The following is a 72089-nucleotide window of genomic DNA, read 5'->3' on the forward strand; positions in this document are numbered from 1 at the left end:
CTTTCCCTCTACCTATGCTTCTTCCTCTCTGATGGTCTTTCTAAATTCATTTAGAGGCAGAAAATCCCCCCAAAAAACTACATGGTCGTAGGCAGAGGAGAGTTGAGCATTATACTAGAGGTGTAGTTCTTGTAAGCAACACGATGCAGTGAGAGTCAGAAAGACGATTGCTCAGGGCAGCTCAGTCCAGTGTAATATCAGACATGGAGGCGAATCAGGCAGATCAAAGAAAGTGGTACCTGAGTCCGTCCAAGTTGTGTCATCCACTTTTCCTATTCTCCACGTCTTCAACTTCCATTCACCTTTTTTGTGTGTCGTTAAATACTTATTATACACTTTACTATACTCATGCAAATAGCATTCATAATTTAATATTGAGTGCACTATGATTACTATTAAATTTCCTTATCATTTGCTTGTTCCCTGTAGTTAATAATTGTCTTAAAAAAAAAAACTTCTTAGATTTCTTTCCCCATTACACTTCTTCCCACACCTTCTAATATTCTATCAGACCAGTTTTCCACAAGATTAGTCAAACCAGGGAATGTATCAATTCCAGTTCCAAAATAAATGAATTCTTTTAAGTTTGCAAGGAAATTTGAAAATCCTGTCATCTTTGAAATGGAGTCTGTATGAGTGCCTTTTTTAAAAAATATGCAAGGGGCGCCTGGGTGGCTCAGTCAGTTAAGCGTCCAACTTCGGCTCAGGTCGACTTCGGCTCAGGTCATGATCTCGCGGTCCGTGAGTTCGAGCCCCATGTCGGGCTCTGTGCTGACAGCTCAGAGCCTGGAACCTGCTTCACATTCTGTGTCTCCCTCTCTCTCTGCCCCTTCCCTGCTCATGCTCTGTCTCTCTCTGTCTCAAAAATAAATAAACATTTAAAAAAATTTTTTTTAAATAAATAAAAAAAATTAAAAATATGCAAACCATAAAAAATATAGGTAGAGCAGGCCATCTGCAAGTGGGAGCACTTCATTAGGGGTCAGTAGAGCTCAGGGGCTAACTTTCTGGCATCAGAGTGCCGCTCTTCAAATCCTGGCTCTGCCCACCTGAAACAAGATACTCACCTGTTTGTGCCTCAGTTTCCTCATCCATAAAATGGAGATAATAGTACCTACCACAAGGATTGTTTCAAGTTTAACTTAAATAATGTATGTAAGTCTCTTTATAGGATGCCTGACACATAGTAAATTATCAGCACATGTGAGGTAGTATCTACCACAATAACAAAGGAAGAAAGTTAAACAAAATCAAGACTTTATTTAAAGTTTATGCATGTATATCTGAGACTAATATAATTCTGTACATTAATTATACTGGAATTAAAATGAATGAATGAATATCGACAAAATATCCACATCTAACATCATACTTAATGGAAACTAGATGTGTTCTCCTGAAGATTAGAAATAAGGCAAGGATATCCCCTCTTAACACTCCTTTTCAATATTGCACTGGAAGTCCTAAGTAATGCAATAAGATTTTTTATCAAGGAAATAAAAGTTATACAGACTAAGAAGGAAAAAATAAGCTGTGTTTGCTTACAAATAACATGACTCTCTGTGTAGAAAATCCCACAGAATCAACAAAAAACCTCTTGTGACAATAGCAAGGTTGCAAGATATAAGTTAATATACCAAAGTGATTGCTTTCCTAATACCAGCAATGAACATTTGGAATTTGACATTTAAAACACAACACCATTTACATTAGTACTGACAAGAAAATAAAAATCCAATGATAAATTTTAAAACAAATGTGCAAGATCTATATGATGAAAACCGCAACACTCTGATGAAAGAAATCAATGATCTAAGTAAATGGGGGAGGTATTGCATGGATAAGAAGACTCAATATTATCAAGATATCACTTCTTTCTAATTCGATCAGCAGATTCAACTCAATCCTAATAAAAATCCCAGCAAGTTATGTTTTGGCTATCAACAAATTGATTCTAAAGTTTATATGGAGATGAAAAACACCCAGAATAGACAACCTAATAATAATAATAAAAAAAAGAAGAAAGGGGCGCCTGGGTGGCTCAGTCAGTTAAGCGTCCGACTTCGGCTCAGGTCACGATCTCGCGGTCCGTGGGTTCGAGCCCCGTGTCAGGCTCTGGGCAGATGGCTCAGAGCCTGGAGCCTGTTTCCGATTCTGTGTCTCCCTCTCTCTCTGCCCCTCCCCCGTTCATGCTCTGTCTCTTTCTGTCTCAAAAATAAATAAACGTTAAAAAAAAAAAACAACTAAAAACAAAAAAAAGAAAAAGAAAAAAAAAGAAGAAATTCAGAGGACTGACACTATCTGACTTTAATTCTTTCTATAAAGCTGTAGTGATGTGGTATTGGTGAAAAAACAGACCAATAGATTGATGGAACAAAATAAAGAACCCAGAAATAGACCCCCATAAATATAATCAACTTCTCTTTGACACAGGAGCAAAGGCAATTCAGTAAAATAAGGATAGTCTTTTCAATAAATGTTGTTGAAACAATGTACATCCACATGGAAAAAGAAAAGAAAAAAAAGAATTGACACAAAAATTAACCTTTCACAAAAATTAACTCAAAACGGATCACAGACCTAAAAATATGAAACAATAAAACTCTTAGAAGATAAAATAGGAGAAAATCTAGGTGACTTTGCATCTGGCGACGAGTTTTTAGATTCAGTATCGAAAGCATAATCCATGAAAGAAAGATCCGTAAGTGGGACTTCATTAAAATTACAAACTTCCGCTCTACAAAAGACACAGTTAAGAGAATGAAAAGACAAGCCACAGACTAGGAGAAAATATTTATCACACAGGTGATTAAGAACTTACATCCACAAGGTACAAAGAACTCTCAAAAGTCAATAAGAAGAAAACACCCTAAGTTTTAAAATGAGCAAAGGATCTGAACTTCACCAAAGAAGATATAGATGCCAAATAAGCATGGGAAAAGATGCTCAACGCTACATTTCATTAGGGAGCTGCAAACTAAAATAAAAACGGCACACCTATTAGAATGGCCAAAATCCAAAAACAATTACGACACCACATGCTGGTGAGGATGTACAGCAACGGGAACTCTTCAGGGCGTGTGGGAAGGCAAAAGAGTACCGCCACTGAAGACAGTTTGGCAGTTTCTTACAAAGCTAAGAGTTCTGCCAAATCTCTATTTTGTTTTTTTGTTTTTGAACGTAAAAGGCATATTGCTAAGTGACAGAGGCCAGCCAGGAAGGAAAGGCTATATATCCTGTGTGACTCCAACCATAGACATTCTGGAAAAGGCAAACTAAGGAGACAATAGAAAAAGCAGTGGTTGCCAAGGTTTCTGGGGGAAGAGAGGGTGAGCAGGTGAAGCACAGAGGATTTTTAGGGCAGTGAAACTTTTCCCGATGATGCTCTAATGGTGGATACAGGATGATATGTGACGCCATGAAACATGGTGGATACAAATGAACATTTGTCCAAACCCATAGAATGTACAACACAGAGGGAACCCTAATGCAAACTAAGAACTTTAGTTAAATGATGTATCAACATTGATTCATCAGTTGTAACAAATGTGCTACACTAATGCAAAATGTAGTAATAAGGGAAACTTTGGAGGTAGAAGAGGAATATGTATAGGAACGTGTACTTTCTTACTCAATTTTTCTATAAACCTGAAACTGCTCTAAAAACAGCTTATTAGTCAAGATACATTTTATATATATCATTTATGTATAGTGATACAACATGTTTCACCTAGGACACTTCAAAATTACTTTTATATTGCAATATCCACTGTGAGGATGAAATCTATTCTCCACTCAAATATACTTTGATACTTATACATTTATATATACAATTTGTGTGTGTGTGTGTGTGTGTGTGTGTGTCCTGCTTTAAAACCTTTATTTCCTTCTCAGTTCCCTCTACAAAACAATCCATATTCACTCCTATGCTTAATAGAACCTGACACGGTGCCTAGTTCATAGCAGATACCCATTAATATTTGCTAACTCAATGTTTGTTGAATGATATGTCGAATATTGGATGTAGATGACTACGGATGCACTAAACTGTGCTATCATGTATCACCTACATATTTCTCCATCTTATTTATAAGGTTATACTGACAGCCATTTCCAACTGCCTTGCTGATATCAGGACACAATGTACCTACAGCATTCCCCTGGTATATCTAATCTCAGCTTAGCTTGTTAGAGTCGGCAGAAAAATAATAAGGACAGGTAAACAGTAAAGGATATATGACATATGGATTAAAAGGCAGAGTTGCTCATTTAAATTCTATTTCTCCAGTTTCTTAAAAACAAAATAGAGAATTGCTGGAAGTTATCTGGAAGGCTTTTTAAACTTCTCGGTAGTATGGTTTTTAATACTGCCCTAACAGTATTACTATTCTTACAAATTACATACATATACTATTATATCTATTATTATTGTTCCTTAACAAAGAAAACACGTATTCTTAAGTTCATCTTTGAGTAAACCCGAACTTCCATCTGAAAATGGGCCATGGAGCTCTGCCCAATTTTGAAGAAATATTAAAAAACATTTGGATCCACTACAATATCAATATACCAGTGTTACAAATATCTGATTATCTATATTCATTGTAAGCACCACAAACAAAATAAAAACTATACCTAGAAGATACTTATGAAGCACTCAGGCTTTGAGAACCTGATTTCAAGGATCCACAAAGACAAAGAAATGAGCATTCATTAAAAACTCCATACTTCACAGAAAGGTTGAAATCTGGGATGCCTGGGTGGCTCAGTTCGTTAAGTGTCAGACTTTAGCTCATGGCACGATCTCGCAGTTCATGAGTTCAAGCCCTGCATCGGGTTCTGTGCTGACAGAGCAGACCCCGCTTGGGATTCTCTCTCTCTCCCCTCTCTCTGTCCCTCCCCCACTTGTGCTGTCTCTCTCAAAATAAATAAATAAGCAAACTTGAAAAAAAAGGGGGGGGGGAGGGGAGTTAACATTTTCCACGGCAGGGAGTTACTGCTCTAAAGCACCATCTCAGCTTCCTTTCTTGGGTTTGTAAGACTCTGAAATTGTGCCAAAGTTGCCTATCAAGAAATGTTGCTACATTGCAGAAGCACCGTGAGTTTCCAGGCTACGCAGACTGGATGTTGCCTGGGAAACCGTTACTGGCTTCTGCTTACAGCTAGAAGGGAAAATGTCTGTTCCTGATGCAAGAATGGCATCAGAATTCTCTCTGGCCCTTCTGTCGTTTCTGCAATCCTCATGGCTTATCTGTCCCCTGTCCACAGCTCCCATTTGACCTGATTTTGTGTGATTCCTAATTCCCAGGTGTTTTCTTGAATTTGACTCTCTCACTCTCTAGACAGAAGTAAAAACCTAATGACTGCAAAGCTGTTTGGTTTTACCTACATGGTGTATTTATTTATTTATTTATTTATTTTGACCGATGTTTAAAAATCAGGATATATCTCATAAAAACCTTTACAGCTTTGCTTTTTGAAAAATTGGAGTACCTGGCAATAACTGAAACTATTTTCTCTCACAGAGCAGTCTGTTAGAACAGAAGGGCTAGTGCCTACTTAAATGGCACGTGTTCTCCATTTTGCCACAATCCCCACTATTCCCTATTGTCCCCGACAATGAGACTGTGTATTAAGTTTTCATTTACCACTCTACTTTCGCTTTTTTTTTTTGTCTTCATGATCGAGAGGTATTTTTCTCTTCCATGTATTCGTAAGAAGCAGCAAAATGAGATAGGAGAGGTTTAAGAATTTCAAGAAAAAAATATACAATACATTCTCGGAGGATACAAAGACTATTTCTACATGTTTAAATGGAAAATGAGTATACATCCAAGAACAGATCCTGCTTCACATACTGTCTTATATCTCACGTCTAATACCTACGGCTATTGGAGCCGGCTATGGACCATAACGTTTCCTTCTAATTTAGCAATAAATGCTATATAGTCAATGATTCTTAGCATAAACGAATCTGGACGTCCTAGCTCACTGACCCCCTGATCATTTAATCTTTGTAATCGTGGTTGTGTGTAGACTATGCTACACACACACGTTGATTGTAGAACAATCAACGACTTTAGCCTATAGTTTTTAGCTAAAGAGAAGGGAAGGGAAGGAAGGAGAGAGAAGAAAGGAAAAGGAACACAAATAGCACTCAACAAATGTTAACCGTAATATGCGTATTATATCGATGCCGAGTACCCTTAGCATCAGGCTTAGGGTATTTTCCTCTCTTCTTGGTAATTACTTCAGCCTACTGGAGACAAGGCAAAAGTTTACTGCAGTTTTCTGCGCTCTCTAATGAATTGATCATTTAAAAAAAATTTTTTTTAACATTTATTTATTTTTGAGACAGAGAGAGACTGAGCATGAACGGGGGAGGGGCAGAGAGAGAGGGAGATACAGAATCTGAAACAGGCTCCAGGCTCTGAGCTGTCAGCACAGAGCCCGACGCGGGGCTCGAACCCACGAACCATGAGATCATGACCTGAGCCGAAGTTGGATGCTTAACCGACCGAGCCACCCAGGCGACCCGATCATTTAAAAAATCCTAGGGTCGCCTGGGTGGCTCAGTAGATTAAGAGTCCGACCTTGGCTCAAGTCATCTCACGATCCGTGAGTTTGAGCCGTGTGTGGGGCTCAACACACACAAAAAACACACAAAAAAACGTTTTGTTTTTGCTCTGTACTGACAGTGTGAAACCTGTAGCTTGCTTCCGATTCTGTGTCTTCCTCTCTCTCTGTCCCTCCCCCATTCATGCTCTCTCTCTCTCTCTCTCTCTCAAAAATAAACATTTTTTAAAAATTGTTTTAATCCTAGGTTTTTAAGGACCTTGTTTGTTGGAAAGGAAAGCGAGGAAACAGACCTGCATGTGGTCACGGGATGGTAGCAGACTACAGATACCCCAAAATCTCCTTAGAAGGTGCAGACCAAGGTTACCCTGGTGGCCTTCAGGGAAAAAGCTTCTCAGGTCCTAGGTGGCATCCCGTGGTCAAAGCATCAAGTACATAAAGGGACTTTAGCCTGAAGATGACAGACCGAGGGCTAAATGGGTTTAAGTCTCTGTCCCCAAAATGTAAAATAAGTGATTAGGATAGGCAGAGCTGGTCTGAATAGGCACACTGGATTGGTTCAGATGAAGCAGGCTCGTCTGTTAGCACAGATGAGTCAAGGCTAGACACAATTAGGGCCATAAAAGAGGAAGTCCTGAGCCACCTCTCCAGGGCAGTCTGAGGCTCTGGAGACATGCCCTCTGGCTGGCTGAGGCTGCTGCCTCCGTCCAAGCCTGCTGGCAGAAGTGACAGCCCAGCACAGCAGCAAATGGCCAACAGGAGCTCCCGGCTGCCTTTTTCTGCAGGGTAACAATGTGGCGTGCTTCCTGACCTCTCTTCCTCCTCTGTACCGAATGATGAAGGGACAGGACAATCAGAAAATCTTCCTTGTGCGAACACGGAAGTATGCATTCCTCATCAGACACAATCACAAGGTAAAGAAACCGCATCAGCCTTGTGGGCTGGGTCCTGGCCCTGGCGGTCAACGACATACCCACGCACTCTTGAAACATCCGCTGAGCGCTCACTTAGACCGGAGGCTTTTGCGTTCCCCTCCCCCCACGCTTGGGGGCTTTCCCATTCGAAGAACTAATAAACTCCCTCTCTAGTTTTCTTCAACAGACCAAGCACGTGACAGGCGAGGGCTCCGATTTTTTTTCTTCGCCTGTTTCCTCCTAAAATTTAAGCCCGCAGTTAGCCACACTAAACTGCAAGAGAGTGCGGGCTAACACAGCTCTGTGAAGCATACCCCACGTTTTGTTGTTGCTGTTTTCCTGAGGAGTGCCAACAATCCGAATAAGATTGTAAATAAATAAGGTATAAGGAATTTCCCCCAGGACCTCACATCTGCAATTCCACCCAACGTCAAGGACTTCTGAGCCTGCTGTCCCCAAACATATGCCTGAAACCAAAGCAGTGACATGTCCGGTGGTGAACTGGGTGCTGTCTCCTCAGCTCCAGCCTCTCTCTTCCCCTGATAATAAAACAGCCTGCTTTACTTCACCACAACATTTTAATTCCCCTGTATGTCGCCATTCCCGGTGTGGCCGCCCATAGGCGTGGAAGCCGCAGGGATCGGGAGGTGTGAAGGGCCCAGTTTGGGGGAGGACAGACGGGGAGTAGGCTGAGGCAGGCTGGATCTGCAAATTGCTACTTCCTAGCTGACTAGCGTGGCCTGACACCCTGCGGGGTGGTTTAAAAAGTAACAGCTAATGGACACATATGTCTGGAATGTAAAGGAGCCGCCCAGTCCATGGCGCCAGTAATCATTGTTGCTGATTTTGTAAAAAGGGTTAGTGTAAATTGTTAACATTCTGAGCGGTTGATGATGCGCTTAGTGTGCGTTCAGAAGGATCTACTCGGTATGCGCTTGTGATGTATTATTGTGATCTACGGGAACCCAGATGCCTTGTCAATTGGGGAGCCTCAGACCTCACCGAGGCACCGCCGCATAAGTATTTGCCTAACATGCCTGATGAAGAAAAGGCAAAATGTTGAGTATTTTCAGAAAAATTCTGACAGGATGTAGCCGGTTAAACGCAGCCTCTGAAAGGGAAATGAAATTGTAAGCTACACATCTTTTTTTTTTTTTTTTTTTTAATGTTTATTTTTGAGACAGAGGGAGACAGAGCGCGAGCAGGGGAGGAGCATAGAGAGAGGGAGACACAGAATCTGAAACAGGCTCCAGGCTCTGAGGTGTCAGCACAGAGCCCGATGTGGGGCTCGAACCCATGGACCGCGAGATCATGACCCCAGCCGAAGTCGGACGCCCAACCGACTGAGCCACCCAGGTGCCCCAAGATACACATCTTAAAAAGAGGATAGACTGCAGACAGAGAAGGGGATGGAGGAAGAAAGGAACACCTGTGGGAAGATAAATCAGGAAGGCACGCCCGGGTTTCAGATTCGAAACCAGGTAGCGGCGTAGGGAGAGAAGAGGACAGATCACAGAGTGGTCCAGAAAGGAGAATGGGCTCCACGCCTGGCGGCTGAAGGCAAGGAGGGAATCACAGACGATCTTGCAATTTCTGTCGTGGAGCGATTAAGTAAATATTGACTTCACTTACTGAGAGGAGGAACAAGCTCGGGGACTAATATAATTAGTTTAGAATTTATTTTAAATTGGATACTTACGTCATCGCGGAGTTTATTCAACCAGGAACAAAGAGCCGTTTCTTTCTTAGCTATTTTTGCCATGTGTTTTAAGACTGCCCCGTGATTTAACTAGCATGCATCACCAAGAATAAACGCGTATATAGAAAATAAACACGGTCTTTTGTTCTAATACAAATATATAGGGTGACTGAGTCCACAGTTATGCAACACCTAGAAATCATGACTAAGAAACTAGAACATTGACATAGAATTCAAAGATTTATGATCAGGGGTCAATAAAACTGGTAATCATCAGATTCAGAGAAGTGAAAGTCATTTAGAGTTCTCCCTTTTCATTTGTTTGAATGTATTTCAGAGATTCCACAACCGACTGTTAAGCAAAAGAATGTCCTAAAGGAGAAAGAGGAAGGTAACAAGAAATAAGCAGTAACACTAGTTTTGTAAATAATAATTTGGAAAAATGTCAAAAAGTCTACTATTTCACTGGTAGAATGGACTAGTGATCAACAACTGATTTATAAAACAAACAATGCAGGGTGCCTTGGTGACTCAGTGGGTTGAGTGACCCACTTCGGCTCAGGTCCTGATGTCGCAGCCCGTAAATTCCAGTTCCCGCATCAGGCTCTGTGCTGACAGCTCAGAGCCTGGAGCTTGCTTCAGCTTCTGTGTCTCCCTCTCTCTCTGCCCTTCCCCCACTCACGCTCTGTCTCTGTCTCTCTCTTTTCTTTTTTTTTTTTTTTTAATGTTTTTATTTTATTTTTGCGACAGAGAGAGACAGAGCATGAGCAGGGGAGGGACAGAGAGAGAGGGAGACACAGAATCGGAAGCAGGCTCCAGGCTCTGAGGTGTCAGCACAGAGCCCGATGCAGGGCTTGAGCCCACAGACTGTGAGATCATGACCTGAGCTGAAGTCGGATGCTTAACCAACTGAGCCACCCAGGTACCCCTGTCTCTGTCTCTCTCAAAACCAAATAAACATTAAAAATTTTTTAAAAAAATAAAATAAAATAAAATAAAATAAAATAAAATAAAAACAATGAAATTCAGGTCAATCGTTATAATTATAAAGTAAATATTCATTTGAAAAGAATCTGACCAGAGGCCACTTTTTCCAGAGCTATTTTCAATTATTTTATTTTTAGTAAAATTTTTAAAATCCTTTTTCAGTACTATAAGTAATATCCCAACATAAGGCCATAATTGCATTTCCAACAATGAATTGTAGTCATCGGCTTCTGTTTTTCCCTCACTGACTGTGAGCTTCTGAGCACAGAGAACATGCCTCAGTCGACCTTGTAGCTGGATGCCAAGCACTGTGCCTGGGTGTATCTAAGTGAAGGAAGAAAGGGAAATTAGCATGCATCAAAAATATTAAGCAACGTCTGCCTTCCTGGGCAAAGAAACTTCATGTTTAGCAATTTAGCAGTTAATATCTCTTAAAATATTGGAACTTTTTCTTTATAAATAGAGTATGACCAGGTTTCAGACAGCCTTGAAAATAAAGAAAATTATTGCATCCACAATCCCACCATGCAAATATAGGAAGGGTTAGCATTTTGATTTAGAAAGAAAATAAAACTAGCAGTTAGAATTAATCTATAATGCACTTAAAAGCATGTATTTTTTTGAAATATCCGGGTGTTTTCCTTAATTGACTGTGTTGTGGATAGCCCCATACAATGGTGCGCCTGGGTGGCTTAGTTGGTTAAGCGTCCAACTCTTGATATTGGCCCAGGTTATGATCTCATGGTCATGATCTCATGGTCTTGAGATCGAGCCCTGCATTGGGCTCCGTGCTGAGTGTGGAGCCCTGCTTGGGACTCTCTCTCTCCCTCTGTCCCCATCCCTCCCCAACTCGTGCATGCACATTCTCTCTCAAAATAAAATTTAAAAGAATTTTGAAAAATTAATTAATTAAGAAATAAAATGCAAATCATGAATGTGAAAGGAAGATCCACTCAGATCCTTCTGAGTGGGAAAGAGTTGATGCTCCCAGCATTTTTGGAGTCGAGGATGGAGCTTCTTTATTTGCACAGTTTATGCCAACACAGATCGAGGAAAAGAAGTGTTGTCCCTCCTAAATAACTAAGTCAACTAACCCGGAACATGAAACATCTCAAATAGAGTTTTTGAGAGCTTCTTGCCTGGGATTTGACATAGCTATGTTCTTACACATGGTAACTGGGTGAACTGTGGTGAACTTGGCAATGGGACATTATTCAGCCTTTAGAAAGAAGGAAATCTTGTCACCTACAACAACATGGATGAACCTTGAGGACATCACGTTAAGTGAAATGAGGCAGTCAGATAGACAAATACTGTGTGATCCCACTTGGGTGGGGTATCCAAAGCAGTCACATTCATAGAAAGAGAAAATCCAAAGGTGGCTGGTTGCCAGGGACTGTGGAGATCAGCAAAGTAGAGTCCTGCTTTAATGGATATAGAGTTTCAGATGTGCAACATGAAATGCTCGTGCGATCCGTTGCACAACAGTGTTGTGAATATACTGAACACTACCGAACTGCACACTTACAAGTGGTTAAGATGGTAATAAAAAAGACAGAGAGAAAACTGGAATCAGAAAACTAAGCCAGTGGTTTGGAGTCTTCTAATTAAATTCGATTGTTATTTAGAGGTAAGGGACATTGTTAAATGAATTCAAAGCCCCATTCTCCTAGGATATTACGTTATTCTTTGTAAAAAAGGTTTACAACCTTTTTTTTGCCCCCCTGAAATTCATGAACTGTGACTCTGGGACTAGGAGACTCAGGAGGCCTGATCCTTAGTCCAAGCTCAGTGGTTAGCCTGGCTGTGATTCAGGCAGTTGCTTGATCTCCCGGAGCCTCAACTTGGCCTAAGGCCCTGCCATCTTCCCCACTTCTCAGGTCTGTTCCTGCAGGGATAGGGGCACACCGGTTCACAGAGCTGTGCCAACAAATGGAGTACTTGTCAGTATTTACATTTTATTCAATGTCATTTAAAGCCTATTTTTTGGGGGCGCCTGGGTGGCGCAGTCGGTTAAGCGTCCGACTTCAGCTCAGGTCACGATCTCGCGGTCCGTGAGTTCGAGCCCCGCGTCGGGCTCTGGGCTGATGGCTGAGAGCCTGGAGCCTGCTTCCGATTCTGTGTCTCCTTCTCTCTCTGCCCCTCCCCCCTTCATGCTCTGTCTCTCTCTGTCTCAAAAATAAATAAACGTTAAAAACAAATTAAAAAAAAAAGTATTAAAGCCTATTTTTTTATAACTAAATTACTAACATAATTTACTAATTATTTTATATTACTAAAGCATGGATACATGTATACTAATTTCTAGAGTAAACTGAGCATTTACTTAGCACTTTGCTTATTCAATCTCCTCTGCTGGATTTGGGCCAGAGAGGCTAAGGAACTTTCCCCAAATCACACAGCTCCCAGGTTTCAGACTTGAACTCAACCTTTCTGCCTACAAAGGCCCTGCTCTGAAACCACTAAGCTACACACCGGAGCAGGGTAGAAAACTTGCACAAAACATAAGAACTCCCAGAAAATTTGCAGAAAATTTTAAGGAGTCCTCACAGAAAGAGGTCTTTTATAAATTCGCCTCTCATTCCATCCGTCCTGCTGAAACCACCAATGTGGCTCTTCTCGACCTATAACCTCCCAAACTCCAATTCTAGCCTCACTCCTCAACAACACAGAGATTTGCAGGCACTGACTTAGTGCAGAACTGAATTCGGTTACTAAAGTGAATTTGTTACAAGTTTTAATCCAGTCTCAGAATTCTTAGTACACGATCAGAGAAAACTTTGCGCCTCAATAGAAACAAATTATTCGTATGTGCCTGAAAGTGCTAAATGCAAGTGCCTTGAAGAGAAATTATCCAGAATATGCAGACTGTTGCAAGTCATACAAAGAAGACGCGTACTGTTTTGTGGTTTGCCAAATGTGATCCTTTTTTAAGGTAGCCGCTCATAGATTTGAGCATAAACACACAGCAGTTTGTTGAAATACGTGTATTTATAAGTACATATTCAGTGGGTTGATTTCGGGCCTGCTTGAAGCACTCCATTCCAAGAAGATAAGAAAAACCACAGTGTTCCTGGAAATAGAAAATGTGAATAAAATGATATCAGCTCATAGAAAGATTAGTTTGCTTTAAAAATTTTTTTTTAATGTTTATATATTTTTGAGACAGAGAGAGACAGAGCATGAACGGGGGAGGGGCAGAGAGAGAGGGAGACACAGAATCGGAAGCAGGCTCCAGGCTCCGAGCCATCAGCCCAGAGCCCGACGCGGGGCTCGAACTCACGGACCGCGAGATCATGACCTGAGCTGAAGTCAGACGCTTAACCAACTGAGCCACCCAAGCGCCCTAAGATTAGTTTACTTTTAATTTTTTTTAATGTTTATATATTTTTTGAGAGAGAGACAGCATGAGTGGGGGAGGGATAGAGAGGGAATCCCAGACGGGCTCCACACCATCAGCACAGAGCCCAATGTGGGCTTGAACTCACAAACCATGAGATCATGACCTGAGCTGAAATCAAGAGTCAGTCCCTTAACCCACTGAGTGACCCAGGCGCCCCAAAAGATCAGTTTAAATTAATCCATGGCCGGAACTGTTAAAGAGCTGTTAATATTAAAAGAACATTATTTCTGTCCTGATATTCATAGTATTTTTCACTGTCTAAAATACTTGGCTTTCATGGGTTTGCTTCTAAATAAATCATAGTTTAAAATACATTATAAACCTGTAATGGCCTATTAACATACATTAATAGAAACCAAAAGGCAAAACCTCATTCCTGACTAAATACAATTTTTGTCTACTCTGCTACCTGCAGCCCATGGGGCTAAAACAGACTAGAGAAAACCAAACATCCATGCTGAGCACTCTTGGTTCAAATAGAGGCTCGCAGCCCAAAGTGAGCCTCCATTCCGTGCGGTAATTACAGCCTCCGTCATCTCCCAGATGATGATTTCGTATCTTCTCCTCGATGCTCAAACCTCTCATAGCACCTGCCTCGGGTTCACGCGCAGCTGGTGACCTAGACTTTGCTGCCTATTTCACTGAGAAAATAGCAGTCAGGAAAACTTCCCAAGCTTGCGCCCCCACACCTACCCGTACTCCGGCATCATGCTCCGGTACTCAGCCTGATATCTAATGTGTGCTCCTATCCAAGGCCAACCCGTCCACTTAGGCACTAGATCCCAACCCTTTCACCAACATCGCTCCAGTATTCCTCCTGCATCACCTAGTTTTCCCCATTTACTGACTTATTTCTATAAGGATACACACATACTATTACTGTTCACATCTTAAAAAGAAAATTAAAAATCTCTTAACCACCCTTCCCCCTTCTTGGGGAAGAAAAATTTTACTCTACCCGTTAAGATTCTCCTGGGTGGTATAAGAATGTTAAATGAACATGAGACAGATTAACGGGGTCTGGGGGAATTAGTTCCTACGTACAGAGGTGTCATAGATATGGGACCTAAGAAGTGACTGAGACAGGCAGCTTTATACTTCCTAGACAAAGAAACATAAATTTACAAAGAATGGACAGGACAAAGAAAAATTCTGTTTGGGAATTGTCAGTTAGTAAGGAATCTAAACAGAATTGGGCCGAGGTAGTAAATTAGCAAAAGTAACAAGGTTTGTTTGTGTAGGCTTCTTCAGCCTTGAGTTCCCTGTCTCTCATGATAAGGATGTCTCTCTTCCTCCTGGTGTAGGGAGCGTACCTTTCACACGGGAGATTTACGACCTGCTTTGTAGAGCCGGAGGAGGGTCAGACTGTTTTTGTTACACTAGCTGTCTCTTAAATAATCTTAATTTAAAAAAGCATCATGCCATTGTGGCGTATTTGGGGGCAACCTGCCCTGGGCTCCCACACTCTCCCGCTGACTTCTCATTCTTTGCTTCCCTTTATTTATAGTAAAACTCCTCCAGGGTGGTACTGTCTCTGATTCTTCTCTTATTCCTTCTTACCCACTCCAATCAACCTTTGTCGATACTACTCAGTCAAGTCACCAACGTCCTACACTGTCCATACGCTATAGCCAACTGTCAACTGTCCCGCTTGACTTATTGGCTGTCTCTGACACAGACACTCTCTCTTGAGTCCTCCCTTGAAACACATTTTCCCCTTGGCTTCCAGAACCTCATACTCTCCTAGTTTTCTTCCCGTTTCACTGACTCTTCCTTCTCTGTGTCCTGTGTGAGTTCCTCCTCAGCTTCCTGACCGTCTGCACCTAAAGTGCCGCAGGGTTCAATTCTCAGACCTCTTTTCTTCTCTATCTTCACCTTCGACACTGGTGACAGCATCCAGGCCAAACTGATATATCTCCGGCCTGGCCCTCTCCCCTCAACTCCAGACTAGTATATTCACATCCCCATTCAACATCTCAATTTAGATGTGCATAAGGAATGCCGAACAAGCCCCAAATCGAACACTGGACCTCCACCCCCAAACCTGTTTCTCCTAAATTATCTCCATCTCAGTAAACAGCAACTCATCTTTCCTGTTGCTCAGGCCAAAAACCACAGGGCTAGACTTGCCTTCTGTTCCTTTTTCTCACACCCCATCTTCTCTCCACAGCAAATCCTAGCATCTCCACCTTTAAAATAGATCTGGAGTCTGACCACTTCTCACTGCTCAGCTGATGTCACTCTGGTTCAAGCCTCACCTCCTGGATTATTTGATGACCTCTGAATTGGTCTCTCTGCTTCCACTCCTGCTCCACACAGTCCATAATAAGGTGGTGGACATTTTCTGCTCAAACCCTTCGTGACGGCTCCCAGAGTAAACACCCAAGTCCTTTCCATGGCCCGCCATCTACCTCCCTTTCTTCTCTGACTCCATCGCTTGTGTCTGACTCACTTGTTCACTCTAAGCTAGTCACACTCACCTCTTTATTGTTCTCTCTGCTTGGAGCTGCCTTCCCCCAGATTTCTACATGGGGTTTCCATCACCTCCCTCCAGACTTTGCTCAAATCTCATCTTCTCTGGGAGGCCTTCTCCAGACCACTGCTGGTCCCTTCTGCCCTTTCCAGGTGCTCAGCTGGGTCTCTGTAACAAAAGGCAGATTGACAAGAGAAGAGCACACAAATTAGCCTTCATAAACAAATGACGCCCCCAAACAAGGTTAAGCCGGAGTGTTTTTTACTCTGGGTTCGATGAAGATCGGTAGGACAAAGGGTACCAGCTAAGGGTGGTGAACTGGGGGAACTTACCCACAGCTGTTTGTTTGGATTCCTTGCTGAGTCCTGGTGTCTTCAGAGATAAGGATGTTACTTTCTTCCAGGTAAGGGGAGGGCACCTCTCCCAAGCGGGCTTTATGACCTGCTTCTGGGGCGGGGGGGGGGGGGGGGGGGGGGGGGGGGGGGGGGGGCGGGTCATAGAGTCCTTCCAGCACCTGCCACTTCACAAATTCCTTCAGCTTACACTATTCCGTATGAGGGAGTGCCATTCTGAGGTGATGTATCTGGAACCCTGCCACTACCCTGTTTAAAATTCCAACCCACAGCCCCTGAATCTTCCCCATCCAACAATCACGTTCCTGTTCTACCTAACATATTATTTTACTTATGTTTTTTAGTTGTCTGCCTCCCCCCATCCCAAATGTCAACTCTATAGGGGCAAGGCTTTTATGATTTTTTTTAATGCATTATTCACAGCTGTATCTCTAGCACCGAGAATGGGGTCTACCACGGTATTCCTCCTGCATCATCTAGTTTTCCCCATTTACTGACTTATTTCTATAAGCATACAAACATACTATCACTGTTCCCATCTTAAAAGAAAATTAAAGGGGCGCCTGGGTGGCTCAGTCGGTTAAGCGGCCGACTTCGGCTCGGGTCATGATCTCGCGGTCTGTGAGTTCAAGCCCCGCATCGGGCTCTGTGCTGACAGCTCAGAGCCTGGAGCCTGTTTCGGATTCTGTGTCTCCCTCTCTCTGACCCTCCCCCGTTCATACTCTGTCTCTCTCTGTCTCAAAAATAAATAAACGTTAAAAAAAAAATTAAAAAAAAAAAAAAAAGAAAATTAAAAATCTCTTAACCACCTTTCCCCCTTGCTGGGGAAGAAAAATTTACAAAATTTACAAAGTCTACAAAATTAACCATGGGCCACGGTTAATGATGTGGACATATTTTATTATACACTACTATATCCTTGGTGCTCTGGGTGTATTTTCTCATTTAACCATCACATCTATATAGTGGTTATTAACATTTTTTTAGTGTGTTAATGTTTTTTTTAATGTTTTATTTTGGGGAGAGAGAGAGAGACAGCATGAGTGGGGGAGGGGCAGAAAGAGAGAGGCAGGCACAGAATCGGAAGCGGGCTCTGGGCTCTGAGCTCTGAGCTGTCAGCACAGAGCCTGACGCGGGGCTTGAACTCACAAACCGCGAGATCATGACCTGTGCCGAAGTTGGCCCTCAACCGACTGAGCCACGCTGGTGCCCCTATGTAGCAGTTATTACTGTCGCTATTTTGTAGATGAGAAGATCAAGCCACAAGGAGTTCAGTGACTACCGATGTCATGCAACCATAAATGACAGAATCAGTTTTCCAACTCAAGTCTGTGTGGGCCTCAGAGTCACTTCATTCACAGTATCGTAGCTCTGGTTTCCATTCACACTGTCAACAGGCATGCAGCCGCCGTATTCCAAATCCGTATCAAGGTTTAAGTGGTCCCCAGGCAGGGCACGAGGGCCCAAGTCAATTATAGTGCGACACCACAGGGAGGGCTTCGCCTAACTCCTTTAGAAGCTGTTGTGAGTCACAAGTTTTCTGTACCATTTCAAACATCTGGATATTTGGAAAAATCTGGGTGATCGGTTTACCAAAGCCTTTCTGCAGTTTAGCATCTGCTCTGAGTGGGTTTCGTATTCTTTCCAGACGTCTGCCTTAAGTAAAAAGGGAAGTTGACTCTTCAAGAAAGAAGGAAGGAAGAGAGAATAAAATACTTCCGAGAGATATAGGTTATCTGTATAGAATATTTCTGGTAGAATAGATAAGCCAGTGACCATATTGTTTCTGGAAGGAAGAATGAGGGATTAGGAAACCAGAAAGGGAGAGGGACTTCTTGCTTATACCACATGTACCTTTTCAAGTCCTGTGCCATTAAATACCATCCGAAAATAGGCCAAATAATAACAGCAGGGCGCCCTTTCTGGCCTCCCGCTGAGAGGGCAGCGAAGAGGACACACTGTCATCATCGTGCCCCCAGGCTCTGAGCACCCCGTCAAGGTGACAGTCATTCAAGCTCTCTCCGGGTCTCGGCTTCACCATCTGCAAGGTGACCATCATAATTAAAGTTTGCCTTGCTTTACTAGCGGGGTCTGTTGTGAGATTCTAAGTGTAAAACCTTATACATGTGTAAGTGATCACGGCTGTTTAGGAAAAGTGTGGCGGAGAAGAACACAAGCCAGCTCACTGAGCTACGGAACACGGAGTGGGGCCAGAATAGCAACAGTAACTGTCTCCATAGATAAGTTCTTGGAAGTGGGAAAATCTGTAGAAAAGCTGTTGTGTGGTCTCAAACAGTGTTATGTTAAATTCAAAGAGTAAAACGAGATTATCATTTGCACGGTTCCGGCTCTAGTCCCTGGTCTTGGAATTAGGCCAGTTTTGGTCATCCTCCCTCGAGACCTCACAAGGGCTTTTCACCCTCACGGTGCACAGACTAGCTGGACTTCAGAGAACCGGAGCGATTGAAAACTCATTTATAGAAATAAACAACGGCAAACTTTCAGTTATAGGACATACTAGCCTGAATTGTAAATATCTAGATGCAGCCTTGCCTTGAGACACAATAATGATTGTAGTAAAAGTCATGGAAAAAATGCAAGATAACTTGCTTTATGGCTACTGATAAGAGAATAAAAACAATGTGTAATGGATGCAGTTTTTGAGCCACGCTTTGGGTCGTCAGTGAAAGTGAAGGAAAATGGCATTTCTCAAGAAAAGGCTGCTAGGTTGTTTTATAGGCCAATTTACCTAAATAGCACGGTATTGATTTTTAATTGTTTTAAGTTTACTTATTTGAGAAAGAGAGCACACGAGAGCGAGCAGGGGAGGGGCAGAAAGAAAGGGAGAGAGAGAGAGAGAGAGAGAGAAGCCCCAGCAGGCTCTGCACTGACCGTGCAGACATGGAACTCGAACTCATGAACCGTGAGAGCATGACCTGAGCCAAAATCAAGAGTCGGACGCCTAACTGACTGAGCCACCTAGGCGCCTCTAACTAGCATAGTATTTAAAAAACTAACACAAACTAAGTGCACAGGGCACATATTTCTGGACTGTTTTGGAGCCCATTACTCTTGTTCATTAGTTATTTTATGCCATGGAGAAACGCTCTATCCTAAAGTGCTTAATATGCCGATAAAAGGTTCCCGGTTTGAGGAAAAGCTTTTTTAGAGCTTCGTGTCCTTCTTCTTCTTCTTTTCCGATTCGTTTCCTCCTTCTCTTTCATCTTGGTACCTGTAGGGAAGGGAATATTCCTCGGCCTTCAGATCACAGACAACAAAGCACTACATGTATCTAACCAATCTAAAGACCGCTCTCCAGGTCCCTGCCGGTTTCCCACGGAACAGCAGAGGAGAAATCGGCAGGTCCTCGTGGGTTGGCCACGGTCTGAGCTTACTGGAGGCCTGTAGTTCTCCATAGTTCTGGGATGGGCTCTTCCACGCACAGGGCGGTGGGAGGGTGAGAGGAGAGGATTTGGAGGCGCTATGTAAACTAATGCAGCACACGAATGTGCATCACAAATCCATTTGAAGAGGGAACCGTCTGCTTCTTATCATCCCCTCCTGTTCTCTTTTCTCACTTCCCCTTCCTCTCCCCTCTTTCTGTCCTTCCCCACTCTGCCTTTTCGGCAGGGCGCAAGCTACAAGGCAGGAAGAACCGAGGGTCTGAGTTGTGAAAACAAAACAAAGTTTAAGAGTCAGTAAATACAAGCTACACCCAGATTACTGAGAAAAGTGAAATAAAAACCAGCTCAGAGCCAAATTCCGGGAAGATGCTGTATGTTGGACTGACTTCGCGTTTTCACATTTGTTGCCTTGAAGCTTTGGTCATTGGTCTTCCGGTTCCTAATACAAAAAAGTAAATGCTGACTCGTGTCATTGGCCTCAGATACCACCGGAAATGGCATCTTCTCCCCAGCCGCTGGCTCATAAGCATAGAAGCACCCAGGGGTGAACTTATCTGCCTTCCAGCCCAGGCTCTAGGCTCTCCAGCCTGGCCTTCTGATCTACAGCCGAGAAAGGAGCCCGTCTAGGGAAGAGATCTCGGATCAACTGAGAGGTACGTTTTCAAATCACCAGTTACTGTAATGAGTAAGTACTTTCCAGTTTTCCCATTTTATTTTAAGCATTAATTAGGATCCTCATTTCTTGGGCACTTACTGTAGAGAGGAATCACCGTCCTAACCCCCTTCACCCTACCCCCACTTAACTGGACAGCCCTGAAGAGACAACTGTTATTTTGTAATAAGAAAGATTTATGATCGATACAATACCCTATCTCTAAAAACGTACAGTAAAAAGAGACAGCCAGTTGTGAACAGGAGAAAGGATGTGAAGCATCGGCTGTCTGTGCAATCTTGTATGTTGTGGTTGACCACAAAGGCTTGGCATCAGTTTTGACTCCCAGCTCTGCTTTTTATAAAATAGACGACCTTGGGCAGACGACTTCATCTTCCAAACTTAATTTTTGAATGTGTAAAATGGAGAAAAATAAAATACCAATGTCACAGATAACCAGGTAAAACACTTAGTATACTGGTGGAGTGGACACCAAATGTTACTGAATAACAAGTGAAATTAGCATTTCCCAGTAATAAATTAAGTCCTTCATTTGACTGGAAAGCTTTCTTAACGACCAACATCCCAACCCTTGAACATGCAGACGTGGCTCGAGAATAACAACAACGAACATGTGCAAAGTTTACAGAGCATTGCATCTGATTTCCACAGTTAACCCTGGTGAGTGCAGAGCCGTTGACATGATTTTGTCACTGAGGGATAGAGAAGCCGAAAGCCTGGCTGAACCTGGCAGCAGGAAGGGAAGCTCACGGGTCCAAACTCGGAGCTGAAGGGAGGAAAACAGGACTTGAAAAAAGCCAGTGTCAGAGTGAGTTCGCCCGTTCCATTCTCCAGGCGAGCTTCTCTCCTTTTGGACCTTGTCTCTCTTCTGGTTCCAAGCCCTGCAGCTTAAAACTGGCAAAGTCCTTGGTCCCACTGCTACCAACACACGGAGCGGTGGGAACGCAGGTCTTCCAGATCCGTCTATAGCATAGTGTAGCTAGGGAGCAAGGCAGACAAGAGACTGACTCTTAGAATCCCATTTAATTCAACACTTTTTTTTCCCATAGAAACATATTGCACTTAGTAATCAGACACCACATTGTTAATCATAACAGCAATAATAAAAGAATATCCAACTTAAAAGCTCTTTCTAGGGCCCCGGGGTGGCTCAGTCGGTTAACCATCTAATTCTTGCTTTCAGCTCAGGTCATGATCTCATGGTTTGTAAGATCGAGCGCCGCATTGGGAGCCTGCTTGGGATTCTCTCTCTCTCTCTCTCTCTCTCTCTCTCTCTCTCTCTCTGCCCCTTCTTCACTTGGTCTCTATCTCTCTCTCAAAGGACAAAAAAAAATTAAAAGCTCTTTCCTGTGATCTCCTTAGAGGAGCACTGGAGGCCACTTCTCCCATCTGAATGCTGAAAACACAGGAGATGAAGTGAGCTCAGAGGTGGGAAACCCCAGCCTGCTGACTCAGCCTAACGTTCACATCACTGCTGAAAATGGCTGTTGTCGCCATTCCTGGAGACAGAACTTTCAGAATCCAAGCTGTTCATCTGTTGAAAGCAACTTAGTCGTTACTGGCTCCCCATCACCCTTCCTTTCCAACCATGGGAAATTTTTACTCAAATACTGGTTAGAATCTGGAGTAGTCAGCATAAGTATAAAGAATTTCTAAGTACAAACAGAGCTTAGCACAGCACTGGGTTTTCCACTGACCCGTTAGGAGGAGGAATTAACTATCAGTGAATGAAAGCTGAACTGAGTTAACTTCATCCCTGCTGTTTCCTCATGGAGAAATTTAAAGCTGTGTACAAAACATTGCTTTGATTTTTCAACAGAGAATAATAAGGAAAACGGTATGCAAATATTATTTTTCTAGATAAGACTATTTTTTCCTCTTAATTTCAACAAATATTTATAGCTGGGGTTAAAAGCTCAGGTTTTGGAGCCGTAATTCCTCTTAAAGAAACAAAACAATATCTTTGGCTTATCTAATCAATCAGAAGATTCATTGGCAATGACAGACTAGTTATGCCTTTTCCTAGCTGCACCATCTTGGGTGATTTACATAACCTCTCCAAGCCTCAGTTTCCTTATTCATAGAGTGAAGATAATAATAGTCCTTACCTCATGAGTGGGCCTGGCAGGCAGTAACTGCTCAATGAATGCTAACCATTATGCAGAGGGGTAGAACGGTGGGGTGAGACCCACCCTCCAGGACTAGGATATACTGGGGTAGTTAATTATAGTACAAAATAGAACCAAGGACTAAGTCAGGGCATCTATCAGAAGGAGGAGGGACTTTCCTGTCTGGGGAAAAAGGGAGGCTTTCAGACAGAACTTCATTTGAAACTGGATCTTAAGGCAGAAACAGAATTTCAGTAGAAGGGGTGCCTGGGGGGCTCAGTGGTTTAAGATTCTGACTTCGGCTCAGGTCATGACCTCAAGGTTCCTGGGTTCGAGCCCCACATAGGGCTCTGTGCTGACAGTTCAGAGCCTGGAGCCTGCTTTGTATCCTATGTCTCCCTCACTCTCTCTCTCTGCCCCTCCCCCTCTTGTGCTCTCTCTTTCGCTCAAAAATAAATAATAATAAACATTAAAAAATAAAAAAAAAAAGAATTTCAATAGAGGAGGGGGTTAGGGAGCACTGATGCTGAGCCACAGAGCAAACACGAAGAGGTGAGAAAAAGCTCAGAGTATACACAGGCTCTAAAATTCATCCACAGGCATTGGGGAGCGGCACAGAAGGAAGGATCCTATCTTGGGTTAAAAAACAAAGTTTATAAATACAACATGTTGGGCTTATGCTAGCATATCAAATGAAAGTGAAGATACAAAATTCAAAAGCCTAGATGATCACATTTTATGTGAGAACACGGAAACTAAAAACCATGCCATTTTAGAAGTCTTCAAAAGTAAAAAGACACACTTTCTTTACTTCTTATGTTTATTCATTTTTGAGGAGAGAGAGAGAGGGAGGGAGGGAGGGAGGAAGGGGCAGAGAGAGAGGGGGGACAGAGGATCTGAAGGGCAGACAGCAGTGAGCCAGATGTGGGGCTCGAACTCACGAACAATGAGATCATGGCCTGAGATGAAGTTGGACGCTCAACCGACTGAGCCACCCAGGCGCCCCAAAGACACACTTTCTTAAGAATTAAGAATAATTTACGGACAGTACAAGAGGTAATCATAAAATCTAAAACAGAGGTGAACTCGATCGCTGTGCTCAGCTTCCCAAAATATATTGCAACACCCTTCTCCCTAAAGCATATCCTCAAGAATCCCATCTTATTTTTTAATGCCAGGAAATAATTGAACGGTTCTCCATCCAGGCTCTCATTCAAGGATTTTGAGGTTTCAGGAAGAGTGGAGACAGCCATATTCAGAGGCAGAGGTGATTTCCACCTGGTATCCCCAACCAATGTGGCAAGCCTCAATGATACATCAGCTCTCTGAAAATGCACAGCAAGAATATGCTGCCTCATTCCCACAAAGGATCTGATATTTACCTTTAGGAAGATTGTCCAAAGGTCACAAGAGAATTATCTTAGGAATTCAGCCATGGTTTGATGGTAGGATAAATTGGCGTCTAGAGAATTTCAAAGTGATAAGAGGCCCACACAGAAGGTTACTCGTTGCCCCCTCCCCTTCCCCACCCGCTGGGAACTTCATTCCACTCACCTGAATGCGTCTGGACCTCAGGAGACAAGTTTGGGCTGGCTTAATTTATTGAGCACTTAAAAACGCGGTGGACCTCACGCTAGTGACTTCGTTCATTTAACCCTCACTTCTAAAGAGATTCGTGGTATTATTCTCGTTTCGCTGATGAGGGTTCTGGAGTGCAAAAAAATGACTTAAACGGCCCTGGGTCTCAGAGGCTCGTAAGCGGTGGAACCGGATATAAACCCGGGGAGCTGATTCCGAGCCCCCCTCTGAGCCACTGGGCTTTGCCGCAATTCAGGAGGCATCTGCATACAAATGGTGATTGATAAGGAGACTTGGATAATTTGTTTCCATCCGAAGTGGGACTTTTTCTGGTGGGGGGAAGGGTGCTGTGAATAGTTGCGCTGGAAAAACAGGGGGCAAACCTGAACAGTTTGGGGCAAACAGAAATGAGAGAGTGGAGGGATTTATTTACCCAGGGAAAGAGTGTTGAAGAAAAGAAGAAAGGAGCCCATTAGTAGGTCTTGAGAAAGACCAACAGTAGAGGAGTTGCCCGAGAAAGAGAAACTCACACCGGATCCTGGGGGAGGTGAGCCGGGATACTGGAGTGTCAGCCTGGGGCATTTTCCTCAGGGAGTCACCTGGGACGCCCCCAAGACCCCAGGAGCTGGGAATGCTTTGGGTGATAAGGCCCACGAGGTGGCCTTTAACAGGAGCGGCCGGGAAATCACTGGTGATTTACTGACCAACATTTCTTGGGTTTGGTGGAGTTGGAAGCCAAATGAAAGTAACAGGAGTGAGTGGGAGGTGAGGCCCCAGCCACAGCCCGTGCAAATAACCCGTTTCCAAAGTGGCCTTGGAGGGGAAGCAAAAGATAGGACTGTCCTGGAGGTGGAGTCAAAGAAGTTTCCTTTCTTTTTGAAAGCAAGAAACCAGAATGCGTTTAGTGCTTAAGGGAAGGAACCAGCCACAGGAGAGGGAAGAAAAAGTAGAATGCGTAATTACCCCCTCTCCAGGGGACAGCGTGGAGCAAAGTTCCTGAGCCGCCAGAGCTGAGGAATTACCTTTACACCTGAGCAGGTACAGCTGTGCCTTTGCGGGAGGAAGGGGGCACCGTGGGCTGGAGGGCTTGATGCAGGGGGACGGGAGCGAGGTGCCGTCTGCGGGCTCGGGTTTTCTCTGCCGTCCCAGCGGGGAGGGGTTGTTGTGGTTGAGAGGTGCCTAGTGCGCGCCAGGCGCTGTACTAGGCCCTTGACAGACAGTGACGTGATCTCTTTTCGTCTTCACGGCGGATCGGTGATCGGTAGGCGATCTACCTCACTTTACCTCCAGAGGAGACGGTGGCTCAGAACGGTAGGCAGTCAGCCCAAGCGCACACGGCTGCTTGGGGCCAGAGTCCACGCCTGACTTGAGTGTCTCCAGGGAAGGGAAAGCCGGCTGCCTGTCTTTCCGTTATCTTTCGGTCTCAGGGTAATAAGAGGTAGGAAGTTAGCGAATACAGTTTAAATACTGATTGGAGACCGGAATGTGGAAGTTTGTCATAGACTGTACATGATTGAAATAGTATGTTTGTTTATAGGGATTGCTTTGATATTTTTACCCTAGGAGATCCTTTTGTAAAACAGGAGTTGTTTCTTTTTCTTTTCTTTTTTTTATGGGGCTATTGAATAAAAGCTCCATAGTTTGTTTCGTTTTTATAGAAGTCACCTGCATATCAGGTATTATGAAGCCACCCTTCATTTGTAAAGGATGCGACCTGCATTTCTTTCTAAAATCCATAAGAAAATTTTATATTAGACTGTTCCCACAGGGAAAATACGCTGCCTGGCAGGTTTTTACACTTGGCCATTTTTACACTCTAAAAGTGTGTGAAATTCTTCTGTGGATACTTTATTGCAAAAGAATCCCAAATTTAAGATTGTGGCCCCACGGGGATGGTGCTGATACACCTTGATTATGTCCGTGGTGAGTCCTGCCTCCACCAGGAAAACCTGCAGCCCACTTCGTTGCCTTCCTTCCTTCTTCCTTCCTTCCTTTCACCATTCACCTTTATTTATTTTTGAGAGACAGAGTGTGAGCGGGGGAGAGGCAAAGAGAGAGGGAGACACAGAATCAGCCCCCAGGCTCCAAGCTGTCAGCACAGAGCCCAACGCGGGGCCCAAACTCACGGACCCCGAGATCATGACCTGAGCTGAAGTCGGACACTTAACCGACTGAGCCACCCAGCGCTCCACGTGGAGCCCACTTTGAAGATCACTATTCTAGGTTTCAGTTTTCCATTTCCATCACTTGTGTTTGAGATTTTAGATGTGGTGCCTAAGGATTCATTCCCTGAATAGCCAAGTAAGAAATATGGGCCATATAGGGATGGGGTAGAGGAACCTTGACAGTAGTTGGGAGATGTGAGTCACTTTGCAGAATGACAACTGTCACAGCCCCCAGATAGACACAGGTGATCTCCAATTTGTACTGAATTAATTAATGGGCTGCAGAGCTGAGGCCTATTTTAGAGGGGAAGTTACCTGGAGTGGGGGATTAGAATCCCAACTTTCTAGGGGCTCATATTTGCAAAGAATTTGCGTTCTTTACCATAGTAAATTATTTACCGTAATATTTCACAGTATTTTATGTATTTTTTTAAAAATTTGCTCTCAGGGGCGCCTGGGTGTCTCAGTCAGCTTCGGCTCAGGTCATGATCTCACGGTTTGTGGGTTCAAGCCCCTCATCAGGCTCTGTGCTGACAGTTTAGAGCCTGGAGCCTGCTTCGAATTCTGTGTCTCCCTCTCTCTCTCTGCTCCTCCCCTGCTCATGGTCTCTCTCTCCTTCAAAAATAAATAACTAACTAACTAACTAACTAACTAAATAAATAAATAAAATTTGCTCTCAGAACCACTTTTAAACATAGTAGGCCGGCATTATTTTCCCCTTTTTTGTGTTATATGGAAAAGAGTGTGTGTTAACGGATCAAAAGAGCAGTCTCTTGAGAATCAGCAATCCTCAGGCCGTTCATTAAGCTTTCCCAAAGAGAAGTTTGAATTGTTTGTTTTTCTTCTTAGAAAACTTACTGTGACACGTAATTTAATTTTTGACAAGTTTAAATCCTGCTTAGAAAATTCAGCAAATGCCAAGACACAGCGGTAAATTCGTGAAAAATAATCATCTTATTTGTACTATCTGTTCCGTTTAAATAGATGTAAGGGGATCTTGGAAAGTTCCACACATTGATTTGATTACGAAAAATGCAGGTAGAAGAAAATGAACTATTTATATTCCCAACATAATGTTGCATTAAGATGGTTAGTCTTATGCAAGAAATTTTTTAACTAGTTGCAAGTACTTCCTATAACTAATCAAAACAACATCCTAATTGTTAGTGTTTACCTCTGATTTAAGGCTTCTCTGCAGGGCCTCTAGAGCAACTGACCTATATCTGTGTCTGTCTTCCTGTAACTAAAGATCAATAAGAAAAGAAATTAACCTAATTTCTACAACACGTTGATGAATGAAAAACAAATGTTATGTGTTTGGCTCGTGATAGTTATACAAGCAATAGTCAGTGATTTATAAGTGATGGTGCTTATGAAGGTATTAAAAAATTAATTACCCCCAAACAGAAATCTAAGCAAAATACTTGAAAGTAATTTATTGTAGTAGTAGCCATTATTAATGCATATTTCTGTAAGAGTGTTAGTCAACGTCCAAATAGAAAGCATGGAACTAGGGGCGCCTGCGTGGCTTAGTCAGTTAAGCGTCCGACTTCGGCTCAGGTCATGATCTCACGGTTTGTGAGTTGGAGCCCCGCGTCAGGCTCTGTGCTGACAGCTCGGAGCCTGGAGCCTGCTTCAGATTCTGTGTCCCCTCTCTCTGACCCTCCCCCGCTCATTCTCTCTCTCACTCTCTCCCTCTCTGTCTCAAAAATAAATAAACATTCAAAAAATTTTAAAAAAGAAAGCATGGCACTAACTTATGATTTGAGGAATCATCATCAAACTCTTTAAAAAAAAAAAGTTTTAATTCGACGTTGGAATCACACCTTGCAATGATCACCCAAATACCTCCTCTCCCCCTCCTGACTCTTCCATCTGGCTTTGGCGCTTCATTTACATACATCCACTGTAGCCTCTGGCACCTTCTACAATACTTGCCTTTCTGAGTCCGTTTCCTTTCCGCTCCTCTTGAGAGAAGAGACCGCCTTTTTATACCTAGTCCTTCCATCTAGCACAATAGCTGGTTCTCAGTGACCTTTACTGAATGAATGAATGAGTGAATGAATCTATCTATAAAACAGCTACCAAAACTAATAAGGGAGTTGAGCACATTTGAAGCACATTTTTAGCCTAGGCCAAAAAGCCCCAAAATCTGTTTTCAGCTCTCTTTTTTGTTTCATTTTTTTTATAAATAAAAACTTTGAAATTGGAACGTACCAGCCTTTTTTTTTTTTTTTTTTTTTTTTAGAACAGAGAAGATTTAACTCTCAATTTTTCTTCCTTCACTACCTCCACCCCCCAGAAGTCACTTTTGTTTTTGTTAGGTTTTGTTTTTAATGCTTGGTATCTTAGTTTAAATGATTCTTTCCCAGGGCGAGAATCCGAAGGGTGTCTGATTTGCTACTCCTGTTACAGGGGTGGTGCTCTTGATCAAGAATTTCATGAATTTCCTTTCAGTTTAGCTTCTGACTGGAGTGCTCTTTCCCAGTCATTTTCTCCCCCCTTCTTTTCCACAGTCTGATCTGCTCACAGGCTCCATTTGCAGAAGGATGATGAGAAATTCCCAGGGAGACGTTTTGCCCAGTGTTGACGATGAACCCTTGTAGCTGCATTTGGGTGGGTTAAGTTCACTGGTGGGGACAAAGGGCAGCCAGAATTCCTCAAACACTGTGAGAGGCCTGGGAGTCTGCAGAATTTTGTTTTGGTTGTTCTGAAATCCAGGTCACTTAAATTTTTGCGTGTCTTTTGGTTGAGGTCAAGGGATGGGATGAAATATGTATACTCTCACTCACAGCCCCCCAGTCCCTGAATACACATAAACCACCTTTCTCTGGGCTCGCAGAGGAAATAGTTGCCTGCCTTTGCATAAAGACCTACCAAGGCACTCTTCTCTCCTGTCTTCAATATCTCCAGGACATGGGCCAAGATCTTGTATTCGCACCAGTCCGCAGGGCATTCTGTTGTAAAGGATGCAGGGCATTCTGTTGTAAAGGATGTCTCCTACCGAGAGGCCAGAGACTGACTTTGGCGTTCATGGCTTTAAATTTTAGCTCCATCAGATCACATAGGAATATCCTTCCCTGTAAAACGGAACTAATAAAAATTATCTCATAAATGGGATTACATTTGTAAAGCTACTGGCATCCAGTAGCCACTCAACAAACACAGATTTTTGCTTTTCTTCAAAATCTTTCACTTAGGTCATATCATTTGCTCTTCACAGAACCCTGCTGGGCAAACGGCACATGTTCTGTAAGCACCCCCACCCTTTTCATAGATGATTAACCTGGTGTTTTGAAACTTGCTCAGTAATAATAATAACCACGAACTCTTATCCATGCTTGCTACTTGTCGGGCATTGTTCTAACCATTTTACATTTAGTCCTCACAAGTCTATGAAGTGAGCGCTAAAAGTCCCATTTCACAGATGAGGACCATTAAGGCAGTGAAAGGCTACGTCATTGCCCAAGGACAAAGAGCTGGCGAATAGAATAGTTGAGATTCAAACCCAAGTAGTGTTGCTCGGAAAGAAGTGCTCTTCACCAGTATACGTCAGTGCCCCTCTTTCCCACGGTTTTTAACTAGTAGATTGGATTCCCATCTGTGAGTCCCAAGTCTAGAGCACACTTCAGACTCAGAGGAGGAATGCATTAGGTCCAGTAAACAAAATACCCTCCTGGAGACAGCACCAGGTTATCCGATCTGCCAGCCGGGACTAGGCACACAGTAGGACCAGAGAGCCAGCCCAGGGAAGGTGCACACAGCCGAGCAGCTTGAGAAGCTGAGACCCCCCGGAGGAGATTTCCCTCTTCACTTTGCCCTTTAGAGACTGGGGTCTAGGGCAAAGGAGGACTATTTGTTCACAGAGACCCTGAAGGTCCACAGCACCTGTTCATTCAATGGTACTTAGCGCTCTTTGTATTGTACTTAGCCATGAATATTTCTGAAGGGCTCCTGAAGGGCTCCTGAAGGGCGTGACCAGGTTTTACTCATTCACTACTCTCCATGTGGAGCCCATAGTAGGTACTTAACAAGTGTAAGCTGGATGAATAAATGGTTGCAAACCAAGGAACATCCCTGAGCCCCAAAGGGATTTGGGGTTTGCTTTATGTTTTATTTTGTTGCACCGCAATGAACTACATCTCATTTTTAAGCTTTTTTTTCTGATAGCGAAAACATTTAAATGAAGATTCTTTGGGGACAAATAAGCCAATATTTTCAACTCTTCTCTTAGGGCAACTCTTTTATATTCTACCCATTTTCATGTTTTTATGTTTGTACATTACCCATTTAAAACCACAAATAGTATGACTTTTAGAAACTGAATGTGTGATTTAATAATAGCCATCCACCCCCACCTATTAAAATGTTTCCTAATGCATAAAAGCCTACAAATATCAAGCCACAATGGATTTTATTGACTTCTGTGTAAGTGTATGAAGTGGATGCCATGTTCCTCTCCATCTGAGATTTGTTGGTAATATTGGACTGTGTTTCTCCCTTGTAATCATTAATGGGCATGGTTGTAAATGGCAGCTTTAAAATAAACGTAAACTGGGGCGCCTGGGTGGCTCAGTCGGTTAAGCGTCCGACTTCGGCTCAGGTCACGATCTCGCGGTCCACGGGTTCGAGCCCCGCGTCGGGCTCTGGGCTGATGGCTCGGAGCCTGGAGCCTGCTTCTGATTCTGTGTTTCCCTCTCTCTCTGCCCCTCCCCCGTTCATGCTGTGTCTCTCTCTGTCTGAAAAATAAATAAACGTTAAAAAAAAAATAAACGTAAACTGAAGTTTTGAAGATGAGTTTCACAACTCTTAACATTTTATTCAATGTGCTGAGGAGGAAAAACTTTTCTTCTACCCTCTTAGGTTCAGTATCTGGGGCCCTGTGAATTAAACAGAGACAGGTTAAAAGGAGAAAAAGCACACCATTTTTGTTAATATTTATGTGCGCAAGAGTTCACCAAAAAGAAATGAAACTCAAAGAAGCAGATTCGGGGGCTTACATATTATTTTAACAAAGGCAAAGGGGCTTGGGCTTCATGGGATGATGAATTGTGGGGAAGAACTCAGAAATATATAGGGGGACTAATGGAAAATCAGGGCTATTTTAGTAAAGTCTCTTTTTTTTTTTTTAATTTTTTTAACGTTTATTTATTTTTGAGACAGAGAGAGGCAGAGCATGAACGGGGGAGGGGCAGAGAGAGAGGGAGACACAGAATTGGAAGCAGGCTCCAGGCTCTGAGCCATCAGCCCAGAGCCCGATGCGGGGCTCGAACTCACGGACCGCGAGATCGTGACCTGAGCCGAAGTCGGACGCTCAACCGACTGAGCCACCCAGGCGCCCCAGTAAAGTCTCTTTATGCAAACTCATCTTGGTGTTGACAACTCCCTGTCTTCTTCCTTGACTCTTCTCTCCCTGGTGGGGGAAGGATCACCTGCGCCAAAGGGAAATGTGTACACTGCTTTTAAGCAAATAAGGGAAGTTCTGAGAACACTTCCTATGTCTGTTGATTCTTAGTTGCTTTCAGCTCAAAATAATCCTTACACCAAAATGGCATCTTTGGGGATGGTGTATTCTGATCTGCTTCCTATGGAAAGTAAAGAATATTACAGCTGAAACGTGTGAATTATTTCCAATGTTCCTGCCTTTTTCACAAGTCCTCTTCGCAAAACAAAAACGAAAACAAAAAAACCACACACACACACACACACACACACACACACACAAATCCAGCAGCTTCCTTGTTAAGGAAATCTGTTTTCATATGTTTTCTGACCTGGCACCTGTACTTTTCTGTTGTTTGTGGCATTTCCGTGAGTTCTTTTTAAATTATTAAAAGTAAGGTACCATTATATAAAGTCTATTTACAAAAAAGGGGAGAAGGCAAGTCATCCATAGCCCGACCTTTTCTATTACGAACTACGCTTTTGCATATTTTCTTTCAGTGTTACCTACGTGCTATAGTTGGAGTGACGCAGGGCATGGAACATATCACCACAGGCTCTGTGCTGTTGCTCGCTCACGATGCTCATTGCTGAGCAGCTGCAGGGTTGACCTCAGCACTCTTCAGTCCTCAGACACCTGAGCTGCCTGCCCAGGGGCAGTCTGACTTCTAGCCAGGGGAGGAGGGCCTGTGGGGTTGGCCGCTTCTGGCCCGGTAGAACTTGGGCCTCCAAGAGCCGCTGCAGAGGCTCACAGGTTAAGGTGAAGCCTGGCCGATGGGCTTATGGCTCCGGGCTCCCTTCTTGCTCTCTTCCCACTTCCCTCCATCCCCTTGCCTGAGTCTTGCCACACAAGGGCCAGCCCAGGGTGGGTCCCTCCCAGCCACTCTCTCCTTCTGTCCTAGCAACCTGAAGGCCTCCCGCGTGGAGAGGAAAGACCTAGGCGGCGCACCATGGCCCTCACGGCCCACCTGATGGCCGCCGACGTGCAGCAGCTGCTCCACAACAAGTTCGTGGTCATCCTGGGAGACTCTGTCCAAAGGGCCGTGTACAAGGACCTGGTGCTCCTGCTGCAGAAGGACCTCCTGCTCACTCCCACCCAGCTCAAGGCCAAGGGGGAGGAGAGCTTTGAACGGGACAAGCTGGTGGACGGAGGCCAGCGGGGCCCCATGCACAACGGCACCCAGTACCGGGAGGTCCGCCAGTTCTGCTCCGACCACCACCTGGTGCGCTTCTACTTCCTGACGCGCGTGTACTCCAGCTACCTCGAGGCCATCCTGCAAGAGCTGCAGTCCAGCCAGCACGGGCCCCCGGACGTGATCATCATGAACTCCTGCCTCTGGGACCTCTCCAGGTACGGTCCGGACTCCTGGAAGAGCTACCTGCAGAACCTGGAGAGCCTGTTCGAGCGCCTGGGCCAGGTTCTGCCCGAGTCGTGCCTCCTGGTGTGGAACACAGCCATGCCCGTGGGCAAGAAGATCACCGCGGGCTTCCTCCCGACGGAGCACCAGCCTGAGGATTCCTCCCTGAGAGACAGAGTCATCGCGGCCAACTTCCACAGCTCTGTGGAAGCGAAGAAACACGGCTTCGATGTGCTGGACTTGCACTTCCACTTCCGCCACGCGGGGCGCCACCTGCAGCGGGACGGAGTGCACTGGGATGAGCTCGCGCACCGCCACCTCTCCCAGCTGCTGCTGGCCCACGTGGCCGACGCCTGGGGCGTGGATCTGCCCCGGCCGTACCCGGTGGGCCCCGGGATCCGGGATGGCCCCGCGAGGACCGGACCCGGCCGGGGAGTTGAGCGGCAGCCCCGGGCCAGCCCAGATCAACCGTCCATGCCTCCTGCCGGGTACCGCCCCCTGCTCCCACTTCCCCATCTACCCCCGCCCCCGCCTCCCCTCCTGCCCTTGCCCCCACATCCTCGCCCTTTTCCCTTTCACCCTGTGATGACCAGATTCCTGTTCTGTCCCCGAGATCACTTCTTTGCCTCAGACCATCCTTTCCAGTCCGATCAGTTCTCCTCAAACCATTTCCATTCAGATGTCCCCTCACCTACCCAGACAGGATTTTCCTTTGAAGATGATCCCCAGCCACCCAGGCCCCCTTGCCCCACACCCTACCTGCAGCGAGCCCCTGTGGTTCATAGGGGGTTTCCCCGGAATGTACGTCATGGCCCCTATGTGCCCTGGGGTTGGCAGCCCAGATCTTCCAAGAGAGGGGCCCCATCCCACCCACAGCCAAGGCCTCAATAAACTGACTTGGGGGCCTTACTCCTCATGGTGGACATGGACTGGGCAGATCATCTGACTCTCCTGAAACAGCCTGACCTTGTTAACAGAAGCCTTTGGTCCCTGCTTGGACTTCTTTTTGGTCATTGCTGTTACTAATAATGGCCTAGAAGAGCCCTTCAACCATTTTTGTTGGCTGTGGCCTTTTCCTCCAATCGCTGGCGGTGACCAAGCGTTATTCCTGCCTCTCCACTCCCTGTCCTCTTTGTCTTTTTGTAAACCTAAAATTGAAATAAAGAAGTAGTTTCACAAAAGTAGTTGTAGATTTTGCGTGTGTCTGTATGTAATGGTGCCTCCCCTTTCCATTAAATAATTAGCTTAAAAAGCAAGGACGGTATCTGTTGACTTGAGTGTTTATGGCATCTACTTGACAAACTATTCAAAGTGGTATTTGTCTAAAATCATTCTGAGGCTTTCCATAAAATAGACCTGATTCCTTACGAATAAGCAGAAGAACTTTAATTTTTTGTGGTCTTTTCCAGAGATTCTCAAAGACTCATTGAATTTTAAAACTGGGAAGACTGGGGGCGCCTGGGTGGCTCAGTCGGTTAAGCGGCCGACCGGCTCAGGTCATGATCTCACAGTCCATGAGTTCGAGCCCTGTGTCGGGCTCTGTGCTGACAGCTCAGAGCCTGGAGCCTGTTTCAGATTCTGTCTCCCTCTCTCTGATCCTCCCCCGTTCATGCTCTGTCTCTCTCTGTCTCAAAAATAAATAAACGTTAAAAAAAATTCTTTTTAAATAAAAAATAAAACTGGGAAGACTGAATATATAATATTTAACGCAAACAAGGTAACTGCAGCTAAGCATGGTGAGTAAGTTGTTCTAGGTCACGCAAGAGCCCTCATCCACCAGTCTTTCCTACTTTATGGTATAACTTTCAAACCACAGGACTAATTTATACCAACTAATACCAAACCAAGAAGGACAGGTTACCAAACATGGTCCTTCTATGAAAATGATGGTGAAAACCCCTCATAGCTCCATAACTCCAGAAGTTTATTGGTCAGGTGTGCAATGAATTACATACGTACACTAGAGTGGATGGCATGCTTGTGACTTTATGATTTTTTGGACAGTCTTGAGTTCGTGACTTGAGAAAATTAGAAAAAAGTAAGTTGCATTCAATGGCAATGTCTATCGCCATCATAGAATAAAACTACCAGTGGGAAGGGAACACGCAGGACACGACTTGGACAGATGGCCATGGCCAGCTCTTCTCTGTTTTGTGGGAATGTTAACATCACCAAGACTTTATGTTCTAGGCCCTTTATCACCCTAGACTAGTGAAGTGTTAGCACTTAGATAAAATAGCCCAAACAGGTCATGACTAACATTGAATGATAGATTATTTCATTGGGTTGATTTGACTGGTTTATGAGCCCTCCCCTGGACCATTCCTGAACTTGACAAGTTCAAATGTCAGAAAATGTTATCCCACAAAAAATGAAATTTGTGAAATCACACACACACACACACACACACACACACACACAAAAATAGATGAGATCAGCTCTCTATAGAAGAAATACACAGCAGCTTTTAATCTACTAAAAAACCATGAAATTTGTGGGGAATAAGACCTTCGTCTTACTTACTTTGTGTCTTAAATCCCAGCGCACATGTATAGCACTTAGTAAGTACTGAATACTGTTTCTTAAATAAATTAGTGAATGAATACGGGGTGTATAAGTCTTCCTGGTGAAACTCACCCAAGTCTCTGACATCTAATCACCATAGCACATCTGAAGGAATATTGCCGAAACAAACACGATGATGACATTCCAGGACTCTAGAAAGGTGGAGTCTGCATGTCAGAATTTGCCGAACATACCAGCAAACTCAGGACAGAGAGTACCTGTCCAACCAATGTAAATGTGCTAATCCCAAGGAGGAGATTAATGCACCGGGCTGTAAGATTTGGTGAAATTAGCCATCGATACGAGTCAGTTGCCTTCTTCTGGCTTCACATTCCCCAAGCAAGACAAAGCAGTGCTTAGTGATTTGAGTAAGCTCACTCATTTAGTATTTATGTTTCCATGGATAAACAAATCAGTGGTGTGGTTTATATCTCTTAGGAGTCAGGCCAGTGTGTACTATTCCTCTTTAATCTGATCATACCTGACGAGGCAAGGGGAATGAGTTCTCACATATACATATATGTGAGAGGACCAGACATACACAGTGCCGAGGACCAGAGACCAGACACTGAATCAGTGATGAATCCACTATAATACGACATGGATTAAACTGCACCAAGCACTTAACGGTCCTGTTTCTCTCAGAGGAATAGGAGTGCAGGTAGACTCAAGCAGGGACAATCTTTTCCTGCCCGGGTGTATTAATTTCCTGGGGCTGCTGTAATGAAAACCACAAACTTGGCGACCTAAAACAACACATATTTATGCTTTTAACAGTTCAGGAGCTCAAAAGTCCAAGCAGAATTTACCCAGGGTCCCGTGCCATCCCACAGGATCAGGCCTCTGCCTACCCCTGCGATGTCATTTCTTTGCTGTTCACACTGAGCTTCCTTCTGTTCATGTTCGACATGCCAAGCTCTATCAGAAGTTGAGTCTTTGCCCTTGCTATTTCCTCTGCCTGGAATATTCCATATCCCCTGCCCCTGGTTTCTTTGGATATCTAACTCTTCATCCTTCCATCCACATTTTCCAAGTAACCTCCAAAGGCCTTTTAGAATCATGCCATCTAAAAGTACCGTTAGGATCTACCCCGGCACTCATTCTTTCCTTGAATTGCTTACCGCCCCCCCCCCCACCCCCCGCCAGCAGTGGCTTTGGTAGCTGGCTGTGTGTTGGCCGCTCCCATTAGAAAGTAAGCTCTGTTGAGTCTCGTTCACTATTGAATCACCAATGTCTAGTACCACAGTGCCTGGCAAGGAAGGTGTTCAAGTATGTTTACTTTAGATAAATGTTCAAGAACATTGTTAGTTCACATTGTGTACTCATGAGAATGCAACTTATATTAAAATTGAGCTGTATATGACCACTTCTCTTTAGAAAATGTCTGTAGAATTCTCCCTTTATCTAAGTCATTCTGGGTGGCTGGCACCCTTGAACTTCTTCACCCCCATGGGATTAGCCTGACAGCACCTTCAGTGCGAATTTCATACATAACGCCGAGCTTTCTTCTTTGCCTATTTTTACTTGCTACCTTGCTCCTTAAGTCAAGAAACCTAGCAATGCAATCAAGCCATTGTCTGGGAAGAAGAGCCTAAATTATTCAACGGTTATGAGAAAAATTATTGTTTCATTGTTAAGACTTAACAATGCAGGATCCATTCGGCCTAGTCTCCAGCCTCAAGAAATGACAGCGCTCGAAGCTTTTTATACTTGACTCTTGTCTTCTGGAAAAAGGAAAAAAAAAAAAAAAAAAGAGTAAAATCAATGATTAAATTAACATTATCCAAGCAGCCTATGGTTCTCACCTTATTCTAGAATCAGGTATACTGTTATATCAAAGGACAAACTTTCACAGCTATAACTATTTTTCCATAAGCACAATGCAAGGCCCAGCATTGGAAAGCAAATGGAATCTTATAGCCTTTCATAGGATGGGGATCAGCCCGCCCTCCCCTGGTCAGCCACAGAGCTCTTGTTTCCACACACCCCCGCCCCCGCCCTGCATTGCCTGTTACTTCCTCTGAGCTATTCGTGGCTGCAGCCCCATCTCTGACAGCTTTGTGTTCATGAATTCTGCAAAGGTAAGTTATTTGGATCATTAAGGCTCATATCTAAGGGATTTGCCATTATCTTAAACTATTAGATGCTTGTCTTTAAAACTCTAGGATCAGTATCTCATTCCTACCACTTTAAAAAAAGGCTTCTTGTCACTGCATCCTTAATTCATAGATACGGTTTTTCAAAAGACTTGACTTTACCCATTAAACTTTAAAGAAAGCTTTCCTAAAACATGTCTCTCTGAGCCATAATCTTTACATGAATGCTGTAGGGAAGGATACTTGTAAGGATTTGTTCTGTAATTGCCCCATGTGGAAATTCACAATGACTTTGAATGGATCAGAAGCTCTGAGAGGTTCTGCGTGAAATGAACTGGATTAAACATGTTCAACCTAGTGGTTTCCAGATGTATTCAACCGCATATGAAAATACCTTTTCATATGTATGATCTCCTAAAAACATGTTTTGGGAAATATTGTTCTAGAGAATGCCACGTAAAATCGGCAGTGTAAGTGCAAAGAAGGCTCGTTACTGACATTTTACACACGAAGTCCCTTTTCAATGGAGCATTATAATAATCTGGGCCAAGTATGAGATAATATTCATTAGGTAGGCCTGTGACAAGTCTGAGATTGGCTAGTTGAGCGAAGCGGGATGAAATGGACCAGGAATGATGGCCTTCATCTTGTTCTAAGGTGGGAGGCTGGGGTGAGAAGGGGGCTGTGTGGCCAGTCCAGACGACACAGCAGGGCACGAAGCGGAGGTAATAGTCATTCAACACAGCACCCTCGGTCAGCACTTAACAACATGGTAAGAGGCAGGCCCCAGCTCTCTAAGAAAGAGCCTTTCTTGGAAGAATGAGAGCACCCACAGAAGCTGCTGTGGCCATGTCATGTGGTCTGTGACACGTAGTCTGGGCCCTGAACAGCTTCCCCTGCATCATGCTGCAGTGATGCCTCTCCGACCTGGGTGGTACCTGGTTTCTCATCTTTACTTCCTGCTCCCATGTCTATGTCACATGAACTAGTATTTGATCTTATCTTTCATCTCCGTGATTCTATCACGCTGCCAGATGGATCCTTTCCCTATCACTCATTTGTCCCTCACCACACAGTGCCCCAAGGCACTGGTTCTCAAACTTTATTTGGAGTCTGTCAGAATATCCTGGAGGGCTCGTGAAAACATCACTGCCACCATCTCCTTGGCAGAGTAGAGCCCTAGGATCTGCATTTCTAGGAAGTTCCACACTTGGAAAACCACCAAAGAAACAAAAAATGTAGAAAGAAGCATGTAATCCCCCTGATGTAGCCATAACCTAAATTTATAACCATTGTTAACATTTTGTTGTATATTATCTTTTTTCTGAAGTATTTTAAAGTTGGCTTCTTAATTAATATTATATTGCTTCATAATATTTCACCCCTAAATATTTCGTATGTGGGAAAGAAGGACATTTTCCTACATAACCATAAATATTACACCTAACAAAGCTGACAATAACTTGCTTATATCATGTGATACTGTTAGGGACTGAACGTGTGGGACCTTTGGAAGACAATTAGGGTGAAATGCGATCCTGAAGTTGGAGCCCTCATGAATGGGATTAGGGCCCTGATAAGAGTCACAAGAGAGCCTGCTTCCTCTCTCTGCTCTTGGCTATATAAGAATGCAATAAGAAAGAGCACCTGAGTGGCTCAGTCAGTTAAGGGTTGGACTCTTGATTTTGGCTCGGGTCATGATCTCATGCTCATGAGATCAAGCCCCCGTAGGGCTCCGTGCTGAGCATGGGGCCTGCTTGGGATTCTCTCTCTCTCCCTCTCTGTCCCTCCCCTGCTCGCGCTGCACAAGCACTCTCTCTCAAAATAAATTAAAAAAACATTTAAAAAAAAATACAATGAGAGGTAGAAAAAGAGTGTTCTCACCAGAATCCAACCATGCTGGCGTTTTGATCTTGAACATCTAGAAAAATTTGTTTATCAATTCTAAATTTCTGTCTCTACATTTATAAATTTCTGTTGTTTATACATTTCATTTGTTTTATTGTTGTAATAAATTTCTATTGTTTGTAAGCCACTGGTTTATATACCAAAGTCTATGGTACTTTGTTATAGGAGCCTGAATTAAGACAGATGCCCATTCCCAAAAATGTTTTCTATAGATATCCAGACTGGGATCCACTGAAGAATCACACATTGCATTGATTATTATGTCTCTTGAATCTTTTTTAGTCTAGAAGAGAACCCAAACACATTTTTTTATATGACATTGACTCATTGAAAAGACATATCCGATAGAGTGTTTTACTTTGAGTTTATCTGATTTCTGCCTGACGCCATTTCATTTTTACTCTATCCCCTGTGTTTCCTATAAAGCAAACATTAGCTTCAAACATTAGCTTCAAAGTTTTGATCAGACGTAAGCTAAACATTTTTGCTAGAATATTTCACAGGCAAGGCCATGTTTTCACATCGTATCACAACAAGAAGCATATAAACTGGTTTCCTAGTATTCAGTATGAAGATTGATCGCCAGATAAAAGTTGACAGCCTAAGCCTCCAGTTTTAAAGTTATATTTTTTCCGCTTGCAGTCAGCAAGTGTCCTGTGGCTGATATGCTGGTACCATTGCCAGTATTCCAGTTCCTCATCAATCTTTCAACTAGACAGTTTTAGCAACCACTGATGATTCTTGCTTGAAATGGTGATTTCATTAGGGATAGAGTGCTGGAAACCAAGCTATCCAACCAGCCTGATGGCAGGGCCCGGGTGGTGGACGGGTCGGGACTGTAGGGCGGCCCATGACAGTGAAGCTTCTTGTACTCCCGCTTTCATGTAATTTGGCCTTAACGTTGGTCAGGGCAGCCCCACGACCAATCAGAGTACCTGGGGAATTGTCTTTTGGGGAATTGCCTTCGATAGGCCCCCTGGGAAAAGAACCATTGGGGAAAGAAATAAGGTTCCACAAGGAAATTGTGTGGCCTTACATCTAGCCCTTGCCACCCCCTATAAAGACTCCTCTACCTAAAGGAAGGATAGCCCCATATATTTCCCAGCCAAGGAAGGAACAAATGGATTTGAGAGCCCCACTCTGGCAACAAAGGAGTGTATCTATGGGCACAAGTTACTCCAACCCCTAGGCCCACTGGGCCCCCAGGAGGCATTCCAGATGATGACTGAACCTAGTCGGTTAAGGTACAGAATGGTTCATTAGTTCCTAGGTGCATTGTCTCTCTGGGAATGCATAAGGCGTGGGTTCCTAAGACCCTCTTGGCCCCCTCCTGGCACCTCGGACCGAGGCGAATACTTTTGTTCCTCAAACCACAAATGGTTTCAGGAAACAACTAAGAGGTCATGTCCCTGTAACTGTTCCACTTGAGGTGTTGAGAGATAGATGACCTTTCATGAAAACAGCAAAGCAAATGCTTTATAGATTATAGATAAACGTAGATACATAACGAAAATAATGTAAGAAATTAATCAATGAGCAAAGGACAGGAGGGAACGTTATGAGAAAATAACCATGTTGTTCCTTAATGGGTGATTACACAAAGGAACATTTTTAGAATTAGGTAATGCTAGAAAACATAGATGACGCACGCTGCAAGGAAATTGCTAACAAATATAATGCCACGTTTGCCACAATAAATCGGCCAGTTCAACACACTGCTCTTGCCTGTGCCCATTTTATTTTTGTTGTATTGTATTTTCACTTTTTCGCCGACGTCTTCCATCCTTCGGGAACCCCTGGGCCTGCTGGAGCTGGACCCCAGCAATGGAGAAACACTGATTTTCCGGTTTTGCCATTCCTGGTACAATTCTTAGCCAACATTCTTTTGTAAAAGAGAAATATTTTCACCAACCAGAGTGACTTGGTTCTCTGAGACACGCCTCCTACAGAAAAGCCTGGCTACCATAAGATATGACAATGGGTACAAATGGGTTCTACTCTCAGATTCCCCCTCCCAGTCAGCCGGGGCTTCACTGGCAAGGACCCAGATACAGAGAAAAAGAAATGACACGGCCATCTGAAATGTGGTTTTGGTAAGAAGCCAGGTCTTTGAAACAAACCAAGAACCCCAATATTGACATGAGGAAATAAGCTCAGAGCTAGACTAACGGCAAGGAGATAGACCAGGTGGAGAGGACTACAGATAGAACACAAGTGTGCTTGGTTTTGCAGAAGGGAAGGAGGTGAAGTCTCCTAGAAAATTCTAGAAAGACTCTAGAAAACCAACCAATGGGCCAGTTAATAAATGAATGTTCAAAGTGGGAAAATTGTCTTTGCCTGTGAGTCATCTTCATTTGGGGACTGTATCTTTCCTAGTTGACCAACAAATAAATTATTGCATATCAGAGTGGGGGTATTTATGTACCCGTGTCAATTGGCAAATGATATACTAGTCTCCTATGGTTTATTGGCAAATACATATTTCTTAAAAAAATGTTTGTTTTGTATTAGGCAATACATTCCATTTTCATGGCTAGAGATAAACTTTAAATGAGAAAGAGAAATTATATAATATTATTCCAGAAACTTGCTACTTGGGTGGATTAGCTTCAGAATGCTTTACTGAGTGTTTTTTTACAGTGCCAACCATGTGCCAATCACAGTTGTAGGAACTTACTACCAAATTCGCAGTTTTTCACTGAAATTCCTCTAATGGTAGAGAAGATTGAACCTATACTTCTGTCTGTCTGTAGCAACTGACCCCACAGATCAAATGTATTTTACACCTCATATTGAAATATTAACTGAAATTCTGTGTTCAAGTCCATACAGCATCATAATTTGTTTTTGGTTTTTTTTTATTTATTTTTTTTAACATTTATTTATTTTTGAGACAGAGAGAGACAGAGCATGAACGGGGGAGGGTCAGAGAGAGGGAGACACAGAATCTAAAACAGGCTCCAGGCTCTGAGCTGTCAGCACAGAGCCCGACGCGGGGCTCGAACCCACAGACAGTGAGATCGTGACCTGAGCCGAAGTCAGGCGCTTAACCGACTGAGCCACCCAGGCGCCCCTTATATTAAAAAAAATAGTAACAATGCCCTTCAAAATGCTAAGTAGAATCAATGCTACAAAAATACCGTGGGATTCAGGGTCCTAATCTATAGAACTGGTGGTGAGGGCACTATCTCATAGGATTATTACAGATATCAACTGAGGAAATATTTACAAAGTCCTTGCAGCTGTGATTGGCACATAGTTGGCTCTACCAAAAATATTTGTTTAAAAAAATTAAGGATTTTTGTCCAAGTTCATCCTGTTGTTTTACCTACCACCATAGCTCCCAGAATATTAGGAACCCAGTTTGAGCGTGATTTTAAAATGTAAGGCCATAATTATGGTTGGAGTAAGTGAACGTGGAGAATGTGATTGTTTATTTGGGCTAAGTTAGAAAAGGATCAAAGAACAGAAGGAAATAGACATGAAGCCGTGGCCATGGTCGTGGCAGAGAGTGTTGGGGTCCAGGCAGGTTGGTGGTTTAGCTTTTAGCAAATGTTTCAGAGCACCGGCCCCAGGCTGAGGGCCAGGCACTGAGGACTATGGGAACTACCAATAGTTGTTGAGATGATGTGATGCAGGGTTTCTTAGACCGCTTGCATCAGAATCACCTAAGGTGCTTGTTAAAAATAAAGAGTCTGCGGCCCCAGCCTGGATGTATACAATCAGAATCAATGGGGGTATCCAGAGGTATCAGGATTTTTAAACAAACACCAATTCCTTATGTAGCTAGAATGTGAAAACCATTGTTGTCAGGGATATTCCCCAAGGGTAATGCCCTTTTCTCTTTACAAAGACTAACTTAAAAAAATCATTTAAAAAGTATAATCTGTGCACCATGTCAGAATAGCCTAGAACTGTTGGCCAGAGGACAACGTAGCAATCAGGTAGTTCAGTAATTCCTAACTCTAGTGGCATGGTTTAGTAACCTGGGCAGTTAAAAACAAACAAACAAATGAAACAATCCACAGGCCCCACCCCAGAACAATTCAATCAGAAATTCTGGGGCAAAAACCTGGACATAAGTGTACTTAAAAGCTCTCTAGGGGCGCCTGGGTGGCTCACCGGTTGAGCGTCTGACTTCGGCCCAGGTCACGATCTCACAGTCTGTGGGTTCGAGCCCTGCGTTGGGCTCTGTGCTGACAGCTCAGAGCCTGGAGCCTGCTTCCGATTCTGTGTCTCCCTCTCTCTCTGGCCCTCCCCTGCTCATGTTCTGTCTCTCTCTGTCGCAAAAATAAATAAAAACATTAAAAAAAAATTCTAAAAAAAGCTCTCTATAAGTTTGTAATGGGCAGCCAGGACTAAGAATCACTAATGTGGTCCAGCCTCGTCTTGCAGATGAGGAAACTGAGGACTTCGGAAATTAAATGGCTTGTCTAACATGGTAGAGGTGTCTTTCCCAAGGTAATTGCGTAAGATACGCTTGCTGTGTGCGAATGCGGTGTTCTTCAACATAAAGGCAATGACCCAATAGTGGATGGTGAAAACAAACTAGTGCATCCCGGCCAGAAGTCTTTAAAAATGAAGTAGAAGATATCAGAAGACTTATCAAGCAGTAAGGGTATTATTTCATGGTGTTTGTTCTGCGACTAGATGTTAGACGTGATTCTCACTTTTGGTTGTTGTCCAAAAAAGTTGGGAAGTCCTGCTCTGGACTTATACTTCTAATATCTGAGGATAGAAGCTTTCATCTGTGTACAGGAGGGGTAAAGCAGCCTCCTCTGCCCAGCGAGTAGCCCACAGAGAGGGTCTGATGTCATTAGGTCAAGAGCACATGCTTGGGGGTGCAAATACCTCCAGATAAACTGAGTCTGTCACCCTTATTGATGATGAAAACATGGGCAAGAAGCAGACTCTTTAGGGCTCAGCTGCCTAAACTTTAAAATGAAACCCACCTCATAGAAATGTTAGCTTTAAATAGCACGATGCCTAGAAAGCATTTAGCACAGCGTCTGGCATATAGTAAATTGTCAGTAAATACATAGAACTAAAAAGGCATTCATGATCTAGCATTTCCAGACCCTGAGACGAAATGACCTAAAAATGGACCAGGGGGGCTCCTGGGTGGCTTAGTAGGTTGGACAACTGACTTTGGCCCAGGTCACGATCTCACGGTTCGTGAGTTCGAGCCTGGAGCCTGGAGCCTGCTTCAGATTCTGTGTCCCCACCTCTCTCTGCCCCTCCCATGCTCATGCTTTTGTCTCTTTCTGTCTCTCAATAATAAATAAAACGTTAAAAAAATTTTTTTTAAAAATTTTTTTAATGTACCAGCATTAGGATAGTATTTGGAGGGATGTGTGTTCTTCGGTCTGTTTATTTTAGAAAAAACAAAAGTTTAAAAGATAGCTGAAGTAATTGCTTCAACAGGCAAAAAATTAACAAGAACAATTTTCTATTTTCACAGAACTGGAAATCATGGTATCCCAAAGATAACTGTTTATCTTGGAGACAAAACATTCCAATTTTTTTGTCAAGAACTCCTTGTCTTATAGATGTACATCAACTATGTGATGTCATAACTTTAGTTTCATCCTTAGCTTCTTTCTTTCTAGAAAGATATTATTCAGCGTTGGCAGGCAAAAAAAAAAAATGTTTTGCATTTGTTTCTGGTAGCTGGATCCCAAATAAAATGAAAAATTAGGCTGATGGACCCAAACCTCCCTACAGTTGCTCATGGGCCTCACGTGCTGCTCAGATCCTTTGCATGAACACAGACGTGTCTCAGGTACAGCTCTCCACTTTTAATATGCACCTCCTCAACCAAGAAATAAAACCCCGTGAAACTCACCCGTGCTTCAGCCTCCCTTTTGTGAAGAGACAGGAGCTCATCTGGTCCTAAAAAGTAGACGTGCCTGGGATATTAACATCTGTATGGTGGCTGGTAAAAACCCCGAGGGTTCTTTTCTCTTATTCCCATGAAGGCATATGGATGATCTATAATGTCATTTGCATATGGGCACATACATACATATGCATACGTACGTACACACGCATGTATGTACGTTTACACGCATAAAAAGGGCCACGAATGTCTAAGTTTGTAGGACATAAATGTGTTGAGCTAGGCATTGTAGAAGATTTAGAGATATATAAAGACCAGCCCTGTCATCAAGGAGCTTATAATCCAGTAGAGAAGATAGGACGGGTGCACAAATAACTCCAGCCAGGAGAAAATGCAGTAAGTCCAGAAGAGACAGGACAGCACTGCGGGGGGGTTGGAAGGGAGCGATTGCAGGCATCCAGCAGACCCAGGAGCAGTGGAGTCTGTGGCCGAGGAAGCATCCCAGTAGCATCCTGAAAGACGGCCAGGGCTCACCTCTGCTGACATAAGGTGGCATGGTGGTCCCCATGAGGGAGGCCATAAAGGAGGCCTCCAAGGAGGCCATAAAGGAGGATCCAAAAGTACGTAGGAAAGTGCCCAGGGGCCATTGAGGAAGTCACTTTGGCCACAGCACAGAGCCCACAAGAGAGAGAGAAAGAGATTGAGAATTCGGGGAAAGAGGTTACGCAGTAGTTGTCTTGGCCGCTGTAACAAATTGCCACCCGCTGGCGGATTAAGATAACACAAATACATTATCTTACAGTGCTGAGGCAAGAAGTCCAATCGGGGGCTCACTGGGCTCAAATCAAAGTGTCCACACGGCTGTTTTCCTTTCTGGAGGATTTAGGGAGAACCCATTCATTCCCTTGCCATTTCCAGGTCGAAGCTGTTCCCGTTCCTTGGCGCCTGGCCCCGTCCCTCTTCAAAGCCAGCAACAGCCCGGTTGAGTCTTTGTCGCCCCATACTTAATCACATCACTCCGACGCTGCCTCGTCTGCCTCCTGCTTCCACATTTAATGATCTTTATGTTTACCCTGGGCCCACCCAGATAATTCAAGATAATCTCCCCATCTCAAAATCAGCAATTAGCAACCTTATTTCCATCTGCAAACTTAATTCCCCTTTGCCACAAAACCTAACATGTTCCTAGGTTCCGGGAGATAGGACATGAACATCTTTGGGTGGGGCGTGGGGGGAGGAATTGTTCTGCCTACCATAAACTGGAACCACGGATGAAAGAGTCCTGAATGTTGGGTTTGTCATCCCCGTTTCTCAAGCTGGGGCGGAAAACACAGGGTCTGTTTTCAGATTAAAGATGGTTTCTTTAGAGCAAATATTTTCTTGCTTTTAGCCGGAATTGCAGCAATTCAGGATAGTCACCCATGTTTTCTCATACTGATTGAATGTTCCAGTTGGCAGTTATAGATTACTTTGATTAATAAAATATGGGGAAATAAATTAAATATTGATAAATGCAGGTTGGTATGTTCAGTTTTCCAAAACACAGGGCCCAGAGGGAGAGGAAATCATAAAAGAGGATCTCAGTATTGGAAATGTTGGGAACAACTGCCTTAAAATATATAGCCTCTGATTATTCCAGTTGGTTCTACCTGTAGTATATTAGCATTTTGCTCTATTATTGACACATCTCTAGGATCGCAGGATGAAACGTTTGGAGAAGATTAACAAAAATAGATTTGGCAAATGCACGTCACCTTCCAACTTGTTTACGGATTGATCAATAATTCATCCCTTAGCATCTGTTTCTTAAAGACTATCTCATCTGTTGTCTTTATGGACGACAGATTAGGAGATTGAAAAAACAAAATGCCTTCTTTTTAAAGCACACAGCAACTCAAATGAAATGCCCCAAATGTATAGCGTGTAGATAACAGAAACAAATGGCATGAAGCTGTACAACAGGAAGAGGGAAGAAATTCTGATGAAGCAGGAAGCACAGATAAGAAAACAGAAAATCCATCTGGGTTTGGGTATGGAGCTGTTCAAATGGCCCTTATTTGCTTAGCCAATTTGAAGTTTCTTCCTTTTAAAATACCATTTCAGGGGGCGCCTGGGTGGCTCAGTTGGTTAAGCGTCCGACTTCGGCTCAGGTCATGATCTCGCGGTTTGTGAGTTCGAGCCCCGCGTCGGGCTCTGTGCTGACAGCTCGGAGCCTGGAGGCTGCTTCAGATTCTGTGTCTCCCTCTCTCTCTGCCCCTCCCCCACTCACACTCTGTCTCTCTCTCCTTCAAAAATAAATAAACATTAAAAAAAAAATTTTAAATACCATTTCAGGGTGCTTGGGTGGCTCAGTTGGTTAACACCCGACTCTTGGTTTCGGCTCAGGTCATGATCTCACGGTTTGTGGGTTCAAGCCCCACGTCAGGCTCTGTGCTTGCTGATGGTGTGGAACCTGCTTGGGTTTCTCTCTCTCTCTCCCTCTCTCTCTCCCTGCTTGCTCTCTCTCTCTCTCCCCCCCTCTCTCTCTCCCTGCTTGCTCTCTCTCTCTCTCCCCCTCTCTCTCTCAAAATAAATAAACTTAATAAAAATTTTAAAGTAAAATAAAAAAAATGCCATTTCAGTTCAAACGTTCTACCATGAACTACTGGAGTCTGTTCATGGCCCTGACCACGGATTCCTTTCTATTCCAGCTGTTTGTGTGGCATAGATTTCAGATTCCTAGAGCTTGCCTTTTTGATCTGAATTAGAAGTGGTGAAAAGGCAGAACAAACTAGTTCTGTGAAAGACACATCTAGGCAGGGAAAGGGGTGTCAGGTGGGCACCCAGACTTGAGCACTTACTATGCGCAAGGGGCTGTGCAGAATTCCTGACCCTCATAGCCACTCCACGAGCACTGCACTATTATTGATCCTATTCCTGAGCTACTAGTAATCTTGTAAAGAAGCCAAGGCTTAGAGAGGTTAATTTGCTTGCCACTGTTAACGAGGGAAGGAGTGGGACCCCCATCCCTGGGCGATCTCCTAAAAACACAAATGTAGTCATTTTATTCTTCCGCTTTGTAACCATTGTCTCCTTAAAACTCACGATCTTGTGGTTCTCCACGTTGGCTTGGCATTAGAATCACTTGGGGACCTTTCACAAAATCCCATTGCCTGGAATCCTTTCAGGACTACTTAAAAACAACAACAGTAGCGCTCATGGTGGCAAAACTTACATTGGGCTTACAACGTGCCACACATTTTCCCAAGTGCTGCGAATATTCTCATTTAAGTCCCCCAAACCACGCTGTGATGAAGATATCCTGAAGTAGCCTCAATTTACAAGTGAGGAAGGCGAGGCCCCGAAAGAGTAACTGCTTAGCCCCAAGTCATGTGACAAAACTGAGATTCTGATCACAGGCAGTCTGGCTTCAGAGTCTGTGCTCAGAAAACAGAAATAAAACGAATTCAACAACCACAACAAAAACCCTCACTGATAACCTCTGAAGGAAGCTAGAGAACCAACCCACTATTATTTAAAATGGAAGATAAACAGGTAGAATTAGGCATTTATCCCGCCTTTATATGTATAAACTGTACCTTCCCATAACCAGTAGATTGAGATGTAACCTCTCTTCGTAGGAGAACTTCGACCAACAAATGAATGAGTAATAAAATTAGAATATCATCATTTTGCACTCCTCAACAAAATAATGAGTGTAAGCCATGATCATCAACGGATGCCGATTTCTCATAAAGAGATGTCCAGATCCTTCCATATAGAAGCACACTTCACCTCCTATGAAGTGTTCTTGCTAGAAAAACCAAGACTCTTCAAGCTTCTATAACTAAATACCATTTGGGGATAAAACAAAAGACCAGAGGAACATGTCACATGACATTGTGGGAGCACAATCAGCAAAATTCAGCCTGTGGAGAACTTAACAGACAATACATTTAATTTTCTTTACATGTAAGTTGGGAAAGAGACAAAGAGGGACGGAACCTATGGATTGAAAGATTCATATAAATTAATTGCAACATATGAATGCATCACGTTTGGATCCCGATTTTATCAAATGCGTGTAAAAAATAAAATTGGGGGACTTTTGAACTTTGAATAGATATTTGATGCTATTAAAATAATTATTAATTTCTTTTTCATGTGATAATTGTCTTGTGGCTATGTTTTTAGATATGCACTGAAATAGTTACGGGTGCAATGGAAAATATAGAGCAATAATTACTACTTAAATAGATATTTAAAGGTGTGTGTTTGAAGTGGAACTGATTTGACTCCAAGTTCAATCCAGCACTTTTATTAACCTCCTCAATGACTTAATTGAAATCGTAATTCTCATTGTCATCATTTTATAAAATATCCTGCGTGCAGCAGGTTCTTAATTAGTGGTTTTGTTTTTTTTTTTAAATTAATGATAGCAATAACAGATGATGCGGGATTAGAGTACAACACCAAATCCTTTTCTAAAGCCCCCTAAGAGAGTGCAACTCAGAAATAATTGTCAAACTCATACACGCTTCTGGAGAGTTGTCCTCACTGCTCAGCCATCTTGACTTGACCTTTTGTTGGCTTCTCTATCACATTCCCCAGGTGGCTGTTCTGCGTCTTAGCTACTGTTTACGATCTCCCACACCTCCTCTCAAGACGCAATTCTTATTTTTAGAAAGCTCCTTTTTTTCCCCTCTGTACTCTTCAGGAAGTCTCTGTGCTATTTTACCTACGTTTTCACTCACTTACTCGTTCACTCGCTTATTCAAACGTGCTTAGTGAGCTCCTATGTTGTGCCAAGAGTAGGTGTGAGGATACAACGGTGAAAAGACACAGTCCCTTCCCCATGGATACGCAGAGACTGTTGGAACATTTCTCGGTATGTTTACCATCTTTTCCTCCTCTCTGCCTTTCAAAGACCAATGGCTTTCCCTTGGAAAACTTAGTCTCGCCAAGTAGAAAATAAAAACAAAAACAACCCCCGCCCCCCCCACCAGGCTTAAGAGTTAAAACTGATCCAGGCTCAAATCATGATTCTATCACGTGGTAGTTACACGACGCGGAGCAAAGATCTTCTCCAAGCTTGTGTCCTGATCTGCAGAGTAAGAGGAAGGGCACCTAAGCCATAGCGCTGGGGGACGATGAAAAGTAAACAGAGCACAAAGCTGAGTAAAACCCCTGGCGTGTGGCAGACACTTCATGACAGCAGTTATCATCACCGCACACGGTCGATCTTCCCCACTTTCACAAATACCTTTCAATTTTCTTTCTCAGTGGTTTTTTTCTCCTCTATCGGCAGAAGGATGTGGCCACACCACACAACGTTGCCCAGAGCCATGCAGGGACATCTCTTCCCAGCTCCCAGGTAATCCCCGCTTACATTGGAGAAAAGGCGTTCCCTTCCTGAACCTTCCTCAGAACCACACGTTTTCCCATCTCTTTCCCGGGAAAGGATGAAATGCTGATGACAAACGCATACCCACAGGGCCTCTGGGAGCCCTGGGACCTCAGACAAAGAAGCCTTACTTTAGCGGGTTCTCACCATGCTCCACTGTGCACGCTTGGCCTTTTTTGGTTACGTGGAAACAACGATCAGCACACGAGCCACGGGGCCTTTATCTTTCAACATTCGAGACAGTTCACAATCGTCCTTCTATCGTCCACTCACGCTCCACCAGGAGATTCATAGAACTGCGCTTGCTGACCTCATTTTGAGTTCCAGTTCGGCTAAGCACCTTGCCCAACAGCAGGCAGGATGGTGGTGGTGGAAAGGGTTGTGCCACTCTTTCTGGAGTCCATGCACCAGCAAAGAATTCCCTCTTCTCCGGTCATATCACATACCAAGAAGTTTGCTGCCTATGGAAAAGAGTCTAAAGGGAGAACGAAGTAAAATGAGAGGACAGAGAGATTAAAGGGGGGGAAGAAAAATCCGGGTTTGAGAAATAGGAGGAAAAGGCTAACTCAGCATTTTTAGCAGATGGTCTTGGGTTGCTGCACCAGGCTTGGTGTCTATGCTCCGTCTGCAGATCCTTTTAAACATCACTCATTCATTCATCATCAATTGCTCCCCTAAGGGGTGCCCCCTACACTAGGGCTGGGCTTACAGGTGCATAAGGAAGTGAGTCTACATTCCAGATCATTCCCTATCTCTGGAATTTTGTTATAAACGTAAGATGCTTCTACTCAGTCTGCAGGGCCTCTCTGTAGAACAGTCACAAATGACCTCACTCATCAGGACGGGGGCCAAGAACTCCACTGCAGCAGAGTTCCAATCTGTGTCTCGGCTAAGTTACCTCTTGTCCTGGAATCCTGGCCCCATCATGGGATTCAAAGAGAATGGTGAAGAAATATGCTCTTTTGTAAGATATTCTTATCTGACTTCATTCCAAGAGCTCAAATTTCCTCCACTGCACTCACACGAATTGACCAAAGAGAATGGAGGATGGAAAAACAGCCCAGGTGGTATCTAGAAGGCAAGACTCTTCAACCCTGGGTTCAACTTTTAAAATACACATTGGCACACGGTCATTTGGCTGAGGCTCAGATGCTTCTGGAGAAAGTTTAATATGTATATTTGAATCCTTGATTTACATGGGAGCTTCCTAGGAAGAAGATTTGAGTCATGTATACCCAAGGGGATTACACACACACACACACACACACACACACACACACACGCGCGCACACACACGCACACGTGCACACATGTGCATGCGTGCACACGTGCACATGTGTGTATTCAAAGCATGCCAGTAGTTCCAAAGCAGCCAGATTACAAGGAGAACGATGGGGACCACTGAGGGAGAACATTCCATGAGGAAGGAAAGTCTTTGGCCTTGGGAGCTCAGGGCACTGGTGATTCTAGGAATCACAAGGAGCCTTATACTTCTTACTAGTCAGTATTACTGAAACCCAAGTATAGCAGGACTCTGTCTCTAACAGCAAAATTATATGGTGGGATTCCAACCTCAAAGGCAGATGTCAATTTTGGTCCCATCAGCTTGGCTTTAGGAACAATATTCTAGCTCCATGGCGCCACTGTAGACATGTCAGGTGAGAAACTGAGAAATCAGGAAGTCAGCAGTAAGCAGGGCTGATCCATGGACACACGTGAGCCCAACTAGAGTGATCCAGAAATTGCTGAGGAAGGGAACACTGTCTAATCAGCTAAGACCAGATTCCCCTGCCGTTAGCCTTTCTCAGCTATTTTGACAGCTAAAAACAAAAAGCACAAAAAACCACAAAACATCATAAATGCAGTTCCCAAAAAAGTTGGTGGATAAGGTTAAGATTTGAAGAAACCTCAATAAATAGCACTCCTCTTCCCCACCTGTGTTCTGAACAAGCTGAGGAAGTAAAATACAGGTAGAACAAATGGGGATCAACTTTGTTACTGCTAGAGACCAGGCTGGAAGACTAGGCTTTGGGTCTGATGGTCAAGTGGGCTGAAATTAGACAGACTTGCCCATAGGCAAGCATTTGCTGGACCAGGACAGGCCCAGGCAAGACAGACAGTACGAAGAGATATTGTACTCTCTTGGAAGGTTTGCTCCAAAAAGGAGGAAGCAGAGCTGAACCAAGAGGCCCAGTAATTCTTCCAAAATTATGATCAGATTACCCACTCCGGTGCCCCGAGGGTGGAATGAGTAAAAGGGTAAAGAGAGACAAGGCCTCTGTTTAGGGAACTCCTCATTATAGAATCTAGGAGAGGAGAAAGGTTCCTCTCTCCTGTATCAATCACGGTTCTTCCAGGAAAGCAAAATCCACGTCAGGGTTATTAAATACAGGGTAGGAAACGCAGGGAATTGGTTACAAAGGTGTTAGAGTGGCTGAAAGAATATCCTGGATGAAGGAAGCATCCCAAAGACTGACAACTGGGAAGCCATTACCCGTCGTTAGGGCTGGAGGGACAAATGAAGAAGGTGGTATTATTTGAGCCCAGGAGCTGGGGCCACCTGGTAGACCCTTAGCATCGTAGGGACCTATTTAGGCAGGAGCTGGAGCCACACAGGAGTTACAGTTATTGCTGGATAGGCCTCAGGAAGCAGAGGAGAAGGGCGAGAGATACCCCGGCTTCTCCTTTCCTCCCCAATTCCAATCTCCAGCCACACCTCTGGCTGGCAAACCTAGTCTAGAGCTGGTGGTCAAGAGGGCCTGAGAATCAGAGCTTGTGACAGTCAGACGGATGGAACACAAGCAGGGAATGGGTCTGAGTACAAACAGGCAACTTGCCAGCACAACCTTTAACAAGGAGGAATTTGATTCACATTTTTGTCCATAGATTAAAGAGGGATTCGTATACCTATCACACAACAAAACCTTTCTGCGTTCTCTTTATTTCTTCAAATTTCTCTCCTGCAGCAGTCGCTCGCCATGGCCATGACTCTCCCTATCTCTCCTCCCTGCTGAGCTCTCTCTCTACCTCACTGGCTGTGCTCTGCTCCCCCACCCCTTTCTCTGAGTCCCCTCCACAAAAGCCTTGTCCAAAAGTCATGGGGACTTCACCTTCCCTATCAAAGCTGGCTCTCCTTGGGGCTCTCCTGGTGACCACTCCGGGCCTCAAGATTGGCTAAACGGCATTAATGCGACCAACCCGGTCATCACAGTTTAGTCAAGGCAGTGAAATTACCCAGCTAAGGAGGGGGTATTCACCTGCTCAAAATAAGGTCATCAGCAGGAACCCTGCTGCCTCCCTCTCCCCTCTCAGTTGAGAGCAAGTGACCACTTAGTTACCCTGGCTAATGCCTAAGTCCAAACGCAGCCCCTGAAGCCCCCACCTGGCCCACATAGGTGTTTGCTTTGGATTTAACAGAACTGGAAGGACCTCTCTCTGTTTCATTTTCCTGCAACCACAGAATTTAGACATCCATGGTGTAGCTCATGGGGTCACTGTTGGAGGGTGGTGATCATCGCTATTTCAAGGTGGATGAAAAGGATTAGAATGGGGCCTGGGACATAATAGGAATTTGAAAACCGTGTTTTGCCAGCACATAGCTAAATTATATATGATTGCATTAGTTTGCCATGGCTGCCGTAAAAATACCACACCCTGGGTGGCTTAAACAACAGAAATTTATTTTCTCACAATTCTGGAGGCTAGAAGTCTGAGATCAAGACTTTTTTTTTTTTCTGGCCAGGGTTACTTTCTTCTGAGGTCTTTGTTGTGTCGATGGCTGTCTTCTCCCTGTGTCTTCACGCATTCTTCCCTCCATGTAAATCTGCATCCTGACTTCCTCTTCTTTGGGGACAAGAGTCACAGTGGATTAGGGCTCACTCTAATATAGCCGATCTCCAAACAAGGTCCCATTCTGAGGTAGCAGGTGTTAGGGCCTCAACATATGAAGTTTGGGGGACGAGATTTGCTCAAAGTTATACTGCATCTCATGCAATAGATGACTAGTATTATCTTATTATCTGAACCACAGAGGACAACATGAATATTTACATGGTTAACTTTATTGTTGGTAGTGACAAGACCAGGATTAGATTATGGATTTCCTGGCACCCTAATCCATCCTTCCTGGCTCTGTTAGAGTGTCTTTCCATCCTGCAGGGATTACAGTGCAGTTATTAGATGATCAGGCTGTATAGCCATAGACCCATGGATCCAAATCCCAGATCTGCTACCTATTAGCTACTTGACCTTGGACCAGCTCCTTAACATCTCTCGGTTTGGTTTTGGCATCAGTGTAATGAGATAAGAGCAGTACCTTCCCCACTGAGACGGATGAGGGTTCAGCGAGATGATGTATGTTGTCCGGGAGGAAAAATTTTCTGTCTACACTCTTCTGTTTCGTATTTGGGGAACTGTGAATTAAGCTAACAAAAGGTAGATTAACAAGAGAAGAGGCACATCATTTTTATTAATATTTACATGCATGGGAGTTCTTAGAAAAGGAGTGAAGCTCAGAGAAGTGGTCAGACTCGGGGGCTTACCCACCATTTTAACTAAGGAAAGGAAGTTTGGGCTTCAAAGAATGATAAACTGGGGGAAAGGAACTAGGAGATATGTAGGGGAAGCAATGGAAGATGAGGGTTATTTTAGCAAGGTCTGTTTACGCAGACTCGTCTCGGTGTTGATTTTCCATTTCCAAAGGTTACAGAGAATACAGCCTAGGGATGGGGGGAGGGGACAACTTCATAAAGGAAAACTTATGCCACACTTTGACAGACAAGTGGAGAGCAGAGAACTCTTCCTGGATCTGTTGACTCTCAGTTGGCCTTCAATTCAGAGTAACCTTATGCCAATGTAGCACATTTTGGGATGGCGTATTCTGATCCCTGTCTGTGTAAAGTGCTTAGTACAGGTGTGGTCAGTCCTGGATAGTCACCTATCATTAGAGTCGAATGTGCAGTTCTGGAGCCCAGCATGGCAGGGCAGCATGGAAAAGGGAAGAAGCAGTTTTGTCTTTTCCTCAGTTTTTCTATCTAGGCTTCCCTACACACGAGCTTTTCCACATTTAAAGCATATCCAATTCCACCCTGAAAGTTCACTCAAGTCTGTCCCCTCCTCGGCATCCCTTTGCCACAGTCCTGGTTTAGGTTCACATAGCATAGACTCCCTTCTGTCTACCTTCCTTCCACCCTCTCGTATACCGGGAAAAAAAATGCAGAATCCTTCATGGGCTCCCCACTGCCTTCAGAGCAAAGTTCAAGTGCAAAGCTCAGCGCCACCCACCCTGCGCATAACTTTTCCGTCTGAATCCCCTTATCGCCTCAGGTCACCACTGAGACAGTAGCCATCACTAATCGGGGGTGCACTCCCTTGCCTCCGGGCCTCTGAGGGGGATGCTTCATGCCGTGCCCTCTCTCCCTGACTCACTCAAACATTATCTGCTCTTGGTTAATATTTCTCAGCTTCTCTGCTGCTGACTCCCTTCCCATTCTGGCTGATTGAGAAGCCCCTCTGTGCCCCCTCTGCACTACAGAACTGTTATTGTGCATTTTCCTCGTGGTCTCCGCCTTTAAGTCATGAGGTCTTTGAAGAAGGGCCCACATTTAGTTCAGCATCCCAGTGCCCAGCACAGGCCTGCCACAGTAGAGTAGGCCTTCTTTGTGTGCCTATTGAATGTATGATGCCACCTGTCTGTGACGGCACAAAAGTCCACAATAACTTAATAGCTTCATTCCTGCCTCCTGAAGTTCAGGGTTTCTGTAAAGAATATATGAGGTGAGTATGAGGTGACAGAGAGTGATCCTACAAAAATATATAGGTGAAAGAATGGGTATAATGTAATGGAACAGTCTTTCCAAGTTTCCCCGAGAAAGATATATGTTAATTTCCCAAATGTATGAGCATCTGTGTATTTTCATGGAGAATATAGCGTCTTTTCTAACACCGAGATGCCTGAAATGGGATTATTTCCCTTCCAAACGAAAACCAATTAAATAAATTATATTTTTTCCCCTTGGTGCTTACGAAGCGTGGGAGTTGTTGCCAAACATTACTAAATGTTCTAATTTAGTCATAAATGGGCTGAAAGAATGTAGCATAATTACTAAGTCCAAAGTAAGTTGTTCTAAATATTTTATCTTGTTCAGCATATGCTGTTAAAAAAAAAAACTTCTCAAACTATAATTGTCAACATTCGACTCACAAAAAGTAAACAACAGCTGAGTATAATGGGATGATAAAGAATCTGTCCGTAATTCCCAACATATGGGAAAGAGTATGTCCATTTTGAAGTGAAAGATGATCACGTTGATCAACTGAGCTATTTTCTTTCTTTGAATTCTTCCCATTGGAAAAATATCCCTGGGAATACTAGAGGCATATTCCTAACATGGACGGGAAGACATGAAAATAATGTTTGATCTTGGGCAGGAGGAACTCAGACTCACTGGGTGAAGTAAAAACAAAACAAAACAAAACAAAACAAAACAAAACAAAACAGCCATATTTCTGTAAGAGCAAGCATTCTAGAGATATCACGCATGAAATGAACAAGCATATATGGAAATTGTATAGGTGAATTTCTACTTATCAGTTTTAGTTTCAGTGAACAAACTCTGACAGGTAGAGCCCATGATGTAGCTTGTCTTGAGTTGGATTCATTGTACAGGCTGGAAAATATTTCTAAGGGAAGGCTCCTGGGAAGCTGCTTGAAGTATCTTTTTCTAGATCAGATATTTTGTGTATGTGGATTTCAAGCTCAAAGGAGACATTTAGAAACCTTGTATCTTGAAAGTGCAGCACTAGAGGAGGGGCTTGGGGCAGTACTCCACAGCAGCCCTACTAGAGAAAGATGTGGCCCATCTCTAGAGAACAGGCCTTGCTTGCTGGCTTAGACAAGGAACAGAAGCCCAGCTTGGGAGACAAAGGGCTTTGCGAAGAAACTCGGAGGAACAAGACTGTCCCTTTGTTTATCCCCATGAATAATGACAACCTGCCTTAAATGCTTTCTGGAGTGAGCAGCAGCGTTTGGGAGCAGGTATTGAGTGATTATATTAACAAGTCATTGAACTAATTAGTTATTAATAACCACATCTAGGCAGACAGAAATGAACAAGAGGGCTGGCTCACTGGGAGCTCTTTAAGGAGGAAAGGGCATGTTCTATACCGTCCAACGCGGGGTAAAATACAGCAATTTGGAGGCAAAGAACTGCTTTCTGAACCTCAGTTTTCTGGAGATGATAATCAGGAGTATTGGGAATATATTTGGCAACTCTAAAACCCCATAAAGTGTTACGTCTCATTCTGCCTGTCTTCTTGACGTGCTGTTTTTAAAAACGATAGCGTGGGGCACCTGGGTGGCTCAGTCGGTTGAGCATCCGACTTCAGCTCAGGTCATGATCTCACGGTCCGTGGGTTCGAGCCCCACATCGGGCTCTGTGCTGACAGCTCAGAGCCTGGAGCCTGTTTCCGATTCTGTGTCTCCCTCTTTCTCTGACCCTCCCCTGTTCATACTCTCTCTCTGTCTCAAAAATAAATAAATGTTAAAAAAATTTAAAAAAAAAACGATAGCATTCTAATTAATGAGATTAATCTCACTGAATAAAAAGAAAGGCTGCCTTTTCACAGAGCTCTTCATTGTGCCAGGCAGTGTATTTGTTCACACACAGTGATTCTTTCTGCGCAGAGACTCTCTCTTGGACTTCTAGGAGAAGAGAGGTGGGAGCCATAGAGACAGCTCAATAAACAGGCACACAAACACTGCTCAGCTATTTAAGGCTACTCCAAGGAACATAAAACAGAAGAATTCTGAGAAAACAAGGGCACTTCAGAGAAAAACTCAGGGTGACTTGTTTGAACAAAAAGTCTGTAAAGGTCATTCGATGAATTCTTGATGTGAGAGAAGGCATTCCCACTCCTGAGACACAGAAAATGAAAGTGAGGATTCTGGAAGGAAAACATCCCTAATTATATGGCTCAGTCAGTTAAGTGTCCGACTTCAGCTCAGGTCATGATCTCGCGTTTCATGAGTTCAAGCCCCGCATCGGGCTCTGTGCTGACAGCTCAGGGCCTGGAGCCTGCTTCAGATTCTGTGTCTCCCTCTCTGTGTCCCTCCCTCTGTCACACTCTCTCCCTCTCTCTCTCTCTCTCTCTCTCAAATGTGAATAAACATTAAAAAAAACACTGACAGGAGACCTGTGTAACCAAGGTGTTTGATTGATTTCACTTCTGTCAGTATCTTTTGAAAGCCAGCGACGTTGCTCAGCACCGCCCCGGAGGAGTTGAGAAAAGCAGGTGGCAAGCATAAGACCCAGGACGGCTTTCGGCATGATGGAGTCATATGAAGCACGCTACACCCAAGGCAGTCCAGGACCATTGCCAGGTGGAACAGAAAGGGTCTTTTTGGAGAGAAAATAAATAGCAATGGTAGCTGAAGTAGCAGGAAGGAACCTTACTATGCTAGCAGGTAGACATCATGGCCTCTCTTCTTATGAGGCACACAGTAATTCCTTAAATATTGACGACAATGCCGATGACGAAGGAAAGAAAGTATCTCAAAAATAAAATGAAATGAAATAGGAGGAAATGGTGTGTTTTGGTCCCCACCCCACATTATTTAATCAGGAGAAATAACTGGATTTCATTGAATGAAGCATTGTAGGGACACGGGATTCATGGTATGGATCCTGAAAGCAATATCCTAGTCATTGTCTTTCTTGAACGATTTTGGTCATTTTGATTCTTCCTTTTAAGATGTTCCTTTCCGCCTGTTATCTTGTCTGATGGCACTTACCTAATGACTAAGTGCTGAGTTAGGAAATGGTAATTAGATGCCACATCTATTCTCCTGGTTTAACTTGACCTTTTCTTGATGAGGTGTTTTCTCCCCTTGGGTACTGGCATGTGATGTCACCTAGCCAAGCTATTTTAGGTTGTTCCTTGCAGCAGAATTTCTCATATGAAGGGTTTCAATGTGAAAACTCAGACATTTCATTTTTTAAAAATTACCATTTTGGCTGATTGAAACAGGTTCTGCCCAACCACTAGATCAAGGCATGGAAAGTATGTGGATATTACATGACAAATAACAATGCTTCCGGAGAATGTGAATATAATTTAGGTTCTAGATCTTTCCCTTGCCTAATTTTTCATTACTTACCTGAGAATCGTAGTGATCTTCTTGCTGATGAGATATTGTTTTTTCTGATTACCGGCTTAAGATTTATAGTGACTTAAGACATATATTTTTGGGAAACGTTTGTTTCTGGTAGGAAGGGTGAATTAGCTACAAGTTTTCTGATTTTTCATGAAAGATTCTTCCTCATCTCATTATCCTCAGAGAATCGTTCATGCTGTGATTTGTATTTTTCAAAGCAGATCCTTAAGTTGGCAGAATAATGATACTTGCATTTGTCTTTTATGCCTAAAAAAAAATTGACAGCACTTGTGGAATATCCATATTTCACATTGACTAATTTGATTATTGGGGATGCTCAGTTTTTTGGTCTATGGGGTTTTTGTTGTTGTTGCCGTTGTGTTTGTTGTGAGATGAAGGTCAGTGGGGCACAGAAAGTCCCTTCCCTGAGATTGTTAGAAAATAGAATTTAGAGCAAACAGCTTCAGAAAGATTTATACCTATCCCTTTTCAAAAATTACCATCTGTAGGCTCGTAGGAAAAAGAGGTCCAAACAGGGAAAAGAGGCAGATTAGTTTCTGAGGAAGAATATGTGTTTGGATGCCTCTAAAACTTATGATTTTAGGATAATTTGGTACGACCATAATCACAATATGACCGTAGATTTTTTGACATAGTAACACCATACTTTAGCTCAGCAAGATTTACAGATATTTGCAGATTCCTGCAGCATCTAGAGTCATTCATAAATACTTAATGAGCCCTATCTAGGAGCAAGACACTTCAGCACTATGCAAGAGACACTTTTATATCAAATCTTAGTTGGTCCTAGTTAAGAGCTAATAAAGAGAGTTAGGCCCTACCCTTATGATGTTTATTACATTGTTCTAACGTCTAGCATACATCTGCAATTCCTAAATAAGTGAACTCAAAATAATCTTACCGTAATTTAATCTTTCTGTACAGCAATTTCATCACGTTCAACGTTGTGGTCCTTCTATCTTGACAGTAACTTTGCACGTAGTAGCCACGCAATAAATATTTGCAGATGGCAGACTGACTGGGTGTAGGCATAAAAAAGGTTAATACCCCACCCCACGCCCCAGTGGCCTGCACAGTTGATTGCACCATCATGGGGCTTCTTAACATTTTCTTCTAATGAACTCTCAGTAGATACCAAAGAAATGGGCCCTAGCTCACCTCAAATCCATGTTTATAGCTTTGGCCAGATTGACTATCACTCTTTAAGTGTTTAAGCACAAAACAGTTAAAATAGTAGAGCCCATGGAAACAGGAAGCAGACAATTTTAACCATAGCTGCCGGGGCGGGGGGGGGCGGAGGGGGCGGGGATGGGTGGTTTGGGCTTTACTGTGCAAGACAGGAAGCATCCAGAGAGAAGAAAGGGCACGGACTTGTGTCAAGTGCTAACTCTCATCAGGCACCACGCCAGCTGCTTGCATGCACCAGGCTTGGGTCTCATAGCAGTCCTGAGCCATAGGCATTTCACGGTAGAAAGGATGAGTCTCAGAGGTAGTTAAGTAAATTGCCTAAATCCTCACAACTCACCTTTGGTAGATTCTGGACTGCTGTGCAGACCAGTATGCTTGGAGGACCATGCCTTTTCCACTCGGCTCAGCTGTGTCCATCCTACCTTCTGTGGTGAGGGGACACCTGAGTGGCAAGCTAACCATTTGAGTTAGGCTCTTTCTATTTTAAGAATAAGACTCAGGTCACTCAAACAATGGAGAATGTGGAGAAATGAGGAAGCAGGGATCTCAGCCTCATGGCCAAGTCCCAGAGAACCCAGGAAAAGCAGAAGAACCAAGTTTCAGGAAGCATAGAAGCGACATCAGAACTAGGCTCGAGGAGACTGAAATGAGAAAGTCATACAGATGGGGAGACCATTCTGGGAGCTCAGGTGGTGGAATTGTTTGGTCTTCTGGGAGGCCCCCACCAGTAATGTGACCGATTTATTCTCTGCACTTTGCTTCTCTGGGCTTCTCTGATTTTCTTTCACTGTCAACTGGTTTCCCCACTTTTCACTCACCATCTTTTCATACAGTATCTCTGTGCCCATGGATTCTGCCTTTTCTCAACTTCAACTTGCTCATGGGTCCTCATGGTCCCCTTTCTTCTTCAAGGCTCTTTCTTTTGCATATTCTGTACAATTTGCACTGCAAACTGCCCCATTCTTTTGTTTCTCAATTCTAACTCCTGAAAGCTAGACGGCCAGAGCCAATTTATCCTTGTTTGGAAAGGCTTTTCATGTCAGAATACCTCAAGGGCCGTTACCAGCCTATAGACTTTGACTGCCCCTGTTAGGGATCCAGCTGGATCTAGTCATCCCAAGAGAGCTCAGGAACACCCAGTTCCTTCAGGTGTGCCTAGGGACTTGTGGGCAGGGTGGCTGGAATGTTGGCAGTGACTGACAAGAGTGGAAATTAATCTTCCATCATTATCAGCCATGGAAGGGGAAGATCACGAAATGCAGTGACACAAGGTGGTAGCTGCGTAGGGTGTGGGGGACGAGAAGCAGCACTAGGAAGAGATGGAAACACATCCGGTTGGGAATTGAGAGTGTTTGAGGAATGAGCTGCAGACCAAGAGCCATCAATGAGACACCTGCTGGGAACAGCCAGCTTCACACAAAGGAATCACCACAGACGTCCAGGAACACTTCTTCTCTTACTTCTGAATTTCGTGAAAACGTGTACGATCTCACCGACAGTAGAGATTTTCTTACTTCCCTGGTATAGAATTTGAGAATACGACATTCATGGTGTATTTTCTCTCTCAAACTTATTTTGTGAAATTATTTTGTCTTTAATAATTGATATAAAACATTGTATTTATTTCAGGTATAAACCACGATTGGATATATACATATCAAAGTGATCTTTACAACAAGTCTAGTCAAAATCCATCTCCGTACATAGTTACGTGACTTACTTATTTTAGAACTGGAAGTTTGTGCCTTTTGACCCCCTTAACTCATTTTGCCCAACACCCATCCCTCACCACCTGGTCTCTATATCTATAAACTTGGTTTGTTGTCATTCTTGTTGCAGTTTTTAGATTCCACATATAAGTGAGGTCATGTGGTGTCTGTCTTTCTCTGTCTGACTTATTTCATTCGGTATAATGCCCTCAAGGCCCATCCATGCTGTCACAAATGCCAAGATTTCTTTTATTTGTTTGGTACGGCTGAATAGTGTTCCATTGTATGTATATACCACAACTAGTTTGTCCACTCATCCTTCTATGGACACTTGGGCTGCTTCCTTCTCTTGCCTGTTGTAAATGATATTTCAACGAGCATGGGCATCCATATCTCTTTTCAAGTTAGTGTTTTTTGTTTTCCTGGGATAAATACCCAGAAGTGGAATTGCTGGATCATAGGGTAGTTCTATGGTTTTTTTTTTTTTTTTAATGTTTATTTCTTTTTGAGAGAGACAGACAGACAGAGCGTAAGCGGGGGAGGGGCAGAGAGACAGGGAGACACAGAATCAGAAGCAGGCTCCAGGCTCTGAGCTGTCAGCACAGAGCCTGACACGGGGCGTGAACTCACGAACCCTGAGATCATGACCTGAGCCCAAGTCGGACGCTTAAACCGACTGAGCCACCCAGGCGTCCTGGGTAGTTCTATTTTTAATCTTTTGAGGAACCTCCATACTGTTTTCCACAGTGGCTGTACCAGTTTACATTCCCACCCACGGTGCACAAGGGTTCCCTTTTCTCCGCATCTGCACCAACACTTGTGTTTTCTTTTCTTTTTGATACTAGCCATTCTGACAGGTGTAAAGCAATATCTCATTCTGGTGTTGATTTGCATTTCTCTGACGATTAGTGATGTTGAGCATCTTTACATGTATTTGTTGGCCATCTGTTTGTCTTCTTTGGAAAAACATCTACACAGATCCTCTGCCTATTTTAGTTGGATTGTTTTTGGTTTTGGTTTCTGCTATTGAGTTGTAGGACTTCTTAGCGCATTTTGGATATTAACTACTTAGCAGATACATGATTTGCTAATATTTTCTCCCATTCAGTAGGCTGTGTTTTCATTTTGTTGGATTCATTTACCGTGCAGAAGCTTTTTAGTTTAATGGAGTCGCACTGGTTTTTTTGTTTTTTTTTCCTTTGGTTGCCCTTGCTTTTGGAGTCAGATCGAAAAAATCATCACCAACACTGATGTCAAAGAGCCTTGTTCCTATGTTTTCTTCTAGGAGGGTCATTGTTTCATGTCTTACATTCAAGTCGTTAATCCACTTTGAGTTCATTTTTGTGTGTGGTGTAAGATAGTGGTCTAGTTTCATTCTTTTGCATGTGGCTGTTCAGTTTTCCCAACCATTTATCTATTGAGAAGACTGTCCTTTCCCCACTGTATATTGTTGGCCTCTTTGTCATAAATTAATTGACCATATATGGCGTGGGTTTATTTCTGGACTCTGTTCTGTTCATGGATCTATGTGTCCATTTTAAAGCCAATCCCATATTGTTTCGGCTGCTATAGCTTTGTAATATAGTTTGAAATCAGGGACCATGAGGCCTCCAGTTTTGTTCTTCTCTCTCAAAATTGCTTTTGCTATTTTGGGTCTTTTTGGTCTCCATACATATTTTAGGAGTGTTTGTTCCAGTTCTGTGAAAAAGGCTGTTGGGATTTTGATAGGAATTATACTGCATCTGTAGATTGCTTTGGGTAGTATGGACATTTTAACAATATTAATTCTTCCAGTCCATGAGCACAGAATATCTTTCCACTTATTTGTGTCATCTTCAGTTTCTTTCATTAATATCTTACGCTTTTCAATGTATAAGTCTATTACTTCCTTCATTAAGATTATTCCTAGGTATTTTATTCTTTTTGGTGCATTTATAAATGAGATTTTTTTTAAAAAATGTATCTTTCTGATAGTTATTAGTGTATAGAAATGTAACACATTTTTGTATATTGGTTTTGTATCCTGCAACCTTACTGAATTCATTTTTGGTTCTAACATGCTTTTTGGTGCAGCCTTTAGAGAGTTCTGTATATAATATCATGTTATCTGCTACAGTTTTATCTCTTGCTTTCCAATTTGGATTGTTTTTATTTCCTTTTCTTGCCTAATAGCTCTGCCAAAAATTACTTTATTATATAACTAACGTACAAATATATTCTCACTATGAAAAATGAAAACAGTCCAGGTAAAGCCAAAGTCTTCCTTGGCTCTATTTCCCAAATCCTGTTCTTACCCAGAGGGCATTCTGGGTAGCCTTCCAGAACTGTTTCTATGCATATGGGGCGTTCCATTTGATAGTTTTGTATAAACGAACAGCCCTATCCAGCACTTAGCAACCTGCAACCACTTAAACCAAAGTAGGTAGGTGAGATTCTTCACATCTCAGAAATACGGGCATCCAATTTCCACACGCAGAATGCCGAAGGCTATTAAGGGTTAAGAATTTAGCAATCATGTGGCCAAAGGATAAAGAGGCACTTGGATGGTGTTACCCCTTATTCTGGAAGCAGACATGATCTATGGCTTGGCTGCAGCCTGGTTTGGTGCTGTGAACTCTGTACATGTTGCCTGATAAATAGCAGCTGAACTGAACCAGTATAGAGGTCAGGGTCAGCTGATGACAATGGAAGTTCCCTCACCACAAACAACTATAAAAAGCCACACAAGACAATAGTAGGAAAGTGAAGACCTAAACAAACAAATGAAAAATTGGATTCGACAGCCCTCCTGGCCCCAACAATTATTGTTCTTTCCATTCTGGGCCCATCACCTAAAACTCTTCAGGGGAGGGTTGAATCAGGAAATTTACACCGCATGGAATCCTCACTGGTTTATAATTTAAACATTCATGAATTTCGAAAAATTGGAAAAGTCTCATTTTCAAAACTCCCTTTTCCGAAGTGCAGTTTAATTGCTGATTGTATGTAGCAACTTAACTAGTCTAATTAGGATCATTAGGTTTTTTTAAATGATTGGCAATCAGGGAATCAATGAGCAGTATTGATATATGAACATCTGCTGACACCAATTCAAGCACTGATGAACTTGGACTGTAAACCACAGGAAGGCAAGGATTCTATTGTTCTATTCCAACATCCCTCCTTTGCCCTCTGCACACACGTATACACAGCTCACTCACTATATCCCGTACGTGGACTTACAACAAATGCACATTGACTGTCAAAAACAAACAAGGCAAGGCCCTGCAGATACAGGAATGAGTAAGACAGACTTGCCTTCGTACTACTGACACCGGAGCGGTTGGTGGAGACAGAAAATAACATTATCATTAAAATCATCTCAGATGGTGATCAATGAATGAAGAGAGCAAACTAAGGCAAAGGGAGAGAATGACTGGAGCTGGGTGTATTTTAGTTCAGAGGCACTGGGAAGTCCTCTCTCAGGGGCTCATTTAAGTTGAGACATGAATGATGGGAAAGAACCAGTCAGGCTAAGGTCTATAGTACAATTGGAGAAAACAAATCCACCTGAAGCAATTAGCAAATAATTGGGGGCTACAATGAGGGGGTGATGGCCACAAGGGCATTAACGGTCAGGGGGGTGAAAGCTATATCTGGGATAGGGAAAGAAACACTTGTCCTCCATCCTCTTAGCGTCCCTGGCTGGGTCTGAAAATTAAATGGACAAAGACAAATTGATAAGAGAAAAGCCTACAAATTTATTCACTGGTAAGTCTTACGTGACACAGGAGCCTTCGTAAGGAAAGGAAGAAACAGTCAGACCTTGTACTTTTATGCCAGGTTTGATGGGGGGTTGGACAGTCGCGGAGGAATATGATCGAGTGAGGAGTATGAGGTAAGTGGGGCAAACTGGGGGAAACCTAGAAAGTTCAGTTTGTTAGGCTTCTTCTTGGCATCCCTTTGTCATCAGAGATAAGCTTGCCCCCTTTCCACCAGGTATTGGGATGTAGTGAGGACACACATCTCACAGGAAGATTTTATGACCTGTTTCAGGGAAGGAGGCTGAGACAGAGAGGAGGTCAGAGTCATCTTCCTGTTTTCACCATTTTCTCAAATTCCTTCAGCTTAAAATATGCAATATGGTCGTGTGCCGTGTTTTGGGGGACTAGCTCTGAACTCCATCTGTGGTCTCCGTATGTCTGATGAGGGAGCATGGGGCAAGCGGAGGGCAAAATACAGGCTGGCACCCCCCACCCCAGTGGAATACGTGTGATATTCCTCGGACACTCCTGGCTACCCAAGAACAAAGGAAAGGGGTTTAAGTGCTTGCCATGGCGATGTGGGAAATTAAGGCAAATGAAAAATTAAATTCCCTTACTGCCTACAGCCCACACATAGTCCTTAAAGCCAGCAGAGTGACCTCCCTCTAGGAGCTCAGCTGCCTCAAGCATGACACTTTGCTGGGGGCAAAAGAGAATCTTAGCTTGACGTTGTCCCAAACTCGAGGATCCTGTAGGTCTACTTCCTTTATCTGAACTACCCCAAGATAGATGCTGGCAATCATACTCCAAGCTTATGGACCCCTGATATACATGAAGGATCTCATGACTGAGGTTTTATTAAATGGTGATAAATGATGATAAATGGTGTTTCCCCAGCAACAGCTAACCCCTCAAGGTCCTAGAAACCTTGCTTCCAAAATTCCTTAGAGACTGACTCTATCCCTAACCCCCTCCCAATCTGAAGGTGTATAATCAGTTACCCGCCACGACCCCAGCGCATCTCTTTCTGCCCACCGGTCCTGTCCCCCTGCCTTAATAAAATCACCTTTTTGCACCAAAGGCGTCTTCAAGAATTCTTTCTTGGCCATCAGCTCCGGGCCACCCCACCATCACCTCAAAATTTCATCACGTCTACGTCTGGTCTGGGTAGGATTTAGGGTGAAAGAAGAAGGAAGGGCAAGGGATCTCACAGAGCAGGACAGAGGTGAGGCGATGTAGGGGGGTCAGGCATAAAATGTAAGGAAGCGCTCCCTGTCGGGGTCGCGCCAGGGCAAGGTCAGTACCTGAGAGTGGGTGCCTCCTTAAATTGTGTGCACTTCTTGCCTCTCCGGCCTCACCCTAGTCCCAGCACTAAGGGTGGGCATAATTTGACGTGGTCAGCAGAGAGCAAGGAAACCTACTGGTTGAAGAGGCAAACCACAGCCCCGACAGCGGAGGGCCGGTCCGGTGCGGTCAGCTGGGCCTTGGTGCTCTTTTACTGAAGGCACACAATATCCGAGACCATCAGCATCGGTCAGGGCCACTCTGTGATTGTGATGGATCAAGATAAAAACAAAACCACTCCACAGTCCTGTCTGAACACAGATAAAACTCAAATCTTGTCCAGGCCACACTACCAAACTTCTCTCCCGGCTGATAACGGAGGATGGTTATTTCTTTATCAGTTAACCCTCCTGGTCTCCCCCCTAGCGTACTTTCCCCATACCTGACATTTATCAATACGCCAATCAGAGAAGGAGCCAGATTCCTGACAACGCCCGATCTAGAGCCCAGCCCTTCTTCCTCAGACACTCCCCCAAATCAGCAAATGCGAGCCTAAGCCCTATAGGCTTTCCTAACATCCACACACTGGGACCCCCATGGTTTGTACAGGGGTGCGTCTGGTGGTCTTCGCTAGAGGGCACTGACATAGGTGAGCATGCGTCTTGCTGAGGCGAGGAGGGTTGCTGAGACGTGGAAGGGAACAGGGTTAGGCAGTAGGCCTGGGTTGGTTTACGAGGTTGAGCACGTAGGAGGGCTCGGCCTTGGAAGCCAGAGGCCATGGGAAGGAAACTCCCTGTCAGCCCTTTAGGAACTAAGACTGGCCCCAGTGGAAATGATGGTAGTGGAAAGTTGATGTGGGTAATGTGGGGGTGGGGTGGGTGGCCTGAGCTACGGGTTGTTTTTCACAGATAGGAAAACTGAGGTAGCAGCTAAGTGACTTCTCGAATTTTGCATGCGGACTAACACTGGCCTTCTGAGTCTCTTGTTTTTAACATGAGGGGCAGCTCCTCGCGGTCCCATCCTACTCCCCACCCTAACCACATGTAGTCCTACCAGAAAAATGAAACCATTTCTGGGCTTCTTAAAAAGATCATCTAAGGGGCGCCTGAGTGGCTCAGTCAGTTAAGCATCCAACTTCAGCTCAGGTCATGATCTCACGGTTCGTGAGTTGAAGCCTTGCGTCAGGCTCTGTGTGGACGGCTCAGAGCCTGGAGCCTCCTTCGGATTCTGGGTCTCCCTCCCTCTCTACCCCCCGCCCCACTTGCACTCTGTCTCTCTCTCTCTCTCTCTCTCAAAAGTAAATAAACATTAAAAGGTCATCTAATATGGAAATGCCTGGGAAAAATGGAATAAATAAAACAATTCATTCTCTACCCTTGAACTTAATTTTATCATCCATTAAGCCAGTGAAGAAGGGAGCGTCTTAGCTCAGCGCTCGCTCCTCTTTTCCCAGACACACAAATTTCTTTGTCTCTGACGACTCTTCAAAGACTAGGGCTCTGAGGCAGCTCCACCGACAAGGCTCCAATCATTCAACCCCTAATCCCATTGCCTTTCTGCTGGTGCCTTCCTCCACAGGCAACGGTGACATCCTGAGAAGTCTAGAGGAAAGGGATGGCTAAGAAAATCTGACCCCTTGGTGGAAATGCATTCCCGTGGATAGAATTGCTCCATATTGGAAACCAGAGGCCTGATTTCCAAGTAAAGCCGATGTTCCAAGACTAAATGGTCATGGAGAAAGGCTTCCCGGCCTCAGAAAGGACAAGATGTGGGCCCGTGTCCCAGGCTCTGAGGAAGGAACTTCCCATTTCTTCCCTGTGAGTCTATGTGGCACCATGTCTCCCACCGTCCTTGGAGTATTTGCACAGGTGTTTCCTTGCCCTTCCGGACTGTCAGATCCCAGAGGGCAGGCTGCACCCCTGATTCGCCTCTCTGTTCTCCACAATGAATCTAGTGCCTGTCCCCAAGTGGGTTCTTGGTTGTTGACTGACTGACATTATATCTGAAATGCACTGAGGAAAGATTTTATTTTTTTTTATTTTTTTTATTTTTTTAAATTTATTTATTTTTCCAATATACGAAATTTATTGTCAAATTGGTTTCCATACAACACCCAGTGCTCATCCCAAAAAGTGCCCTCCTCAATACCCATCCCCCACCCTCCCCTCCCTCCCACCCCCCATCAACCCTCAGTTTGTTCTCAGTTTTTAACAGTCTCTTATGCTTTGGCTCTCTCCCACTCTAACCTTTTTTTTTTTTTTTCCTTCCCCTCCCCCATGGGTTTCTGTTAAGTTTCTCAGGATCCACATAAGAGTGAAACCATATGGTATCTGTCTTTCTCTGTATGGCTTATTTCACTTAGCATCACACTCTCCAGTTCCATCCACGTTGCTACAAAAGGCCATATTTCATTCTTTCTCATTGCCACGTAGTACTCCATTGTGTATATAAACCACAATTTCTTTAACCATTCATCAGTTGATGGACATTTAGGCTCTTTCCATAATTTGGCTATTGTTGAGAGTGCTGCTATAAACATTGGGGTACAAGTGCCCCTATGCATCAGCACTCCTGTATCCCTTGGGTAAATTCCTAGCAGTGCTATTGCTGGGTCATAGGGTAGGTCTATTTTTAATTTTCTGAGGAACCTCCACACTGCTTTCCAGAGCGGCTGCACCAATTTGCATTCCCACCAACAGTGCAAGAGGGTTCCCGTTTCTCCACATCCTCTCCAGCATCTATAGTCTCCTGATTTGTTCATTTTGGCCACTCTGACTGGCGTGAGGTGATATCTGAGTGTGGTTTTGATTTGTATTTCCCTGATAAGGAACGACGTTGAGCATCTTTTCATGTGCCTTTTGGCCATCCGGATGTCTTCTTTAGAGAAGTGTCTATTCATGTTTTCTGCCCATTTCTTCACTGGGTTATTTGTTTTTCGGGTGTGGAGTTTGGTGAGCTCTTTATAGATTTTGGATACTGAGGAAAGATTTTAAAAATAGCTGGCTTTCAGGGAGCCTGGGTGGCTCAGTTGGTTAAGCCTCTGGCTCTTGATTTTGGTTCAGGTCATGATCTCACAGTTCGTGAGTTCAAGGCCCACATCCGGCTCTGTGCTGACAGCATAGAGCCTGCTTGGGATTCTCTCTCTCTCTGCTCCTCCTTCCCATGTTCTCTCTCTCTCAGAAGAAAATAAATAAACTTAAAAAAAAAATAGTTGGCTTCCCCTAATGGGGTTTTGCTATCTGGAAGGTGATGCAGGGTAACCTCTCAGCAGGGTTGGAATTTTGAGTGCTTGGGAAAGAGCAGCCTGATTGAAGGAGAGGCGCATTTCACGAGGATACACTCTGTTATCTTCGTTTTACATTTAAATGAAACATTTGGGGCTACTTAAAATTTGGATGACACATTAAGGGCAATTTCCTCAGCGTGATTCAGGTTGCTGATTAGAGATTTGAGGCCTCCTGGAGTATTCTGTTTGTGCTGCTGATTGGTTAAGGGCTGTTTTCCAATGCAGGGTGGGTTCATTCTCCCTTAGAGAACGTGCCTTTCAGGCACAGCCAAGGTGAACCCTCTTCCAAAAGTCTGCTCCTCTGAGCCGAAGCTCTTGCATTCAGTTCTTAACTACACAGGAAGCAAAGAAATGTCAGCTACACCGTGGGGTGAAGAATGAACCACCCTCTAAAGAGGTCTGACCTTTGTTCTCAACTCCGGGTGGGAGGGGGAACGGGGCGGGGGGTAATCTCGGGTGTCATTCTTCTGGTGCAGTGGAGAGACTGCCATTGTGATTGAGATTGGGGGATTGGCCACCCCAGAAAGATCAACAACATGATCTAGGGCAGAGGCTTTGAGTCTCCCAGTATCAATGGCCTGGAGACTGATATCAGCAACATGCAATCAGTTAATCTCTCCACCATACCTGTGTAATGGGGCCCCAATAAAAATTGAACACTGAGGTTTAGGTGAGTTTCCCTGGTTGGCAATACCCTGTGCATACATACGCATTGGCATCACACAACATATCTTGCCTCCCTGGATGAAAGCCCACAGAAGCTCTATATTTGGAACCTTC

General features: G+C 43.8%; 1 protein-coding gene across 2 annotated transcripts; it reads left to right on the top strand.

The window, feature by feature from the left end:
- Positions 1-19910: 19910 nt before the first annotated feature.
- PCED1B (PC-esterase domain containing 1B) lies at positions 19911-37507 on the top strand. 2 transcript variants are annotated; one of them, XM_049625345.1, is made up of 2 exons: positions 19911-20462; positions 32678-37507. In XM_049625345.1, the coding sequence occupies exon 2, from the start codon at positions 32726-32728 to the stop codon at positions 34022-34024; it is 1299 nt and encodes a 432-aa protein (XP_049481302.1). In that variant the 5' UTR covers positions 19911-20462; positions 32678-32725; the 3' UTR covers positions 34025-37507. The 2 variants fall into 2 exon arrangements, with proteins under 2 accessions (XP_049481302.1, XP_049481300.1); XM_049625343.1 differs by lacking the exon at positions 19911-20462 and adding an exon at positions 24381-25206.
- Positions 37508-72089: the final 34582 nt, after the last annotated feature.

The sequence above is a fragment of the Panthera uncia genome, chromosome B4 (assembly GCF_023721935.1).
Source record: "Panthera uncia isolate 11264 chromosome B4, Puncia_PCG_1.0, whole genome shotgun sequence".
In the NCBI taxonomy this organism is placed as follows: Eukaryota; Metazoa; Chordata; class Mammalia; order Carnivora; family Felidae; genus Panthera; species Panthera uncia.

Excerpts from the sequence above, each read along its gene's own strand:
- PCED1B (XM_049625345.1), top strand. The coding sequence starts at position 32,726 with ATGGCCCTCACGGCCCACCTGATGGCCGCCGACGTGCAGCAGCTGCTC.